The following is a 72,089-nucleotide window of genomic DNA, read 5'->3' on the forward strand; positions in this document are numbered from 1 at the left end:
TCACTTGCTGGTATTGTGAAAGCACATCCAGTGTACCTGATATAGCAAGTCTGAGGAAGGCTGAAAACTTACTTGCATTTCAGGCCAGTTCCCAGGCGACGCTGCTGCTGCTCATGTGGGGACCATATTTTGAACCTTATTTATATAAGGGAATAGAGAAAATGACGGGAAGTACTGTGAAAAGAAAAACACGTGGCAAGTAGATGCATGAATAAGCAAAACTGAAGCAACACAAGTAAAATTTGTAGCCTCTTAAAGTGAAGAAATAGTTCTTCTCTGGGAAATCTGATCAAAGAACAGTTCAATAGAAAGAACTCAAAGACTTGAGAAACCATGGTAAAATGAGTTCCAATCAGTATGAATCAATTTAAATATAAAAGCAATACTAAATACCTGTGGGAAGTATAGTTAACAGAATTAAATAACAATTTTATAGACCTTAAGAGTGTAAGACAAATAGAGTCACAGAATTGAAATATGAAGAGGAAGTGCCAATGTATTAATGCCCTTGTTTTCCATGACAGAGAGGCTAATATTGAGATGTGACAATACATAAAAACCTAATGACCTCTAGGGATGCCTGGGTGGCTCAGTCAGTTACACATTTGCCTTCGGTTCAGGTCATGATCCCAGGGTCCTGGGATGAAATCCCGCATAGGGCTCCCTGCTCAGTGGGGAGCCTACTTCTCCTTCTCCTTCTACCCCGCCTGCACTGTGCGTGCAAACATGCACTCTCTCTCTCTCTCAAATAAATAAAATCTTAAAAAAGAACCCACATAATGACCCTAAACACTAAATGTCTTTTAAAAAATTAACTTCAGAAATAATATCTTGTGAGAAATTTTACATTCAGTAATTTTCAGTTTTATCATTACATTAATTTCAAGTAAAATTAACATAAACATCACATAATTTATTTTAAAATATCATATGTGATATGGTAACATTTAAAATATACTTTGAACTATCGTCCTGTCTACTGTATATATTTATATATATTCACCAGTGTATATTTATACAAAAATTTTTAGAATGATATGTACCTAAAGTTCATCTCTGTATTTCTGGTGGAGAGATTAGACAGATTTTTTTCTTATTTTATCTTCTACTGTGTTATACATCACTTAAATTCCTTATGTTGTGTGTATATCAGTTTTATACAAAATATTATTTTTTGTAGGAAATATATACAAAATTTTAACAAAAAAATTCTTGCGGGGGGAATCTAATTGAGCTGTTTTTGATAAATGAATCAAACATATCTTTTTCTGGGAAAAAAATTCCAATGTAACCTAGTTACACGAACCATTAGAAATATCTCCAGAGTATGTCATATCTGCAATTGAACCATGTGGAACTTGACAGTATAATTATGCAAAATTAAAAGCTTGTATGTGTACGTGTGTGTATGTGAGAGAGAGAGAAAGAGGGAGTGAGTTCACATTGATTATGGTAGTGAGATTCTTAAGAAGAAAAGTAAAATAGTTTTAAAATAAATTTTCATTGTCTAAATAATACTATTTGGAGAAATTCTGTGTTTTCATAATTTTTCTTAGTTAACAGGGGCTTATCACTGCTTACCATAATCTTATAGGATGCAAAAATATATTAAAAACATGGAAATAGAGCTACTCTCCTGATAATATAGAAATAAGAAATCCCATGCATTTAATTCATCTCTTGCCCCTGGGGTGGGGCCTAGGTGCTCTGTGTGCCACGAAGTTCTGTGAAACAGACTGGTGTATCTTTTGGCCCTGGAATGATCAGTGAGCTAGAAAAGGGCAGAGCATTGAGAAATAATCTCTTTTATTTGCAAATCATCAATCAGAGTATAGTCATTTGCCCACTTCAGACCTAATTCACTTAATAAATTTTAACTTGGAGAGTTCTGTATTTAAAAATATCCTATTCCAGATCTAGTTTTTCATGAATATATATAAACAACAAGAAAACTGATAAAAGAAAAACATAGATACTGAGTAATTTGAAATATTCCAAAACAAATCATTATACATGTGTGTATTTTACACATATACATATATATGTATACACATATGTATACATAACGAACTCTAGGGACGCCTGGGTGGCTCAGTCAGTTACACATTTGCCTTTGCCTTCGGCTCAGGTTATATATATATTTTTTCTTTTAATTTGTGGAGTATTCCATCAATAGTTCTTTGTTGCACTTTTCCTACTAAATATTAAATTGATTGATTCTGTGATTTTAATTCATTTCAATAATTTCCTTATGTCATTTAGACATAGGCATCTTTTATGAAAATAAATCAACAGGGGGGGAGGGGCAAGACGGCGGCAGAGCAGGGTCTCCAGGTCACCTGTCCTCAGCAAATTACCTAGAAAACCATCCAATCATCCTGAAAACCTACGAATTCGGCCTGAGATTTAAAGAGAGACCAGCTGGAACGCTACAGTGAGAAGAGTTCGCGCTTCTATCAAGGTAGGAAGACGGGGAAAAAGAAATAAAGAAACAAAAGGCCTCCAAGGGGGAGGGGCCCCGCGAGGAGCCGGGCTGAGGCCGGGGCGAGTGTCCCCAGGACAGGAGAGCCCCGTCCCGGAGGAGCAGGAGCTGCACCAACCTTCCCCGCGGAAAGGGGCTCCCCGGGAATTGGAGCAGGATCCCCAGAAAGGCGGGGACGCCCTCGGGCTCCCTGGGACAGTAACAGAGGAACTGCGCCCCGGGAGATGCGCCGAGCTCCCTAAGGGCTGCAGCGCTCGGCGGGACCCGGAGCAGCTCGGAGGGGCTCGGGCGGCGGCTCCGCGGAGGGGGCTGCGGGGCTCCGGGAACAGCTCGGCGGCGGCGGCTCGGGCCGAGGAAGAAGCTCCGCGGAGGGGGAGGCGCGACTCCGGGAACAGCTCGGAGGGGCTCGGGCGGCGGCTCCGCGGAGGGGGCTGCGGGGCGGGAGCGCGAATCCAACAGCGCAGGCCCCGGAGCACAGGGCGCCGGGACACAGCCCAGGATCCGGCCTCCCCCGGGACAGGCAGAGGCCGGGAGGGCCCAGGACAGCAAGGACGCTCCTGCCTGGAACTGAGCAGATCAGCGGCCCCGCCCCGGAGCCCCCAGGCCCTGCAGAAGGAGAGCCCTGGAGCTACTGCGGGGGCTGACTCCAGGGTCCCAGAGCTGCCCCCGCCACTGTGGCTTCCTCCCGGGGCCTCACGGGGTCAACAACCCCCACCGAGCCCTGCACCAGGCAGGGGCAGAGCAGCTCCCCCAAGTGCCAACACCTGAGAATCAGCACAGCAGGCCCCTCCCCCAGAAGACCAGCGACACGGACCAGTTCCAAGGGAAGTCAAGGGACTTAAACTACACAGAATCGGAAGATACTCCCCCGTGGTTTTTTTTGTTTTTTGTTTTTTTGTTTTTGTTTTTTTTTTGTTTTTTTTTTTTTGTTGTTTTTGTTTTGTTTTGTGCTTTTTTTTCTCTCTTTCTTCTTGATTTCTGATTGCTTCCCCCACCCCCCCTTTTTTCTTTTTTCTCCTTTCTTTCTTTTTCTTCTCTTTTTCCCCTATTTTTTTCTTCTTTCTCTTTTTTCTTTTTCTCTTTTCTTTCCTTCTCTCTCTTTTTCTCCTTTTCCCAATACAACTTGTTTTTGGCCACTCTGCACTGAGCAAAATGACTAGAAGGAAAACCCCTCAAAAAAAAGAATCAGAAACAGCCCACTCTCCCACAGAGTTACAAAATATGGATTACAATTCAATGTCAGAAAGCCAATTCAGAAGCACTATTTTACAGCTACTGGTGGCTCTAGAAAAAACCATAAAGGACTCAAGAGACTTCATGACTGCAGAATTTAGATCTAATCAGGCAGAAATTAAAAATCAATTAAATGAGATGCAATCCAAGCTAGAAGTCCTAACGACGAGGCTTGACGAGGTGGAAGAACGAGTGAGTGACATAGAAGACAAGTTGATGGCAAAGAGGGAAACTGAGGAAAAAAGAGACAGGCAATTAAAAGACCATGAGGATAGATTAAGGGAAATAAATGATAGCCTGAGGAAGAAAAACCTACGTTTAATTGGGGTTCCCGAGGGCGCGGAAAGGGACAGAGGGCCAGAATATGTATTTGAACAAATCCTAGCTGAAAACTTTCCGAATCTGGGAAGGGAAACAGGCATTCAGATCCAGGAAATAGAGAGATCCCCCCCTAAAATCAACAAAAACCGTTCAACACCTCGACATTTAATAGTGAAGCTTGCAAATTCCAAAGATAAGGAGAAGATCCTTAAAGCAGCAAGAGAAAAAAAGTCCCTGACTTTTATGGGGAGGAATATTAGGGTAACAGCAGACCTCTCCACAGAGACCTGGCAGGCCAGAAAGGGCTGGCAGGATATATTCAGGGTCCTAAATGAAAAGAACATGCAACCAAGAATACTTTACCCCGCAAGGCTTTCATTCAAAATGGAAGGAGAGATAAAGAGCTTCCAAGACAGGCAGGAACTGAAAGAATATGTAACCTCCAAACCAGCTCTGCAAGAAATTTTAAGGGGGACTCTTAAAATTCCCCTTTAAGAAGAAGTTCAGTGGAACAATCCACAAAAACAAGGACTGAATAGATATGATGACACTAAACTCATATCTATCAATAGTAACTCTGAATGTGAACGGGCTTAATGACCCCATCAAAAGGCGCAGGGTTTCAGACTGGATAAAAAAGCAGGACCCATCTATTTGCTGTCTACAAGAGACTCATTTTAGACAGAAGGACACCTACAACCTGAAAATAAAAGGTTGGAGAACCATTTACCATTCAAATGGTCCTCAAAAGAAAGCAGGGGTTGCCATCCTTATATCAGATAAATTAAAATTTACCCCGAAGACTATAGTGAGAGATGAAGAGGGACACTATCTCATACTCAAAGGATCTATCCAACAAGAGGACTTAACAATCCTCAATATATATGCCCCGAATGTGGCAGCTGCCAAATATTTAAACCAATTAATAACCAAACTCAAGAAATACCTTGATAATAATACACTTATACTTGGTGACTTCAATCTAGCTCTTTCTACCCTGGATAGGTCTTCTAAGCACAATATCTCCAAAGAAACGAGAGCTTTAAATGATACACTGGACCAGATGGATTTCACAGATATCTACAGAACTTTACATCCAAACTCAACTGAATACACATTCTTCTCAAGTGCACATGGAACTTTCTCCAGAATAGACCACATACTGGGTCACAAATCGGGTCTGAACCGATACCAAAAGATCGGGATAGTCCCCTGTATATTCTCAGACCATAATGCCTTGAAATTAGAACTTAATCACAACAAGAAATATGGAAGGACCACAAACACGTGGAGGTTAAGGACCATCCTGCTAAAAGATGAAAAGGTCAACCAGGAAATTAAGGAAGAATTAAAAAGATTCATGGAAACTAATGAAAATGAAGATACAACCGTTCAAAATCTTTGGGATGCAGCAAAAGCAGTCCTGAGGGGGAAATACATCGCAATACAAGCATACATTCAAAAACTGGAAAGATCTCAAATTCAAAAGCTCACCTTACACATAAAGGAACTAGAGAAAAAGCAACAAATAGACCCCACCCCCAGCAGAAGAAGAGAGTTAATTAAAATTCGAGCAGAACTCAATGATATCGAGACCAAAAGAACTGTGGAACAGATCAACAGAACCAGGAGTTGGTTCTTTGAAAGAATTAATAAGATAGATAAACCATTAGCTAACCTTATTAAAAAGAAGAGAGAGAAGACTCAAATTAATAAAATCATGAATGAGAAAGGGGACATCACTACCAACACCAAGGAAATACAAACGATTTTAAAAACATATTATGAACAGCTGTATGCCAATAAATTAGGAAATCGAGAAGAAATGGACGCATTCCTGGAAAGCCACAAACTACCAAAACTGGAGCAGGAAGAAATAGAAAACCTGAACAGGCCAATAACCAGGGAGGAAATTGAAGCAGTCATCAAAAACCTCCCAAGACACAAGAGTCCAGGGCCAGATGGCTTCCCAGGGGAATTCTATCAAACGTTTAAAGAAGAAATCATACCTATTCTACTAAAGCTGTTTGGAAAGATAGAAAGAGATGGAGTACTTCCAAATTCGTTCTATGAGGCCAGCATCACCTTAATTCCGAAACCAGACAAAGACCCCGCCAAAAAGGAGAATTACAGACCAATATCCCTGATGAACATGGATGCAAAAATTCTCAACAAGATACTAGCCAATAGGATCCAACAACACATTAAGAAAATTATTCACCATGACCAAGTAGGATTTATCCCTGGGACACAAGGCTGGTTCAACACTCGTAAAACCATCAATGTGATTCATCATATCAGCAAGAGAAAAACCAAGAACCATATGATACTCTCATTAGATGCAGAGAAAGCATTTGACAAAATACAGCATCCATTCCTGATCAAAACCCTTTAGAGTGTTGGGATAGAGGGAACTTTCCTCGACATCTTAAAAGCCATCTACGAAAAGCCCACAGCAAATATCATTCTCAATGGGGAAGCACTGGGAGCCTTTCCCCTAAGATCAGGAACAAGACAGGGATGTCCACTCTCACCACTGCTGTTCAACATAGTTTTGGAAGTCCTCGCCTCAGCAATCAGACAACAAAAAGACATTAAAGGCATTCAAATTGGCAAAGAAGAAGTCAAACTCTCCCTCTTCGCCGATGACATGATACTCTACATAGAAAACCCAAAAGCCTCCACCCCCAGATTGCTAGAACTCATACAGAAATTTGGTAGCGTGGCAGGATACAAAATCAATGCCCAGAAATCAATGGCATTTCTATACACTAACAATGAGACTGAAGAAAGAGAAATTAAGGAGTCAATCCCATTTACAATTGCACCCAAAAGCATAAGATACCTAGGAATAAACCTAACCAAAGAGGTAAAAGATCTATACCCTAAAAACTATAGAACACTTCTGAAAGAAATTGAGGAAGACACAAAGAGATGGAAAAATATTCCATGCTCATGGATTGGCAGAATTAATATTGTAAAAATGTCAATGTTACCCAGGGCAATTTATACGTTTAATGCAATCCCTATCAAAATACCATGGACTTTCTTCAGAGAGTTAGAACAAATTATTTTTAGATTTGTGTGGAATCAGAAAAGACCCCGAATAGCCAGGGGAATTTTAAAAAAGAAAACCTTAGCTGGGGGCATCACAATGCCAGATTTCAGGTTGTATTACAAAGCTGTGGTCATCAAGACAGTGTGGTACTGGCACAAAAACAGACACATAGATCAATGGAACAGAATAGAGAACCCAGAAGTGGACCCTGAAATGTACGGCCATCTAATATTCGATAAAGGAGGAAAGACTATCCATTGGAAGAAAGACAGTCTCTTCAATAAATGGTGCTGGGAAAATTGGACATCCACATGCAGAAGAATGAAACTGGACCACTCTCTTTCACCATACACAAAGATAAACTCAAAATGGATGAGAGATCTAAATGTGAGACAAGATTCCATCAAAATCCTAGAGGAGAACACAGGCAACACCCTTTTTGAACTTGGCCACAGTAACTTCTTGCAAGATACATCCACGAAGGCAAAAGAAACAAAAGCAAAAATGAACTATTGGGACTTCATCAAGATAAGAAGCTTTTGCACAGCAAAGGATACAGTCAACAAAACTAAAAGACAACCTACAGAATGGGAGAAGATATTTGCAAATGACATATCAGATAAAGGGCTAGTTTCCAAAATCTATAAAGAACTTATTAAACTCAACACCAAAGAAACAAACAATCCAATCATGAAATGGGCAAAAGACATGAAGAGAAATCTCACAGAGGAAGACATGGACATGGCCAACATGCACATGAGAAAATGCTCTGCATCACTTGCCATCAGGGAAATACAAATCAAAACCACAATGAGATACCACCTCACACCAGTGAGAATGGGGAAAATTAACAAGGCAGGAAACAACAAATGTTGGAGAGGATGCGGAGAAAAGGGAACCCTCTTACACTGTTGGTGGGAATGTGAACTGGTGCAGCCACTCTGGAAAACTGTGTGGAGGTTCCTCAAAGAGTTAAAAATAGACCTGCCCTACGACCCAGCAATTGCACTGTTGGGGATTTACCCCAAAGATTCAGATGCAATGAAACGTCGGGACACCTGCACCCCGATGTTTCTATCAGCAATGGCCACAATAGCCAAACTGTGGAAGGAGCCTCGGTGTCCATCGAAAGATGAATGGATAAAGAAGATGTGGTTTATGTATACAATGGAATATTACTCAGCAATTAGAAACGACAAATACCCACCATTTGCTTCAACGTGGATGGAACTGGAGGGTATTATGCTGAGTGAAATAAGTCAATCGGAGAAGGACAAACAGTGTATGTTCTCATTCATTTGGGGAATATGAATAATAGTGAAAGGGAATATAAAGGAAGGGAAAAGAAATGTTGGGAAATATCAGGAAGGGAGACAGAACATAAAGACTCCTAACTCGGGGAAACGAACTAGGGGTGGTGGAAGGGGAGGAGGGCGGGTGTTGGAGGGGAATGGGTGACGGGCACTGAGGTGGACACTTGACGGGATGAGCACTGGGTGTTTTTCTGTATGTTGGTAAATTAAACACCAATAAAAGTTAAAAAAAAATAAAAAAAAAAATAAAAAAAAAAATAAAATAAATCAACAGACATATCATGGTCCTATGCTGACTAACTACTTTTTGGACTAGAGAAAAATTATGTAACTTCACATTACAGAATACTTTCCAAAGTGGATAATGTTGCCAGCCAGAAAAAAAATGTCAGGCAATTTAAGGAGTACACATATTATTAGAATTAACCTAAAATTTATATTTTTTCCCATAAAGAAATTTATACCATTTCAAGAACATAAAAATATAAATCCATCATGGGTAAAATGCATGGAAAAATCTAATTGTTAAATATGTAAGTGTTTCATATTACTTCAGCAATAAACAACATTTTGTAGGTTTCATAAATCTTCTCCAAGAAGATTTAATATCTATACTATTGTTTTTTTATAAAAGTAGATAAACATTTATCAGAGAAGCCCAAATATTTTCCCTTCAATTTTACTTTGAAACATGTATTTTTCTACCTAAGGCAAATATTAAAGAACAGTAATAGGTCATTCAAGGATAAGTTTCTTGGAGAATGTGATACTTAATAAAAGAAGGAACATAAATAACACTGAGTAAGATTCAGACTATTACATCTCCTTACGAGAATGCAGTAGGCCATAGACACACATGCAGTATGGGAATCACAGAGCCAAGATCACACCACATGGAGACTGTATTAGTTGGTGGTGCTATGACCAACTACCACCAATCGAGTAGCTTAGACAACAAAAATGTATTGTCTCACAGTTCTGGAGGCTGGAAATCCAAGATCAAGATGTTGGAAGGGTTTCTTTCTTCTGACAGCTGTGAGGGGAAATTTGTTCTATGTGTCTCTCTTAGCTTCTGGTGGTTGGCTGACAATATTTCGTGTTCCTTAGCTTGTAGCTCTATCACTTCAACTTTGATTTCATCTTCACCCGGCATTCTTCCCATGTGTATATCTATGTCTAAATTTCCCTCTTTTTGAGGGATGCCAGTCCTTTTGGACTAGGGACCTACCCTATGTCAGTATGACTTTGTCTTACCTGACTACATTGCAAGTGGCCCTATTTCCAAACAGCGTCACATTGTGAAGTTCAACATATGGATTTTGGGCTACACAGTCCAACCCATAACACAAATCCTGTGTTAAATTGAAAAGCTTTAAACTCTGGGGCACCTGGATGGCTCAGTCGGTGAAGCATCTGCCTTCAGCTCATATGTTTATCCCAGAGTCCTGAGATCGAGCCCACATCTGGCTCCCTGATCAGCGAGGAGTCTGCTTCTCCCTCTGTCTCTACTCCTCACCCCTGCTTGTGCTCTCTCTCTCTCTCTCTCTCTCTCATGCTTTCTCTTTCTCTCTCTTTCAAATAAATAAAATCTTGAAAAGAAAAGCTCTAAAATCTGAGGCACAGTTGCTAATCTTTTTTCCTGGGATCCAAATAGTAACTCTGGTTCCCATGCCAGTCACAGCATACTTAGGCAATTTTTCAGGCAAGGATTGCAGCAACAATGCCAGTGAAACAAGATGTAGGCATTGGTAGGAGACAAAAGCCTGAAGTCAAGGAGACTAATATTCCTTTGAGCTGGTATGATACTAACCCCATTGTATAAGCCGAATAACCCTGGGTTTAAAATCTGGAAACAGGGGTGCTTGGGTGGCTCAGTCAGTTGAGCATCTGTCTTTAGCTCAGATCATGATACCAGGTTCCTGGCATCTTCCATATGTTTCAGGCTCCCTGCTCAGTGGGGAGCCTACTGCTAACCCTACTTGTTCTCTCAATCTCTCTCTCACTCTCAAATAAATAAAATCTTAAAAAAGAAAAAGAAAAATCTGAAAACATATGGAAGATGCCAGGGACCCAGGCTTACTTATAAAGTGACCTAGTAGTAATAAAAATGTAAATAGAAGGCAGAATGTGCAATGGGTAGAATCTGAGCAGTCTTGCTACTAGGTGAGATATCCCAAGATGGGATGAAAAGATCTTTATTTATTTTGCCCGAGGAAATAGGGATGACAGTTGCAGATTTGCCTGACATCAGATATGGATTAGGGTAGAAAGCCATGTGCCTGGGTACATCTCATAAAACCTAATGCACTAAATTAAATCTTGTTGATACTTTACAGATACAAAAAGGATACCTGAACATCACAGGAATAGGTTGTTGTGGCCTACAATGTAATTTGCAGGCCAATGCCCTGACACACACCATAGAGGTAATGAGGTGTGTCCATAAACAATCATGTCACAACAATTTTGTGCTTCCCTACACAAAATATGAATGTCTTAAAAGGAATGAAGCAAGGAGAACAAGATGGTACCTCTCATTAGAAAATACCATTCTTGGGATGCCTGGGTGGATCAGTGGTTAAGTGTCTGCCTTCAGCTCAGGGCGTGATCCTGGAGTCCCTTGATTGAGTCCCACATTGGGCTCTCCGCATGGAGACTGCTTCTCCCTCTCCTATGTCTCTGCCTCTCTCTCTCACTCTGTGTGTGTGTGTGTCTCATTAATAAATAAATAAAATCTTAAAAAAAGAAGAGAATACCATTCTTCAACAGCAGAATGAAGAGATTCACTAAGAAATCTGAGCTCATTGTTATTTATTCTTAATGAGGACTAAAAGTGACCATCGCTGCATGTTGGGTCATGCAGTCAGGATTAGGAAGTTGATGATAAGTTGACAAAACTTATAGAACTCTAGCTAACGAAAAACTATACTTCTCTGCTGCTAATGTTAAGGTTTTTTTTTTTTTAAGATTTTGTTTATTCATGAGAGACACAGAGAGAGAGAGGCAGAGACACAGAGGGAGAAGCAGGCTCCATGCAGGGATCCCAATATGGGACTCGATCCCGGAACTCCGGGATCACGGCATAGGCTGAAGGCAGGTGCTAAACCACGGAGCCACCCAGGGATCCCCTAATGTTAAGATTTGTGCAAAACTTAGTCTCAGTGTTAGGCATTTCCAATTGTCACACTATCCCTAAGCAACAGCAAGGATGTAGAAGGTGCATGGCTTTTTAGACTAGCTCCTTTTGAGCTAATGCAAAGGCAATTAGAACTTAAAATCAAAGTCAGTCTTCCAAAGGTGGAGTTGGGGGTGGGATCAGCTCTCTAATTTGTTCGTGTTCTTGAAACAGTTTTATTGACATATAATTGATATACAATAAAGTTGCACCTGTTAAATGGATATAATTTGATGAGTTTAGACTTATGTATCACAGGTGTACTCACATGTCTAATTGTTCTTAATAAGCTACTATATCATATTTCTTTCATATATTCTGAAACTTCTTTTCCATCCCAGCAATGAATACTATATTTTTAATTTGCTTCTGGAGACCTAAGGACATCTGCCTAAAATAATCTATAATTCTCCCAAGAAAAATTATGTGTCTCCATTTGAGTTCCAGATTAGTGACACAAAGGTGGAAAATGGTAGTGGTATCAGGTTCCACATATCAGGAAATAATGGAACATGGTGAATGCATAACTAGGGAAATAAGAGTTTCAGTGTATGTACAGGAACCACCACGTAGCAAAGCTCCATTTGCCACAAATGCTATGGACAAAAGATTGGTAACTACAGTCCACTATGGTCAGATCCTTCTAGTAAGGAGAGATGATAGGAGGTAGCCCTGGGACACTGAATGGGTTTGAGAAGGCACAAGTTTATCTTGAGATAAATTCATACCAAGACACATGTAAGTCTGGCTGACCAAATGTTACCCCCAATTACCTGAATGCTAAAGGGACAAGAAGAGATAGGGCTGGTTCAGAGAAGCTCCCTCCTCTTTCTGATTTTATTCTCCCACTGACTGAGCTTCTCGTGCCAACCAAGAGTAATGACACAGACACCATTTTTTCCCACCTCTTCATAACCAGGCCTTGGGAAAACACTAGGAAGAATGGAAGAACAATACCACATGTGAGAACATTGGTAGTATCGACCTGGGAATTTGACTGACTCATTAAAGGACTCACATTGGGCGTAACTTGCCTTGGAGGTGTTCACAGTCTAGACAGAAAAGTTGGTCAGCATCATCTCCCTTGAGACTCTAAAGGTCAGGAGTCTTGACTATTTGTTGCCTAAGAGTTTAAGTATTCACACAAGGACAGTAGACATCTGGGGCCAACCCCACCTGGCGACTTAGAAACTTAGGGAAGGGACAGCTGAGTGGCTCAGCAGTTGAGCGTCTGTCTTCGGCTCAGGATGTGATCCTGGGGTCCAGGATCAAGTCCCACATCGGGCTCCTTGCTGGGAGCCTGCTTCTCCCTCTGCCTATGTCTCTACTTCTCTCTCTCTGTATCTCTCATGAATAAATAAATAAAATCTTTAAAAAAAGAAGCTTAGGGAAGGCTTATCCTTTCTCTCTTCTTCACAAACCAGTTATGCCAATACTAGAATTTTATCAATGGAAGGTGGGAGAATCTAGCAGCTCATGTGGAAGCTCACATGGACTGGAAGTATATATTGTTTGGCTGTAATAAAGTTTGCAAAATATTTGAGCCTATCAGCATGCATCCCTGGGGAACAGTGGTAATACGAGAAGCCAGTTTTACTTTGGAGTGATCATTGTAACCAAAGCTTTAGTGGGTAGGGAGAGGCACTCTCAGGCAATTTGATGCACCAGTAAGTTAATTTACACCAACAAAAATATTGATATTGGTGATAGGCCACTGTGACTAATCAGTATTGATGTTGTTTATATGAAATAATACTATTATCCAGCATCAAGACATGCTTCCCATTCCAGAACCATATTCTAAGTTGCATAAATAAAACACCACACCTTGGATGAATAGGTAGGGGAGTGATACCATAGCTAAGTATCTGAGGCAAGGCATTCACTACATGCAAGGCTTTCAGATTAAAGGGACAGCTCATAGGATGATAAGATTGCATGAAGAAAACACATGCACTGTAGGGGGTTCTCAACAGCTCTCCATTTTTCCAGGAATTGTAAGAAAGAATATGATATATTCCCAAGCTCAAAGATCCTCGCCTGGCCCCTGTCAATCAGGGAAAACTCCCCCATTTCACTTAGATATGCTTTTATCAGTCAGAAACCAAGTGGAAGGGCACTGGCACTTCTAACAAGTAGACCATATTTACTAGACCAGAAGTATTTCCCTCTCGTGACTGGTACCACAAACAGACTCTAGGTATAAATGAACAACTGGGATCCACTCTCAACTACAACTACTGGCTATGTGAATCATGTACATGCACTTGAGGAATAGGTTGGGAGCTGTTCCCAGCGATCATCTACCAAGGAGCTACCTAAAATCTATCTTGGAATCAGAGGAGAAATTACAAAGAAACCGGGGTTTTCTTCTAAGTGTTGACTAGAATCTTGCAATATACTTCTCATATTAGGAAATCTGGGCCAACTATATGGCAGACGCCACAGGATCTCAAGAATAAGGGTCAGAAGAAATGTAGTACTCCCAAACCTCAGAGTTAAGGCTCTGTTGTGCAGAGCCTTAGGGTTTATGATGAGAGATGAGTATGTGCTATGGCGGGAAGAGATTGTTTTACTTAATATCCTGGACAATTCTTATAGCACAAGGGATTTAGCAAAACACATGTAGAAGGAAGTGGCTAAGTTATGGATTAGCCCTTAGAAATGTGACCCTGGTTTTCCTCTATTTGGGGAACGTGGGAGCTTATATATTGAAAGGGTTTTGTTTTGTTTTGATAGAACAGACAGTTATTTAGATTCTTACTTATTAGATGCTGCCACTATTTTGAAGACATCACCATGTATATTAATTCATCTAAGGTATAAGTTGTCTGGAGAGAGAAATAGCTCTCCCTGTGCCACTCAAGAGGCTATATATAGGTCATGAATAAGCCAGTATCTTGTATAGACCCTTGTCTCCATGAAAGCTCTTGTATTAAATTAAAGGGGTTTGGCTTTGTAAATCATCTAGAAAATCAATATCCAAAACTTTATAGCCAGTCTTGTATGACTGCTGGTGCATGATAGTCCAAAAATATCATTTCTGCTGACTCACTAAATAGTGAGGTCGGGCCCACAGAACACATATGTCAGTGGTTCTAAATACTAGTATTCTTGATACTAAAGGTCTTCAGATAATGTAACTATGATATCCAGAAAGATAAACTGATCATTCAGTTTTTCCAGACTAGCAGCATTCAAACTGTATTTTTTGAAACCACGGGGTTATTCCGAGGTGCCTTTGGAACTGGCCAAGACACAGCACACAACACAGCTCTGAGACCCATTCTCTATTATCCTACTTCAAAAGGCAAGGAACGCACACATTCATGCACAATCTTGAAACCCATTACTCTAATATCTCTAAATTGTACCATATCATTGAGACCATCTGACAACTAGGTAACTAGATCACATTATGTGACCTTTATAGAAATGCTTCTGGTGAATGGCATTTTGAATCCTCTTAGTTTAAATCTAGAGATGTTACAAGAAATACCACGTGAATCTCATATATATTTCTCTCATTGTAGTAAAATATACATAACATGAAATTTATCATTTTAACCATTGTTAAATGGATGATTTGATGGCATTAATAGCATCTACATTGTTGTGCAGACATTACCATTATCTCCAGAACTTTTCATCCTCCCCAACCCAAAGTCTATAATTATGCCATATCAGCTGCCATTCATCTCTCTCTCCAGCCTCTGGAAACCACCATTCTACTTTCATCTCTATGAATGTGGCTAGTCTATGTACTCTATGTAAGTGCAATTATACAGGATTTGTCCTTTGGCGTCCAGTTTATTTCACTTACCATAATGTCCTCAAGGATTTTCTGTGTTATAACATGTGTGAAGGTATTTTTTCCTTTTGAAGGTTGAATAATATTTCATTGTATGCATATATCACATTTGCTTATCTGTTCATCTGATGGATACTTGAGCTGCCTCCACATTTTGGTTCTTGTGCATAATGCTACAACGAACATGAGTGTACAAGTAACTTTTCAAGTCCCTGCTCAAACTTTTTAGGATGTATCTCCAGGTGTGCAATTGCTGGCTCATATGGTAATTTTATGTTTACGTTTTTGAGGAATTGCCATACCATTTTCACATCTGCTGCACCCTGTTACATTCCCACTCATATTATTTTACGACAAATACTTTTGTGGACATTGACTATATTACATGTATACACATAACCTCATCTACACTCATGCCCACGTCTATATTTTCTCTTCATAAAGAAAGGCCATAGAGGAAATTTTTGCATTAAAAAAATTATCAGCAATGGCTTTTCTTCTCCAAAGCAACCTATTTGTTTTCCCGCCATTGGATACTATGAGTCATGTATTTATGTTTTTCTTTTGGCTTTGATCTATAGGAAGGGAGAGCCAAGAATCCAGCCCACGTCTATCAAACCCACACCTAACACTTTATGTCTAATTTTTTCCTGGCTTCAACTTGCTATTGTAACTTTATTTTTTCTTACCCAAATTTGTTCAATTTCCTCTTAATCATGAACCACATGAATGTGTGTAAGCAGTTGTTGGAATAAGGCAGGCTACACATAAACACACAATATTTAAATTGCTTCATATTTAATTTTGATTCACTTGGAATATCTTGGAGTTTGAAAAAAAAATATCTGCATCTTGCCTTTTGTCCAAGTAGAGTTAGAATTGTAATGGAGATGGGATTTGTTTGAAATAATTATACTTGTTTACTTTGATGAAGGGCAATATATGAGAAGCTGAAATCTGGTAAAAGAATGCAAAGAGAGAAAAAAAATATGTAAGACCAGCTTTTTACCTCTGTCTCAGTTGCTAAGGAGTTTGTGTATACTCTTTTACTTCTATGTTGTTGAATACATTATTTTCATGGATAAAAAGAGAATTATGTTTCTTCCTCAGTGCATCAGCTTCACGTTTGATGTTTTCAATGAAACTTTCGTGAGCAGGCAAGGGGAAAATGTGTTTAAAGGTGTTTCATTTTTTGAAGTGCTAAATTGAGCTTTTAGGGTAGATTTTCAGGAGTGGTTTCAGGAAGCCTTCTCTTGGGAGCATCTGGGGACTCCTGAAAGTAATTTATTTGAGCTTCAACTGAGCTTCATGTGTGTGCATATGTGTCCATATCTTCCCATTTCTTTTTAGTAAAGACAATGTGTGGGCCTTGATCTATACAAGGTTCTGTAAGGACTTATGGTGATCTGTATAGATTTTTGTGAGCTTATGGCTTTAGGGCTCAGTAGGGCACAAATGAGGAATTCATGCTATTGATTATTGCAGAGCATACAACATTTTTGAATTGTTCTATTGACCCAAATTAAATTATTGTGATCTTTACATATCTTTGTGGAAATCTGTTCAAATTGCACTTGAAGGTATAAGCCATAATTACTTCCATGTATGATCCTTGAGTAAGAAATTAGTCTGATAAATTGAAACTTGAGTATTAAGAAATGTAATACATATATTTATACATGTACACTGGGTATATTAATTTATAATAGATCCGGAAATATATAAATCTATTCTTTTGGCTCTCTATTATATATCTGTATTAAAATCTACAAATGTACATACAGATACTGAGTATGTACTATACAGAGGACACTCTCCTATTGGTTTTTGGCCTGGGTCAGCAGTCACTTGGCAAAGCTTGCCTTTATGAAGAAATTGGCAGAACCAGCATGTAAGCTTGAAATGGATGTGTGAGACAAACATGCTTCCTGTCCTGTTGAGTGAGTTGGGCATGTTGAGCCCTGAGGTTTACGTTAGAGAAGCAAATGCAAATAGCCTCATCAACACAGGGAATTGGAAAACCACTGCCTGAAAGCAAAGGTAAGTCAGGAACCCCAAAGCCCCAGAGAGTGGGTACTCTGATTGAATCTGATTGCTAAATAACAGAATCAGATGTAACTGAAGAAAAAGATTTTACCAAGGTACAAATGTGTGCATATCTTCTTAACTTGCCAATTAATTGCTTAAGCAGCACATGCCTTTTTGAGCAGGTGGTCCTTGCCTATTTCCTGATAAAGCATATACCCAACCACCATTAGGACCTATGAGATTAACTCAGTCCAAGAGTTCAGGCCAGGAGAAGAGAGAAAGGACTAAATGTATAGCAGGAGCCTTGACTCAACCTCTACCACATGGGGCTGCTGGCAAACACTACTTCTCCAGAACCTTGAGCATGCAGGCCAGTGCTAACTTCTTGGCTCCCATCCAAACAATGCTTCCATGTCCATATTGGTGACTGGCTCTTAATCATATCTGTAGCCCAATTTCCCAGATCATGCTATTGAGCCAGAATAGCTGAGCCAGGAGTCCTAATTACCATAGCCAATGCCTCATTTCCTCCTGATTTACTTTAGTAGAGAATGATCATTCGTCCAGAATCCATCTCTGTGTTTACCTTATACCAAAACTGACAAAGACTGGGCCCTCAGTCATATCCTCCCCAAAATCATATCCCTGGAACCATGTAGATTTCATGGATAAATGGAAGTAAAATTTCATGAGCACTCCACAGAATACAATAATGTCTTTAGTCATTAGTACCACATTCCATCTCATTTCTGTACAAGTCCATAAAAGAAAGGTACAATTTGATGGACTTTTTTTAATTTTTGTTTTTTGGTAGTTTGATGGATTAAGTGAACAACTGCGTCATCATTTTCCAGGTCAAGAAACAAAATATCCTCATGACCTTAGAATCCCCAAACCTCTATCTTTCCGAGTTACCACACCCAACACGTCACTGGAGGTCATCACTATCCTGCCTTTGCTGGTATGCACATCTCTGCTTGTCCTTTTCATTTTACCACTGAAGTATACATCTCCAAACACTCTAGTCTGATTTTTCTACTTTATACAAATGGAATATTATAGCATAATATAATATAGTATTTATTCTTCTGTCAGAGTGATTTTGTTCAGCATTATGTTTGTGAGATTGATTCATTTTTCCATTTGTGACTATAGTGAGGATACAACATTTCATGTCCAGTTCCACATTTTATGACTATAACAATATTTAATTATCTACTTAGACTCTGTATTATCCCCTCTATCTTTTTTTTCTTTTTGCTATTTCAAATAATGTTTCCTTCATGTGTAACTTTTAGCTTTTATCCACATATGCATGCATTCTATTCAGGTATACACTTGGGAGTACAATTATTAGTTCATAGGTTAATCTTATTGTCAATTTAGAGGATAATGTCAAACAGTATTCTAAAATGATTGCACCAATTGTAATTCTCACCTGCAGTGTATATGAATGAGAATTCCAATCTCACTCCATTCTCACCAAATCTTGTCAGCCTGGATAAGCTGATAAACATTCTAATAGGGGCGTGGCAGTATTTCATGTGGTTTTAATTTGAGTTTCCTTAATGATTATTGCCGTTGAACACCTTTTCTGTATTCATGTTGACCAACCCAATTTCTTCTTTTGTGAAATGCCTGTTGACATTGCTTGTACAATGTTTTATTGGGTTGTCTGTCTTCTCATTGGTATTCAGGTGTTATTTTTGTAGACTGAATATGGGCTGCTCCTCAGTTTTATGTTCTGAAATATCTTCTTTCGCCTTGTAATTTAAATTTTCATTTTTCTAATCGTGTTTTTCAATGAACAAAAGTACTTAATTGTAAAGATGCAAAGTTTATCTATATTTTTCCTTAGATTAGTGGTTTGTTTTTTCCTATTATGTTCAACAAATTTCATTTGCCCTGACATCAGAAACTTATAATTCCATGTGGGTTAGAACTGCAACCCACTAGACTAGATATTTTCATATGGCATCAGAGAGAGATAATTTCTTTTTTTAATTTGTCCATATGAGTAATCAATTCTTCCTCAGTGCTACACACTGAAACATTTGTTCTTTCACTGTACCTTCTTGTATTGCATATTCATCATTAATCAATATGTCATGGTATGTCTGAATCTTTATTTTGTTCTGTTGGTTCAATTGCCTATCTTCATACTTACACTTCCTTATTTATCATAGCATCATAATAAATCTTCATATTCAGCACAGAAAGTTCTCCACTTTAATCTTGAAGACTTTCTTGCCTACTCTTCTTCCTTTGAAATTCATATGCATTTTCGAAGTAGCTTGTCATGGCTTATCAAAATACCAATTGGGATTTTGTTTAATTTATATACTATACTAAGCAGAATTGATGCCTTTAAAAAGTCATCTTTATTCCATGTACATGGCATATTCTTTAACTTATTTAGGTTACGGTAATTGCTGTCAGTAGTGATTAATAACTTTTCCTGAGTCGAAATATCGTGCATCTTTCATTAGGTCTATTCCTAGCAATTTACATTTTTGTTGATAGTATAAATGACGTCTCTTTAAAATTTTGCCATTCCTCTTAGTGTTGCCTTTTAGAAATGCAAGTACATTTCAGATATTAACCATATTTCTAAGAACCTTGCTAAAAGCATTCATTAATTCTAATAATTTTCTGTAGTTGGTTTTTAATACTTTAGGTACAAAATTCTGTCATTCATGAATAATGGTGGCTCTTATATTTCTTTTTCAATCCTCATAATTTCTACATTTTTACGCATCTTGCCACACTAATCAAACAAAGTTGGAAGCAATGTTATACTGTCATATCAATAACCTGAGAAGGTATATATTCACATTTCATTATTACGTATTATGTTCACATTATTGTCTTTAGATACTTTTTATGCAACTAGGAAGCTTCAGTATATGACAGCTCTCCTCTTCTTTAATGATGAGGAAAATTCAATTGATAGAAAGTTTGAAAGTTAAACTACCCTTGAATTCTTAGAAAAACAAAACAAAAAAAACTTACCATGATGTATTACCCTAGTTATATATTTCCGAAGAGAGAGCATGGGGGAGAAGGTGGGGGGCGGGGAATCTCCAGCAGACGTCAGCTGAGTGAGGAGTCCAACGTAGGACTCCATCCTACGACCCTGAGATCATGACCTGAGCCAAAATCAAGAGTCGGAGTTTCAATTGACTGAGCCTCCTCAGATGTTCCTATTCTTCAATATTTAAATGTGAATTTGTACAGATGTGCTTTGTGGGCATCCTGCCACCAATTTTTGAAAATGGAAACTATTCTTGAAAAGAATGTATTCTTAGGTTGTTGGAGATGGTGTTCATTATATAACCATTGTGTCCAACTTTTTGAAACCCTTGTTCCAATATGTTTCTTCAGCAGTATGCAATAGTATATTTGTGATCGTGTACAATTTATGTATTCTAAACTTTACTATAGTAATCCCTAGTACATGTGTTAATGGGAGTTTAAAATGTGGCTAGCATAATTTAGCAACTAAAGTTTTAGATTTAATCCATTTTTTTATTTAATCCATTTAAATTTAAATAGCCACATGTGGCTAAGTGTTACCATATCAGATTGGGGCAGTACTGTACCTTTAATAAATTTTTGATTGTTTTTCCTAGTGTGTTCAATTATAGGTGGGTTAAATTACCCAATATCATTGCTTATTTTAGAGCTGCCCATTTTATTTTACAGTTCAGATGTCATTTTTTTAGGTGCATATAAACTGAGAACTATAATGTTTTCATGGTGAATTCATTTTTTAAAGTATCAAATGTCTTTATCTCCAGTAATTATTCATATTCATTTTTCTGATATAAACATAACTTCCTTGGTTTTTCTGTATTAGTATTTCTTTGATAGCAGTTTTTTTCATCATTTTATTTTCAATATTTCTTCATGTTTATGCCCCTTTCCAACAACACATGCTTTTGTTTCATTTTATTCTATCTGAATGTTTTTACCACAAAGTTATAGCATTTCATGCATATATATTTAGCATAAAACATATATATGGACTTATTTTGCTAGTTTTCTACTTGATGACTATTTGCTCATTATCTTTTTTCTCTCTCTACACACACACACACACACACACACACACACTGATCTACTATTTTCTTGCTGGAGATAAAAATGTTTCCTTCACTTACCAAACTAAAGCAAATTTTTACTTTTACCCTCATCACAGAAATTATGAGAATTTACCACATTGATTGTATTTGTCCTTGGCTCTACATATTGTTATTGTTGCCCCATATCTTATTCTTTATAAAAACTCATAAAGCATGATTACTATGATTACTATTGTTAGTACTTTGTATTCAGTTAGATTCAGAAACATAGTTTTCATTTTCTGTTCACCTTACTTTTACCTGCACCTTTACAGTGTAATCTCTTATCGTTTCCCTTCTACTTATGGACAACACCACAGCTTCCCTATTGGTATGGATCTACCAGAGTTCGATTCTCTCACTTCTCCTTTGTCCAAACCAACTTTTCCTTTGTTCTTACAAGGCACTTTGCTGGGCACAGTTATGAGTTGCAGTTCCTTCATCTCTTTCATCCATGGTCTCCCGTTTCTACTCTTTCTGTCCTGCAATGAGCTGCCAGGCTTATGTGGTTCTTTGAAGGTCAGCTCTTTTTGTTTCAGCTGTTTTCAATTTTTTCCTTCTCCATCCCTCCCACCCTCCCCAACACAGTTTTCTTATTTGTGTCTCAATATGAATTTACTTGTTTTAAAATTTTAATCCAGTTCATAGGTCTTTTTTTGAATTTATCAAACAATATTTTTCATTTTTCTTTCACAATTCTTATCCACTAATTCTCCAAAGATGGGGTCTCCTCTACATATCATCCTCCCTTCTTGAGCTGCAAATAATTTTCTGCTAGCCTTTTGTCCTTTCTTCTTGCACCCCTGTGTCTGAACTTCTCTTTCCTCCTTTGATGAGTTCACCCTTGATGGCTCCATTCTGTTATCCCTTCATGGCTATCTTCCAGGGTAGTATAATCTGATGTGCTGTTTAACATCCCCCCCTCCTTGATTCTAAATTATGGTTATTTTTGTTAGCTTTTAAAAGTTTGCTATAATTTTGGGTTGAGATTTTTAAATTATTTGGCACTTCTAAAATTCTACTATTTCTTTATTATTATTATTTTTTAGACTTTATGTATTTATTCATTAGAGACTCAGAGAGAGAGGCAGAGATACAGGCAGAGGGAGAAGCAGGCTCCATGCTCAATCCCGGGACTCCAGGATTATATTCTGAGCTGAAGGCAGACGTTCAACCACCGAGCCACCCAGGTGCCCCTAAAATTCTGCTATTCCATTATTTTCTTCACTTAAGATTAGACTTAAAGTGATGAACATTTGGCCTCCATATATTCTTCACCCAAATTCTTCTTCAATTAACAACCCCTGTCATTTCAGAGCCTGTATAAAAGGTAAGAAATTATTCTTGCTACTGCACCATTAACTAAAGCAAAACTCTGAGTCCTACTTCACAAGTGTTTTCCACTAATTTTTGTGTTCCAGTATTCAATCTGAATACAGCTTCCTCAGGGGGTCCACAGAATTGTTGAATCTTAATTGTTTTTAATGTACAATTTTATATAAATAATAAAGAACTCCTTATTTTATATTACATCTAATGGTTCAAGTGTTGGTCTTGGAGAAAGAAGAGAGCCTGTATTATATTTAGTTGTCACGTATCCTGAGTCCCCTCATGTCTGTGACAGCTGCTCAGTCTTGCCTCGTCTTTTATGACCTTGACACTCCTGGTAAATGACGATTAGCTGTTTTGTAGAATGCCCCTTAATCATTTTTTTGTTTTGTTTTGTTTTGTTTTGTTTCTTTTCAGTTTTCTCACAAGGTCATAGATGTATGCATCATTAGAAGGATATCCAAGGATACTTTAGCTTCCTTCTCTGCTATGAGCCTGGTCCACACACCAGTTGATTGTGGGTGACTTTTCTCCATGAGAAGGCCAAGGAACCTGACATATGCCTCACAGTAGTAACTGCCAGGGGACTCTATGCTTTTCATCCTGGAACGCACAGAGCACAGGTTGAGCAGGGAAACCTAGTTGGCATGATGGGCCCAGCAGACTGAGCAATGAGCATTTTTTTATCTGTCTCACCTTTCACTCCAAGGTTGGGTTTCACTGGTCAGTCCCCCATGTACTGTCTGGTGTTCCATGAATATCCAGGCTCCAATGTCCCCTTCCTTATGACCTCACAATGACTCTGTTATTCTGCCATGATGTCCTTGGTGTGCCAGTGCACCCTTGTGCCCCTCCCTTATCAGACTATCTATGGTAGACTCCAACAGGGAATAAGTATTGGGCCCTGGGCTTCCCATAATTTCTCTTAGGATTTTCAGAAGCATGCACATGGCCTTTGGTCCACATTGGAGACAGAAAGAGCTTGATCCCACTACTCGTTATATTTTTTCCTTACTGCAGCTGAGGTTAGGTAGAAGGGTAGGGACACACTGAAGGCATGAGTGGAGAGAATGTTTCCAGGCCCTTAAGTAAAGAGTTTACCTTTATTCTCATTTTAATGCAACCACCAGCTAGGGCTCAGCTTAGCACAATTCTGAAGTTTTGGTTAATTCAAAGCTGTATATTCAATAACAAGCCAACATTGCTGACACTGTTTATTTTACTTTTGTGGCCTATTTGGCTCAGGAGCCTTGGGGATACTGTCTTTCGGCGGGGGTGTACTATGGCTTGCTGACCTACTGATATGAAAGTGTCCCTTGTTCTTGGATGGAAGTGAAAAATAACCAAGTCACTACTTTGATGGCCTGTTCTGATTCTCCATCTCCCCTCTTACCACTATTCAGAGGTAGAATACTGAAGAGCTCTTACTCCTGGTCCCCTCCACTCAGTGTTTGGGTAAAGCATTAGCTACCAGATTATAGGGTGTCTTAATCCTGAGCCAAACTCACTGTTGACCTCCTCCCTTCTTCCCCTAAAGCCATGTCTCTCTCAGCATCCCCTGTGGATTATGAAAAACTATCAGAATTTCTGATTTGATTTTGCCTCACTTGCAAATGGCTAAGTTCATCTGTTACTGGTTGGAGAATGTTGGCAGAAGACATGAGATTCCTGGGTCACAGACAGGACTGTATCACTCATGGCACAGGGAACAGCATGAGCATGATCCCAGGTGGTGGCCAGAAACATACGGAAGATTGCTGTGCTGAGAGGATCAATGAGTTTGAGGAGCTTCTGTTTTATAGCAAGCAGTAAGCAAGTTTGCTCTTGGTACAGAGAGAGACATTATGTTATACTTCAAGTCAGCTCTCTGAAAATATGACCTTGGGTAATGCACCAGATAAAGAGTGCTCAAATACTTATATCCTTGGACACCTAGCAAGGAAGTACACAGCTCTGTATGCCCATAATGCATTGCCTCTCCCAATAGTTTGGTTCATTAACATCCAGAGGCAGGGAAGAATAGATTTGAAGGGTCATTGGTGGAAAATAATTAAATGGTTTTCTCTTTATTGGATCCCACTGACTTTTTTTTAAAGATTTTTAAATTTATGTATTCATGATAGATACAGAAAATGAGAGAGGCACAGACACAGGCAGAGGGAGAAGCAGGCTCCATGAAGGGAGTCTGACTTGGGACTCGATCCCAGGACCCCAGGATCATGCCCTGGGCTGAAGGCAGTGCTAAACTGCTAAGCCACTGGGGCTGCCTGGATCCCACTGACTTTTTAAACTGACTTTTTAAATAAGTAGGCATATTTATAAATCATACATATATGCAATCCTACTATTCTCTTAAGTTTATTGTAAAATATCAACCAAATTGAAAAGAACAATGAGATGATAAAATAACAATATCCAACTCTGCTTCTCATGCAAGAGCAGATCACCATACTCTTTGTGGGATGGCTTGCTACCTCCATTCATAATGCACAGAAAGAGGATTTTTCAATCTCTCTTCTTTTTTTGTGTGTGACTCATTATATATCCTCAATATGTAGTCCTTGAAGATTGACCATGATCAGAAACAGCCCACAATGCCTGGCTGCTTCTAATTTAATGGTGTCTGCATCTAAGCACAATCAAACGCAAAGAGAGCCCCTTGGCCTCAGCACATGCTTGCTAGAAGCAGAGGACCCACCCAGAACTAATGCATACATTGCATAGTAAACACTTGAATCCAAATCTGCTTTTGCACCAAAGGTGGTCCAGGTTTTATTATATCGTTTCTATCTGTGAATATATAGACTTTGCCCCAGTCTTTCAGCTGAATCCATGGCCACAAAAACAGTTGTATCAAATATCAGGCAAAACCAGACAAGGAGTTGGATTTCAATAAATCCCTCCTGTTATCGCAGCAAAATAGCTATATATCACTTCCTTTCTCCTCTCCTCTTCCATCATCTCCTCAATTATAAGAAAAGTTAACCACAGAAACACAAAATTACCAGTCAAATATGCAACACAGAACCAGGGCATAAAAATTAACTGGCAAATATGATATAATAATAACAGGTATAATAAATCATTAGGTTCTTTTTTAAAAATAGTAATTTAGAAATTAGATAAGACTCTGGATTTGTCAGTTTGCAAATGTTTGGGCCTGGCCTGTAATTTCTCAGGTATATTTCACATGTTTTTTATTCGATCACTTTATAAAATACAAATAGGCCAATTTATCAATTATGCTTTAGTCAGTGTCAAAACTTCAGGGAGTTTATAATACTTGTATTCATCCAATATAGAGCAATTATTTTTGCTTTAATTACTTCTCTTAAACTTTTTTCCTCAAAAACTTAGTCTTGAATGCTTGTAGTTGCCTCAGTGGCATACAGAGATTCAATGGTTGCTGAAGAGAGACTGTCACTAATACAAGAAAAGGTTGAGAGAGGGAAAGTTTCAGTGACTAGGTGGATTGCCTGAAACAACAGGTGAGAACAGATAACCTTCATTATAAAGGAAATTAGAACTAAAATATCTTAGGAAACATATTGTAACTGAGAATTTAGGAGGCTCTAGAAAGCACCAGGTGAGAATATGTGTGATGCCATTATGGGAATAATTTTAAAATTAGACTGGTGAAATATTCAAAAAGATAATCTAAGAGGGAAAAGACAGCATTGTTGAGGATATTAGGTGACCTGACAGGTCTTTTCCATCTCTAACTTGGAAGATTCTATTATCTGGTCTATCTATATGATAACCCCATTGAAAAAGGGGGGGGGTACCTGCATTGCATTACATTACCTACATAACTTCAGTCGAAAATAAAATATGTGTATAGTGCATAAGCAGCAGTCTATGCAGAAGTTAGCCAAGAAAAGGTACACAAATTTAAAAAGAAAACAGAGATGTGCTATTTTAAGAAGAACAGTGGGATTTTGCAAGAAAAGCACAATTCTATGAATCCATTTTGAGAGGATATTTGATCAAATACTGAATCAGGTTATTGTTCTAGCTCTGTTCTTAACTAGCTATGTAAGTTGTTTTAAAATCTATAACATGAGAAAACTGGTTGACTTACTGCTAAGATCCTTTTAGCTTTAATAGTAATTAAGTCTGTGACTCCAGTTATATTGCACTATGTAGCAAAAGCCTTCCTATTTTTGCATAAATACTCATGTCATCATGTTTTTTATCTGTAAAGCTCATGCTTGGAAAATTAAAATTGTAATGAATCAGTGGAACATGTAAACAGGAGAACTCCATTTTTCCCCCAAAGCCAAATTTCCAGGATTTTATTTCCCCAGTAAATGGAATTCATTGGGACAGAAGACACATCTCCAATGGTAGTGTGGAAAATTCTTCAATAACTACACCAAATACCTCATAATTTATACTTCATTTTCTTCATATTAGACAAATAATGTTCCCTCTCCGTGTGTTAGGTACACCACCCACTGATCCAACATACATTCCCTCTTTTTCAAGTATATTCACACACTTGACTTATACTTTTCTATACTTGTCTTTTACCCCTCACCAAGACTTTAAGTCTCTTCTACCTTAAATTAGCATAAGGCTTTTATTTAATAACCTTTTTTCACTTGTGTCTCCCTTTAGCTATAATGTAATCTATGTCATTTTTAGGTTGTTTTGTTGTTTGTGTTATTTTGAAACCAGTCTGTGTCAACTCTGCTTCCCAATCCTAGCATCTACCACCTGACCTACGTGTCCATCAGGACAAGAAAATGTTCTTGTCCAATCTACAAAATGACTGCTTAACAGACCATCCCAACAATCATTTTATCTGTCCTCAATTTTTTTTCAACAGGGATTTATAGATGTCTAAGTATATGTTGAGTTCAATTTTGGGGCCCTTCCCTCATAAAGCACATGTTCTATAAGTAGACCACTACATTGTTGAAACTGCACAAGTAAATATAAACTTTGAACTGCAATGAGTATTTTAAAGAAAAGCACAAAATTCTCTGAAATCATATAATAAAGAGGTCTGAGTTTTCCTTTGACTTAGAGATAGCATATTTGAGGAAGGGATATTTGAACTATGGAGAATGTCTAGAGATCAACCACAAAGGCATTTTTAGTAGGAGGTGAATTGCTCCTATTGATATTATTTAGGAATGACTTTAAAGACATTATGGAGAATCAAAAACAGTACAAGCAAACCACAAACAAAAATCCAAAAGGGCAAATAGGCATAAGTGAATCTTGGAAAAAAGACCTATTTTTCTTTCCAGTTGAGAGATAATAGTTTGGTATAAAGTGTCTGAGTCTATTCATTTCTTTCTACTGTCAATACACAAAGTACATTCACAGAATAAAATTTACAATGCTGGCTTAGGTGTATAAGGTGGGGAAGAAAAAGAACACATGGAGTCTATAATTTTATAATTCCACATTTTTATATCTATAGCTAGACTCAGTGATATATGAATTACATAAAGGAGTAATTACATAAAGAAACTACAATCAATATCTTTCATAAACATAGATGCAAAAATACTCAAAAAATATTAACAAATCAAATCCAACAATCTATAAAAAGAATCATACACCACAACTAAGTAAAATGTGTTCCAGGTGTGCAAAGTTGGTTCAACATTCAAAAATCCATGAAGGCAATCCATCACATCAAAAGAATAAAGAAGAAAAATCACATAATCATATCAATAAATGCAAAAATGCACTGAAAAAATTCAACATCTATTCATGATTAAAAACTCTCAGTAAAAAAAAAAAAAAAAAAAAAACTCTCAGTAAACTAGAAATATAATGAAACTTCCTCAGTTTGATAAAAAATATTTAAGAAAATCTACAGTTAACATCATACTTGATGAGAAACTCAAAACTTTCCCACTAAGATCAGGTACAAGGCTAGGCTGCCCCCTCCCACTACTGGCTTTCAATATCTTATTGGAAATTCTAGTTCATGCAGAAAGACAAGAAAAGAAAATAATATGTATACATATTTGGAAAGGAGAAATAAAACTGGATTTGTTTGCAGTTGACATGTTTGTCTCATAGAAAATCCTAAAGTTCCTGGTTTGCTATTAAGTGATTATAACAAGCTTGCAGGATATAAGGTTAATATACAAAAGTTAGTTGCTTTCCTACATACCAACAATGAACAAGTGGATTTTGAAATTTAAACATAATGACATTTACTTTAGCACTGAAAAAAAAAGAATAAATCTAGATATATATTATATATATTATGTGCAAGATCTATACAAGGAAAACTATAAAATTTTGATAACCAAAAGTCAAAAGAAAAAATTAAAGTAAATAAATGGACATATATACCATGTTCATGGATAGGAAGACTCAATATTGTCAATATATCAGTTCTTCCTAACTTGACCTATAGATTCAATGTGAAAATCCTAGCAAATTATTTTATGGATATTACAAACTACTTCTAAAGTTTATATGGAACTATCAAAGACCCTGAATGTTAAAGGTAATAAAATAATTAACCTAGTGATTTCATTGAGAATACTACTTTGCTGAGCCTCTTAGTTCATTACAAAGCTGAAATTTTTCCAGTGTATTTTTGCCAAACTAGAAATTATCATGAATGCTTCAGTTAAAACTTTATTGATATTCAAAATATGTTCAGCTGCCTAACAGGGAGTTATTATTATATGTTATCGTGTTTCCCAATTAAGATAGAAGTCCATCCCATTTAAGGTAGAAACCCATACAATAGAAGTACATATTTTTGCTGTTATTTTTTTCATAGATACATAAAAACAAAATAACAACTGTTAAAATTATTTTTCCTATTAGCACAGTATGAAGAGCATATTGGTTTTTTTAAACTCCTAAGATTAAAACAACTAATTATGAAACCACCTGTGTGGTTTCAGTCATTTAAAGGACTGACTCTGGGTTTCAGCTCAGGTTCTGATCTCAGGGTCAGGAGATCGAGCCCCCTGTTAGGGTCTGCTCTTAGCATGGAGTCTGCTTGGGACTCTATCTCCCTCTCCCTCTGCCCTGCCCCCCTGCTCTCTCTCTCTCTATTTAAAATAAATAAGTAAATCTTAAAAAAAACTCATTATATTACAAGGCTGGAAAGCATTTGCCATGATTGGAAACTGCAAGGGAATATAAATTTATGTAAGCTTCAGGAACATGGCAATTTTGATTCTCACTTCAGCTACTGCAGTGCTTCTTTCAAGCTGAGCCTAGCACTTCAACAATGATGGAGCTGGTGGACTTCTTCATTCTTTGAAGAGTTTTGTTTTTTTTTGTTTTTGTTTTTAAATAAATGCTTGTAAGATTTATCAGGGTCACTTATTTATTTTGTTCTGTTTAACGGGAGAGGTCTGAAACTGTAAGACAATAAAATATGTATATTATTTAGTACCATGAATTCCTTTGAAAATACTAAAATGTCTGCATGTTCTATTTCTTTGGAAAACTTCAACAACCCATTATAATATAGTTTTAATCCGGCTCTGATTTTTTAAAAAATATGTAAAATATTTTAAATAACACTAAGGTTTAATTTACTAGGTATGTATTTCGTTATTTTTTTGTGGGCTTTTACTATGCACTATATAAAACTCATTTTGATCTTGATAACCTAAAACAGTCATATTAATTCCATAGTAAATAATAATAGAAAGTTTAAAGTTTGATCTTTAAAAAAAGATACAATCTGAAGTACTAGTCACATAAATGTTTTCAAGCGAGTGCCCTATACTACGAAGACAATATTAAGAGAAAAAAAAGGCACTCAGCAGTTCTCTGTTTATGCTCAGAGACAAAAGAATCTCCATAGCCCTCAAAACAATTATAATAGCTGGTCCTTTGCAATAAAGACAGTATGTAGAGATGGGACAAACACCATAACCCTGAAAGATTATTGATTACTCTCTTCATGGGCTTTGACTTATTTTTTAACTCCAGGAGTCTTAAACTTAACAATCTATCTCATTTCCTTTCTCATGAAGAAGGAGATTGAACTAAAATTACTTACACCCATTAGGTGGGACATCAATAATTGTGACATCATGAGAATTTAGAAGTTTTCACCTTATCAGTGTTTATAAATAAAACTTGCTGGGACACCTGGGTGGCTCAGCAGTTGAGTGTCTGCCTTTGGCTCAGGGCATGATCCTAGAGTCTCAGGATTGAGTCCCACATTGGGCTCCCTGCGGGTAGCCTGCTTCTCTCTGCCTGTGTCTCTGCCTTTCTCTCCCATGAGTAAATAAATAAAATCTTTTTTTTAAGAGTCTTTTATAAAAAAAAAACTTGCTGAATAAATTTAATGTGAACACAATTGTTGCAAGAAGATTGTTTAAACTACTCTGTGGAATCCAACTCCAGAAACTTTAGAATTTTTAGTCTCTGAAGACAGAATTTACTGTTAGACCATGTAGCTTATACATTCATGATACATAAGAAACTAAACCAAAAAAAGATGATCTCTTCTAACATGGAATCTAATATTGTACATACAAACATACAAATTGGGGCACCTCTTGGTTAAGTGTATGACTTCAGCTCAGGTCAAAGTCTTGGTGTCCTGGGATTGAGTCCCTCACCTTATCAGGTTAATAAAACTTGTGCCCTGGTCTCGCAGTTGTTCTGCCTGCTCCAACTCATCAGGTGCACACATAGCCGCCCCTCCGTCTGTCTCCTCAATAAATAAATAAAATCTTTTTTAAGATCTTATAAAAAAAAACCTTGCTGAATAAATTTATGTGACACAATTGTTGCAAGAAATTGTTTAAACTACTTGTGATCCAATCAGAAACTTTAGATTTATCTGAAGACAGAATTACTGTTAACCATGCGCTTTCATTCTGATACATAAGAAATAACCAAAAGATGATCTCTTTAAATGAATCTAATATTGTAATACAACATACAAATTGGGCACCTCTTGTTAGTGATGACTTAGCTCAGGTCAAATCTTGTGTCCTGGATTGATCCTAACGGGTTCGTGCTTAATTAAAAAATAATAAGAAAATCTCCTTAAGAAATTTTGTATCTTCATATGGAACAGAAATAGGAACCCTTATTCCAAATAACTTAATTTTAAAATATGTCTACCCTCGCTTTTGTCACTATAGATAGGTGTCTATGTGATTATTTAAAATTTCTCATGCGTTTTATGAATCATATCATTTACCTAGTGTTTAAACTTGTTCTTAAAATAGCAAATTAAAAAAGAAATGCATTTTGCTTTGAATTCATTGCTTTCAGCAAAAGAAATAGCAATTAATTCTATAAGCAAAATTTTCACATGGAAGTTTTGGCAGAGATTTCCTAATTTCTCATTATGTATATGAATTATTTACTATGTACATGGATTGTGTTTTACATCTATGTAATTAAAAAACAATATTTTTATAAATGTAATTTCATTCAGATTTATCTGATATTTTTAAGCAATTGCTATAACCATTCATATTATCTCATGTAGACCACATATGTGCCTGTAAAGATTTTTCTCTTTCAGAAGACACCAAACAATTCTTGCCTTGAGCCAGACCACTCTTGTTGGGAAGACTTACTTCCCAAGCTGTATAGGCATTTTTGCCTAATATACAATTTCCTCCTAATATCTTTTTCCAAATTTCATGACTGGAATATACGTATAAAGGAGGAAATACATATTCCTATCATGTTGTTACTTAAATATAGTAATTTTTGCTACTTGACTCCTTATAGAAGGGTATTAATTTGTTAACAAAAGTTTAATTTTTCCTGCATTATTTCAATACATTTCACTTAGCCACCCTTTAGGATGTTTATAATATATCATTTTAAGCAGTTTTTTATGCCAGTACCACACTGTCTTGATGACCACAGCTTTGTAGTACAACCTGAAATCTGGCATTGTGATGCCCCCAGATATGGTTTTCTTTTTTAAAATTCCCCTGGCTATTCGGGGTCTTTTCTGATTCCACACAAATCTTAACATAATTTGTTCTAGCTCTCTGAAGAAAGTCCATGGTATTTTGATAGGGATTGCATTAAACGTGTAAATTGCCCTGGGTAACATTGACATTTTTACAATATTAATTCTGCCAATCCATGAGCATGGAATATTTTTCCATCTCTTTGTGTCTTCCTCAATTTCTTTCAGAAGTGTTCTATCGTTTTTAGGGTATAGATCTTTTACCTCTTTGGTTAGGTTTATTCCTAGGTATCTTATGCTTTTGGGTGCAATTGTAAATGGGATTGACTCCTTAATTTCTCTTTCTTCAGTCTTATTGTTAGTGTATAGAAATGCCATTGATTTCTGGGCATTGATTTTGTATCCTGCCACGCTACCAAATTGCTGTATGAGTTCTAGCAATCTTGGGGTGGAGGCTTTTGGGTTTTCTATGTAGAGAAGAATGAAACTGGACCACTCTCTTTCACCATACACAAACTCAAAATGGATGAGAGATCTAAATGTGAGACAAGAGTCCATCAAAATCATAGAAGAGAACACAGGCAACACCCTTTTTGAGCTCGGCCACAGTAACTTCTTGCAAGATACATCCACAAAGGCAAAAGAAACAAAAGCAAAAATGAACTATTGGGACTTCATCAAGATAAGAAGCTTTTGCACAGCAAAGGATACAGTCAACAAAACTAAAAGACAACCTACAGAATGGGAGAAGATATTTGCAAATGACATATCAGATAAAGGGCTAGTTTCCAAAATCTATAAAGAACTTGTTAAACTCAACACCAAAGAAGCAAACAATCCCATCATGAAATGGGCAAAAGACATGAAGAGAAATCTCACAGAGGAAGACATAGACATGGCCAACATGCACATGAGAAAATGCTCTGCATCACTTGCCATCAGGGTAGTACAAATCAAAACCACAATGAGATACCACCTTACACCGGTGAGAATGGGGAAAATTAACAAGGCAGGAAACAACAAATGTTGGAGAGGATGCAGAGAAAAGGGAACCCTCTTACACTGTTGGTTGGAATGTGAACTGGTGCAGCCACTCTGGAAAACTGTGTGGAGGTTCCTCAAAGACTTAAAAATAGACCTGCCCTACGACCCAGCAATTGCACTGTTGGGGATTTACCCCAAAGATTCAGATGCAATGAAACGTCGGGACACCTGCACCCCGATGTTTCTATCAGCAATGGCCGCAATAGCCAAACTGTGGAAGGAGCCCCGGTGTCCATCGAAAGATGAATGGATAAAGAAGATGTGGTTTATGTATACAATGGAATATTCCTCAGCCATTAGAAACGACAAATACCCACCATTTGCTTCAACGTGGTTGGAACTGGAGGGTATTATGCTGAGTGAAATAAGTCAATCGGAGAAGGACAAACAGTGTATGTTCTCATTCATTTGGGGAATATGAATAATAGTGAAAGGGAATATAAAGGAAGGGAAAAGAAATGTTGGGAAATATCAGGAAGGGAGACAGAACATAAAGACTCCTAACTCGGGGAAATGAACTAGGGGTGGTGGAAGGGGAGGAGGGCGGGTGTTGGAGGGGAATGGGTGACGGGCACTGAGGTGGACACTTGACGGGATGAGCACTGGGTGTTTTTCTGTATGTTGGTAAATTGAACACCAATAAAAATTAATTAAAAAAAATAAGCAGTTTTTTAAAAGGAAATTTCAAGGAGGGAAAAAAAGAGGACAAAAATAAATAAATAGAAATTAAATAAAAATAAATCACATGTACTTAAGGAAGCATATTCTTTATTTTACATTTTCTTTAGAGAGCCCTTTAATGATACTTAAAAGAGTACTATACTCCACTCTGTAGAGATCATTGCTTTTCTAGTCAGTCCATGAGTAATTAAAATAGTAGCATATTATTTTTAAGCCAAACATCATTTGCATGATTCCATTGAAATTCATGTATATTTTAATATTTTGTTTCAAAATGGCATCAGTTGAAGGCTTTGGTTATGAAAAATTCACAGTAGACAGGTTTTACCTCAGATTTTAGCTTAAATCACCTATTTAGACAAAACCTCAATTTTAAACCATAATTCTTCCCAGGCTTCCTTAAAACTCAATCCAGGTGGTGGTTGGGGGAGCAGAGAGAGATCTTGGCAAACTTTCCTCTTGACTCAGTTTGTAATGAACATCTTGCTGAGCTCTGCTTATGAATAACAAAAACACATGTAATCTAGCAAAAGATGGGTCATAAAACCTTAAACACTTTGTGTACCAGGAAGAATGAGAAATAAGAATGAGCTTCACATTTGCTGATCCTTTAGAAACAATTTCTGATTTTATGTGTTTCCTTGTCACAATATGAGTCCCATTCAAATGTCTCTATGGTCAAAGCTTCAATTTCAAAAGGCCTGCAAGTCAAGACTCATATCCTAGGTGTGATTCAGGCAGACAGTTTTCCAAGAGCAATGTGCTAGACAAATGCTAATATCCATGATGTGCATGTAATGGAGCTAAATGGCAGTTTAAAAAACCCATCAAAAAGTGTTGCCTCTATAGGAGATCCTGACTCAGTATGTCAGTTAATTGGATAAATTATGGAATGATCAGCAAGTGACCTCTCAGTAGGGAGCAGAAGCTAATGATGGCAATTATTTGGGAAAGAGAAGAAAGAGAAGGGTCTATTTTATGAAATAAGATATTTAAATATAAGGTGAAACCGCCAAAGCTGATTCTTTTCCAAACATCTCCCAGTCATAGTGTTACAGGCATAAATGTTGAAACATCACCTGTTGGAAGAGAATAATGAAAAACAAAGAAGAGATACCAAAGTAGCTGGCGCAGAATGCTTGCATTTAATCTATAAGAACTAAAACTCTTACCGGTAATATAAAGAGGGAAGAGCTAAAATCTCACATATCTTGAAGAGGAAAGGAGTGAAAAATGTTGCATAAACAAAACTTGAATGGAAACAAAATCATATGGCCAAATCTTCAAGATATATAGTTGATATGGTTCTGTTATTGTAACACATTTTATTTAATAATCCTTTAGGATGCTTCTGGTGTATATTATTTTTTTAACTTTTTTTTTTAAAGAAAAAGTCAGGCACAAAAAAAAATCTAAATCTAATTAAAATACTTAGTACATTAGTTTAGTATGGCTGACATAGTTTAAATTACATGTCATACAATGCAATGATAAATAACATATAATTTGACAAGATTTTTTCCTTATATTTAATGTATTTTTATAAGCACCTAAGACTGAGGTGAACCCAGGATGATATCCCTCCACCCAACAACTTTTGTGGTTCATAACAGAATAATTGTGACTATCATGTAATGAAAAAGTCTAGAAAATACAATCTCCTGTAATCTATTCAGCTATATATGGTAATTAGAATCGTAATAAGGGGTATAACAGACACAAGTATATGCCTTATTTGAACATGGAGGAGGAGACACACTTAACTTTCCTAAGAAAGTTACAAAAATTTTTTTAAAGATTTTATTTATTTATTTACAAGAGATACAGAGAGAGAGGCAGAGACATAGGCAGAGGGAGAAGCAGGTTCCATGCAGAGAACTCAATGTGGGACTCGATCCCAGGATCCCAGGATCAAACCCTGAACCAAAGGCAGACACTTAACCACTGAGCCACCCAGGCATCCTAAAGTTACAAAATTTTAATTTATTACTTCAGTCCTTTGTTCAGTCAAATATGAAAGACAGGCAAAATAGTACTTTCTGCTTATATTTAATTTTTTTATTTGTGCCCCTGAGTTTGGGCAAAATTTATCTAAAATTTTCATTGCATGATTTGGCATAGATTGATCAGAAGAAGACAACTATATAAATAAACAAATTTGTTTTATGTAGGATAATCATACTTATGTCCTGCAATACTGTGATTTTTTTTTTTTTTTTTGGTAATTGGAGAATTTATTTTGGATTTGTAATTTTTATCAAAACCTTTCCTCCCCAGGTTTATTGAGAAGTAATTGATATTTATATCAGTGTATAAATTGGAGGTGTAACGCTTGATGGCCTGATTGATTTATATTGCTAAATGACCAAAATACGTTCAGCTAACATTCATTTGCTTGTATACAATAGAAAGACAAGTAGGAAAAGGAAGGAGAAATCCTTGTGATAAGAACTCTCAAGATTTACTGTCTTAGCAATTTTCAAATATACCATGTGATACATTACATCCCTAGTGCTAAATTATTTTTAAGTTGAAATTTGTACCTTTGACCACCTTCCTCCAATTCTTCATCTCCTTAGTCTTGTCTCTTTTTCCATGAATTTGTTTGTTTTCAGTTTTGTTTTCAGATTCTACATGTAAGTAAAATAATACAATATTTTCTCCATCAGACTTGTTTCACTTCACATACTGCTTTCAAGTTCTACCGATGTTGTTGAAAACAGTAGGATTTCCTCATTGTTATGGTTGAATAATATTCCATTGTATGTATACCGCATCTTCTTTATCCATTCACCTGCCAATGGTTCTTGGTTAGGTTATTTTCATGTTGTGGCTATTGTAAATAATTCTGCTTTGAATACGGGGCTCAGATACCTTTTCAAGTTAGTGTTTTGATTTTCTTTGGATCTATTCTCAGAAGTGGAAATTCTGGATCATATGGTAGTTCTATCTTTAACGTTTTGAAGATCTTCATGGCAGCTGTGCTAGTTTACATTCCCAACAACTGTACACCAGGTTGCCTTTCTCCACGTCCATGCCAGTGTTTATCTCACATCTTATTGATAATGGTCATTTTAACAGACATGAGGTCATCTCTCATTGTGGTTTTAATTTGCATTTCCCTAATGATTAATGATATTCAGCATCTTTTCATGGGCCTGTTAGCCTTTGGTATGTCTTCTTTGGAGAAATGTCTATTTAGGTCCTTTGCCCATTTTTTAATTGGGTTATTTGATCTTTTGCTATTGAGTTTTATTAGTACTTTATATGTTTTGGATACTGACCCTCACTAGAAATATGGTTTGCAAATATTTTTTCCCATTCTATAGGTTGTCCTTTCACTTCATTGATGGTTTCTTTTGCTATGCAGAAGTTTTTTAGTTTGATGTGGTCCCATTTGTTTATTTTTTTTTTATTTTGTTGCTTATGTTTTAGGTGTCCTGTTCAAAAAATTATGACCAAAGCCCATGCCAAGGAACCTTATTTCTACGTTTTCTTCTAGGAATTTTGTCTTAAATTTAGATCTTTAATCCATTTTTAGTTAATTTTGTGAATGGGGTCCAAGTTCATTTTTTTACAGGTGAATATCCAATTATCCCAGCACTAGAACAAACAAACAAAAAACAAATATTCTCCTTTGTCCATTGGATATTCTTGACTCCTCTGTCAAATATTAGTTGACTGCATATGCTTGAGTTTATTCTGGGCTCTCAATTCTGTTCCGTTGGTCTATTTTTCCATTTTTATGCCGTATCATACTGTTTTGATAACGACAGCTCTCTAACAAGGCTTGAAATCAGGGACTGTAATGCCTCCTTTGTTCTTTCTTAGGATTACTTTGACCTTTTGGAGTCTTTCAAGCTTTCCAAAAGCCTATTTTTTTTAACTTAAGCTATCTGTTGTTAGGGATTTCTAGAACAAGATACAGATAGGAGACTTGAGTGAATAGATTTCACTTTTTATAACCTCAGCTAGACTTACAGTAAGTTAAAAGCCTTAAACCTGTCTAGTTTGCAAAATGTTGAGCAGAACCATTTTAATAGGTAGAAAGAGTCCTGTTTTGTGGAAGAAACATGAATTTGGTATTGATCTGGTATAAAGATCACTGCTGCATGGTTTTTCTGCCTGTGTGATCCTCATTTAAATAGGGTCTATTATCAAACTTTGGGACTCCATGGACATTGGAAGGATTGATCTTAAATTTTCCCAAAAATCTAATGAATCTGAAGTTGACAGGTACTGGTAATATATATAAGGAAAATGTTTGAGACTGTTGAGACTCTTTATTTCTTTTATAAAGTGTTTTTTTTTTTTTCAGATGGTGACATCCACATTAAGATGCCTAATGTGTGACCAGAATTTTAAGCGACTAACTAGGAGCTTGGATATAAATTCATAGGCACACATATCATGCTATTTTCAAACCTATGCAGATTTATCTGACATGTTGATAATTCAAAATAAAAATACAGAATTGTGTCCCTAAAATCTATCACTTTATGACTTTCTTTATCTTCATTAGAAATATAATGAAAACTGATTTTTTCAGGCTGAATAAAATATTGGTATTTTATAATGTTAATCAAAATAATTTCACAAGTATTATTGCTACTGTGGAAAGACTATAAAAATATGCTTTTAAAATGATAAAAAATGTAATCTATGTCTGATGCTTTTAATCCTTCCTGTTATAAAATCATTTATTATAGACCTTTACCTTTGGCTAAAGTGCCTTATTTGGCATTTTCATAGTCTCTGCTAGTTTGGGAAATTACATTTGTTTTCATATTGAAGAAAAAGGGGGCATTGGGGGAAACTCTGAGGAGCCTCTGAACTGAAAAAATCTCCTGGTTTGACTTCTTAAAGTAAAAAGTAAAGAGAAAAAAGAACCAACTCAGAGAGGTTAAGGACGCTATACGTTTCTTTTCCTCAGTTTTGTTGGCTGCTGGTTTCCCTCTATTTATTATGCTCTGCAGAATGTTACTGCCACTGTGACACTGCCTAACCTCTAAATTATCACTAGTGTATTCATTTGTTTCTTCTCCCCATTCTTTGTATCATATAGCCATAGCTGTGAAATCATTTATTAGGTTTCTAAAGGAAGACTATGAAGAAAGTACCCATTTTGTTAGACATTTTTATCCATTCCATTTAACAGGAGAACAAATGAAGCACTTCTCACCATATAAAATCAATCTGTACTTTGCATTTCAAAAGGACCTCAGACTTTCTAGAAATGTATTTTTGGAAAACAAACAAACCTTTATTTTTTTATTTTTTTTATTTTTTTTAAATTTATTTATTTATTTATTTATGATAGTCATACAGAGAGAAAGAGAGAGAGGCAGAGACACAGGCAGAGGGAGAAGCAGGCTCCATGCACCGGGAGCCTGATGTGGGATTCGATCCCGGGTCTCCAGGATCGCGCCCTGGGCCAAAGGCAGGCGCCAAACCGCTGCGCCACCCAGGGATCCCACAAACAAACCTTTAGAAAGATTTTTTTTCCCTGTTGTGCCAACTCTGCTGAGATTGTAACATCATTTCAGGTACCTTTATCATTGATACATTTCCTAGGTCCAATATTTGCCACAATATTTTTGTTATGTGCTACCTCTTCAACTTGATAAACTTTTTCTAAAAGGGAGATCATTCCTGTTCTTTATACTATTTAAAGCACTTGAGGAGTATTAGGATGATCAAAAATTCATGTTGGAAAAGGAATGGGTAGTATTCAAGGGTTGATTTCCAACCACTTGTTTGTAAATAGTAACATTAGATATGAAATATTATATATTTTTAAATTACATATAAGATGGAAAACAGATAATGCTACGAGGTGTATTATGCTTTATTAATATATATGTTCAATATTGTGTTCTTTTTGACTGTTATATATAATTCCTGTGGCTATTATGGGTATACTTCACAAAGAACCCACTAGTTAAAGGAAAAGACTAATCAATATTATGTGTCTCAGCAAAAATATGTTTTAAGACTTTAAACATGTTCTCTCTCCCCTTCATATCATTAATTTTCCCTTGTTCAGTTTGAGTGATATTTCTGTTCTAGGGATTGTGCAGAATGAAAGGCAGTCCCACAAACACATCATCTGTTTGAAGGGCATCCAGGGAGGGACAGCCAATTGTGCTGTAGCCAGAATGATGCTCCACTGTCAGGGGAAACCCAGGAGGGAGATGGACATTTGTGCAAGAACCAAGTGTCAAGCATTCTGATTATTTAACTTGGTGTTTTTGCATGCTGCCATGCTGTAGGTGTCTTGAACCAATGTTCTAGAAATTGACATTTTCTTTTTGTTTTTCTCCTCCTCAAAGAAGGCAAAGGTCATCATATTTTTCAAGCAGCTGGTATTTATCGACGTGGCTTTACTATGATGTTTTATATTTCAAGCGAGGTGTACAGCAACTGCATTCAAATATCCAGCATCCAGAATAGCTCAATTCTAATAATAAGAGAAAAATTTCTAAATATGAACGATGATCAAAATAGCCAAGAATCCCAGTAGATGGGAAGCCATTTGAGAATTCTATGTTACCTACTCACTGGGTCAAGAAAGTAGACACTCCTATTGGCTGATGATGTCTATCAAAATTAATGTTCAGCTAGTTGGAAAATCATGGGAAGTAACACGTGAATAGTAGTAAACAAAGAAAAGGAAACAGGTAGAAGATTCAGAGTGAGATTAAAAGCCTGAAAATACTTAACATCAGTGAACACTAACTTTTATAACACTGACAGTCTCTGTTGGAATTAAAGTGTCACAAGAAATGAAGAGCATAAACTGTGAAGCACAACAACTCTGTTGCATGCATTGTAGAGGCAAACATCCCTGCTCTCTCAGAAGGCCCTCAAATCACAGTGTTCAATGGAGCTCTAAGCTAACTGGTATCCATACAGAATTTAGTGCACTTGGATAAAAGAAGAGGCAATGTACAATCCATTTTGGAGTTATATGTAACAAAATAAGTATCATTAAAGGACAAGCAGCTCAGAGTTCTAGATTTTAGTATATGGAAGGTTGATATATCTGAATTACATTTCTTGAATGTTCTGGATAAAGTATGTCTTACTGATTTTCCTTTAAATGATATTTTCCACCTTTTTCTATCTGTTACATGATTTTTTTTCACAAAATACATTTTCTCAGATTTGAAAAACTATTAGAAGTAAGAATACTGGGAGTTAATACAATTCTACCTTAACAGAAAGGACATCTTTCACATGTAGTCATAAGTTTCAAGAAAATCACGAGATTATTATATCTACTCCAAACTATATGAACATTATTTTTTTTAATGGAGATCAATATTTCATTTTGTTTGCTATATAGCCCAATGGCAACCTGATTTGTGGGTAACTCCATCCTGGTCGTCCTGGCCCAGGAAATCAGTATGAGACATGGACCATTTAAATAAAATGATTAATACGGCCTTCCAACATCCAGCTTGAACATCTTAAGGGAAGTGTCTCCGTGTGTGTGTGTGTGTGTGTGTGTGTGTGTGTGTGTCTTTTTATAGCATAATTATGATAGTACTTTACTAGAATCAGTTGTGGTACAGAAATGGGCCATTTCTTTCCTTTGACTCAGCCTCTAGATGAAATGGTATAGATGAAGAAAGCAATCGTGCATAGCCATGGTCTGCCACAGCAAAGAATAAATCAGAAGCGATCACTAGTTGAGCTCAATTTCTGAGAAGTTCATTTTCTTCAAACTGTTATAACCTGACAGGCAGAACCGCTTGCCTTACAGCTTTCTGACAGATCCCACCGTGACCAGGGAAATGGCACCTAGCAAGTTAAATAGATGCCTTGGGTCAGCTGGATGGCTTGCTTCGACTATTAAGGATGTATTACTGGGAACTTCCGTTTGCAGATGGTTTTGGCACTCCCACACACATACAAGAAGCTTGACTTATATACCACATGAATGATATTCACAGTGTTAATAAAGGATGCTGTAGTTTGGAATATCCACAAGCAAGTGACCAAAAATAGAATAGCTTTGGACAATAATTTTTCCCAAGCAAAGCCTTGCTGTAGAGCAGGTCCATCTGCTATGTGGGAGGAGAGTAAGATTTTTTGTTAACAGGGCCAGCATAACACACAATTACTTGGTAGAAAAGAAAGAGCTGGCTTTGAAGAAGGAGAAAACAGTTTCATAAAAACACAACAGCAAAACAGACTTCCTCTTACAAATATCATCATATGACAATAATAATAATTATTACATGAAATATGCTCTTGTTGCATATTTAGCATTTACATTTGTGGCTTTCTACCATGCATGTCAAGGAAAGCCAACTTTTACCTTGTTGTAACAAGGTGGGTTTGCTAAACACCATATTCTAATATGTTTTTCTAGTGGATAGCAGAAAATAGATTGCAGATAAGAAGCAATAATATGAAATGAACAGAAATGAGCAGGATAAGGGAAGTGGGAATTGAATGTCAGGTAGCTGTATTCAACCTTGCTTGGTGGGAGGTAGAGATAGTGGGATTCTAGTAAATGCAAGTCCTGGAGGAGGTTCCAAGTTTGCATTCAGTTTTTACAGACTACCTTTGATTTGGTACCATGATTTTATTTAGAAGGCAGTTTCAGAAAATGTATTAAGCAACAAAAGAAAGATTTGGGGTTCATGTATTTGTTTTAAGACACCCCCTCTTCCCTGAACCTTGGGGTGGTGGTGCATAAGCCCGGCACTGCTGGGTACCTGGAGGGGTGGGCAGTAGCACCGCATTTCCCTCGTTTGGCATAAGCCACTGGTTTTGACTTGAGGCTACAGTTTCTGAAGAGATGGATTCAACCAAATAAAACTTATGTGTTTGGGATCTCAGGAATAATTTATTAACTGAAAAGAATGATTGCTTTTTAGGGAGATTATAGGAAATATAATCCTACAATAAATCTGGAATCTCTGTGTACAAAAACTAATTTTAATTCAAACCAGTATCTTAGATGCTCCTCTTCAATTTCCATTTGAGTAAATTTATGTCAAATGCAAATTTGTGTGTGTGTGTGTATATATATATGTGTGTGTGTGTGTGTGTGTGTATATATATATATATATGCATATACAATTGTATATTTAGATTTATAGAAAGAAATACATGGACAAAATCACCACACCTAGGGGCTTCTGGTGGCTAAATGATTGAGCATCTGCCTTTGGCCCAGGGCATGGTCCTGGGGTCCTGGGATCAGGTCCCATATCAGACTTCCTGCAGGGAACCTGCTTCTTCCTCTATGTCTCTGCCTCTCTCTCTGTGTTTCTCATGAATAAATAAATAAAATTCTAAAAAAAAAAAAAATTAAACACTTGGTCATAAAATTTTTCTGTCTTCTGATTTCCTTCTCTTTCTGATTATAATAAATGCATGTTGTTTTTTTGACAATCTGTAGTTGCAATGAATTGGCACTCTATTTTTTTATATATTTTAGCCATATACATATTGTATTTTTGTTGGAGATGTTAAAAGACAGGCTTTTTCTAAGAAAATGCTATTTATTTTTAGATGCACATTTTTTTCTTAGCACCATTGAATTAAAAATATCCAAAATTATTTTCACTAATAATTAACATTAATTGGTAGGTAATTGACAATTATTAAATTGGGGAAGAAACTTTGGACATTATAGAATTTAAAGAGACAACAATAGGTGATATCTCCTCATTAAAAGAACTTATCTTATTGGTCATTTTTTACCAGGCCCTTATTGCATTTGTCTTTATTCTAACAGTGACTAAATTTCATATAACATATAGAAAACCAAATTTTCTACTCAGAAAACCAAAAGAACAGTTCTAACTGAGTACCATTCAACCATCTTTGGATATTTTAAATCAGAAAATTTATGGTTTGAATTGGGACTTTAAGGACCATGTATATCTTAAAGTAGGAAACATGATTGAAAATGTCTGCATGTATAGTTCTGGTGAATGCAAAAAAAATTCAATTAAAAAATATCAGCTTGGCAAATCCCTTTAAAATCATTTTTTTCCGTTGCAGTCTATATTACATTAAATATTTTCTTAGCCTTATCTTCTCCACTATAAATAATAACCATTCTGTAAGCTTTTCATTATTTTCTATTGCCATGATTGGAACTAATACAAATTCTTCCTTTCGTTATAGGTTGTCATGAGTACTTCGTTTCCTGGGTAATATTAAATGATAGAGATCACACTTAAAGGATATTATTTTTACAGTATGGTATAAACCACGTGCAATGTCTTTGGACTGTATCATTTAAAAGTAGTTATTACTTCTCAAGTGCACATATTAAAATTATGATATTTTGTACATCAGTGCTGATTGCTTAACCTCCCTGCTTTAATTCACCCATGGCAGGGAATTAATCAGTTCGCCACTTGTCTGTTGTCCCATAGTTTAGGGTGGGAAGCCAAAAGAGCAATAGCACAATCTTTATTTAAATACAACATTATTGACATTTATTCTCATACAATCAGAAAATAACCAAGCTATAGATTTTTAAAATAATATTGACCTCAACATATTATTTAATTTGATGTTAGTATTTCTTTGTTTGGAAGTTAGTGTATGAAGGTATAAATTAGATACATCAAAAAGTTAAGTGAATGTAGAACTTTTGTATTGCATTATTATAGGAGTTGATAAATTTTAATATAATACTTAAATCATATTAATTTTCATGTTACTATTAAATATTTTGATCACTCTCTTCAGGGATTTGAAAACTATCTCATCTTAGACTACATTAAGAAAAATATACAAAATCTGAATCCAAAATATATTTATATTAATCACTAATGACTGATTCTATGCTTTTCTAAAAGATGTTTTAATGATGATTTTTGAAAATTTTCTAATTCTACCAATAAAACACTGGCAAAACATTTAAATGATATTGTGAATAGAAGTAAAAAAAAAAAAACCTCTCTAATACTAGAATGAGAGACTTCCTAGTTTTAAGTTCTAAGTCTGAAACTTTAAGGATCATATTATGTTTAAATTTGAATGTATGGGAGCCTCGATCTTTATTCTGCTTGTATGGAGGAAAAGGAGGGTAAAGGACACACAGGAACCTGAGTATATGCCACAACAGGAAATGCGACATGATATAAAAGGGTTACATCTGATTTACAGCTTGAATCTATTCATCTTATGACCTATAACTCACTTGCTATTATTAAACTAGTGATAAATGAAATAAACAATACCTGATCTTTTATGCTTCAGGTTTAAATACCATAATGCTCTGGTGGATTGAATAGAAACTACATTTACCATTGTGATAATACTCGTTTGCACCATAGGGAATGCCTGTTTTTATATGGGAACATCACTAAATGTTGGCAATTTCTCATGGCTTAATCTATAAAAGAGATAATTTAGTAGTTAAATCAATATATTTAGATGTCAACTTGCCTGGATTGAAATCTTGTCCTCATTTACTGGCTGTGAGATCTGAGGTGAAGCTTTCTGTCCCTCAGGTTCATTAACTGTAAAATGTGGCTAAGATCCCCTGCTTCATAGGACCATTGTGAGAATTAAAAAAGACTCAACTAATTATGGAAAATGGAGTATTCTGTTATTATTTTTTTTACTAAAGAGACAATATAGCATGGATATCTGAAACTGAACTGCTCAAGAAGATCTGTGAGAATATCAGGAAGATTTTCAATCAAGTCTCCAAACATGCATTCATTAATTAATTTGCAATAGGATTTTTTTGACCTCTATCTAGCCTCTTTAATCCTTATGTTCCTGAAATCCCAGGAATATAATGGTCCTCCAATCCCTTTTCTATTAATTGCTCTCCCAACACTTGGGGAAAGATCAAGTACTCAGCCTAAGCATATTTACATTCCTTACTCCTTACTTAACAAATATAACCGTGAGCCATAGGATCTGTAAGTAACATGTCAAACTATTAATCTAATTTCACATTGATCTCTCCACACCTTGTATATGATGGCTCTGTCATTTCCTATGCTGACTTTTACTTTCTCAATCTGTAAAACAGCTCTAGGAATAATTAAAATGATATGCAAATGTGCTATAACATTACCAACGAACTCCAGAAAGTAAAGATCAATAACCAATAAGGGCAACAATTTGTATAACAGTCACATGTCATCAGAAAAAAGAACTGTAGGGCAGCTGGGTGGCCCAGCAGTTTAACGCCACCTTCAGCCCAAGGCCTGATCCTGGGGTCTGAGATCAAATCCCACAATGGGCTCCCTGTGTGGAGGCTGCTTCTCGCTCTGCCTTTGTCTCTGCCTCTATTACTCTCTCTCTCTGTGTCACTCAAGAATAAATAAATAAAATCTTAAAAAAAAAAAAAGAAAAGAAAAAAGAACTGTTAATGTGTGCACAAAAATTGTGCCCTTATTAGGAATACATGTCTGTCTATTGGTTAAAGAAGGCATTCCACGTCAAATAGCTGTTTTTTTTTTTAATGTTTTCTAAACACAGCACACATACAGGCATTGGGTTATAATCCTTGCCTGAGGCCCTTATTTAAACAATTTATTCATCATCTCCATACAAGTGCTAAGGTATCTAAACATAAGCTTCTGAAGGCTCCAGATTGTTCTCAGAAAGACATGGGATGTGGAGGTTTACTTCTGATGTTTCTCAACTGGGAAAACTTTGTCCCTTGAGACAGTGAAACAGCTCAGAATGTCAAACTTTGATCTAAACTGTTCACAGCATTCACAAGTAATATCAAGACAGTAATTTCCTTCTGTTTTCATATCAGGTGTGAGCCACGATAGCAAAACACAGAAAACCTGAAACATAAAACTGTTGCCGAAATTATTCTCCAGAGTGTATTCAAGTAATCACCTCATTTTACTCATGATATATATCAGAAGGATAGAGAAGGGTAAGTCAGGAATGCAGAATCCAGTTGTAATATTTTATGTATACTGGATAAAGCAGATAGCAATTAAGAGATGTGATTTTTTGTGTATTTTTAATAGCTGTGTATAAATTATTTCTAATTACAAAGTAAGGAATGGGACCACATTTTCTGAAATCCATTTCAAGCTCAACCAGTCCCAAATGCAATAGTTCAGTGCTCCCTAGACAAACATTTCTTCTGTATAATTTTATCTCTGTGATACAGATGTTGCTCTGAGGTTTCTGATAGAGAAACAATATCCTTAGAAAACCTTCCCTCCTCAAGGTAATGGAAATAAAAATAATTTAATCTCAGAACCTGAAACTTTCAAGTCCATGTTTAATATTTTCCACTTGTTTGGTTTTTCCTGACTTTTCTTCTCGTTCACTCTACTGCATTTTCTACCTCCTGTTGCCACAACTTACCCATGACAATCCCTTTTCATGGAAATTTAGTAGCATTGTGAGGCTTGAGTAGCCAGTGTAACTCTCTGACCCACTGCCATAGAACATCCTCTTTAGTTTTTGAATATGAAAACAAAGGCAAGGACAAACTGAACATTTTAATTAGGTTATCAATGTATTTTCCACTCCAAAACTTAGTGTTGATACAGGAAAATAAGAAATTCCTTTGATTTGCCCAAATGGATTTGTTTCCACACTGAGAGACACTGGTAAAAAGTGTTGACACATATAAAGTGTTCCAGTATGTATGCCATCTTTCTAGACACTAGATGTGTTTTTTAAAGGAAGGAAGGGAAGGAAGAAGGATGAGAAGGAGACAGAGAAGAAGGGAGAGAGATTGGGCAATTTATGACAAAATCTGTAAACTTGGCATTCTTGTTGATAGACTGTAGTTTTAAAGATCTTATTTATTTGCTTATTTTTAGAAAGAAAGACAGAGAGCATGAGCTGAGGGATGGGCAGAGGAGAAGGGGAGAATCTCAAGCAGACTCTGCACTGAGCACAGAGCCCTAGGCGGGGCTCGATCCCATGACCCTGAGATCACGACCTGAGACAAAATTAAGAGTTGATTGCTTAACCAATCTGCCCAAATGTCCCAATAGGCTGCAATCTTTACCTTGCAGATTTATATAGGGAATTAAATGCAAAGTGTATGATATATATTCTTGGCAGAGATGCTCTTAGTGTATAGGATCTATTATTAGGCAAACTTTCTTGTATATGGATCTGGAGACAATATAGCATGTGCATATAAGCTCAATATTCATACATTTCCATCATTTTTTTCATTTCCATCATTATATATATATATATTTTTCGTTATTTCCTGCTTATTGAATTATATGCCACAAGATCAGGTGGAGTTCTTTATTTGTGTGTTTGTCTTTGAAGGTCATGAGCAAGACCCCTCATTCGAAATACACTCAACAAACTTCCACAGAGTAAGGTCTTTAACTTTGCTGTGCAAGTGCCTCAGGTGACCTTGACAGTCAGGGTGCTGTATAGGAAATAATGTCCCTCCTAGGAAAGGAGTCCTGGCACTCTTACAGCCAAGGTAAGAGCCTCTGAGATGATAAGGTTCATAATTTTGGAATCGAATGTAGCTGTAGGTGATTTCATATATATCCAAAAGATGTGGGCAGTCAGAACTGAATATATATTGTAAATCTCAATGGAGAAAAGTGGACATAATTGTTGTCATTTGTCACAAATAGTGTTTCTACCTATTTTTTTGCATGCTATAAATAAAAACCAACTCCAGAGGTTGCTGAGGGAACTTTTAGTTTGCTCTCAATTCTGTTTCAGAGAAAGGGGAAATGAAATGTCTTTATATCCTATTGAGGAAGAAATATGGTAAGGAAGAATTATACAGCTCAAAGACTGGGGGTATCAGTTTCCTGGAATCTGGGATAGCTCAGCTCCTCCAGAATCTACTGTGAAATTACCAGGGAAATATATTCGGGTTACTCTCACAAAAAAAGTAAGGCATTAGGAAATATCTGTTTCTCTATAGGAGATAACATTAACACATATATTAATATTGGGAACAGTGAATACAAAATATAATTGAGTGTGATTGTTTAAAATCACAGGAGAGGAATCTTCATAAAATTATATGGAGTCCAGAAAAACTCTTACTGTATTTTTGAAGGAAACAAATTTAACATTTTCTTTCTGGTTCTCTTCCTCCAGGATAAAAAGCTTTGACTCTCCTGCCCCCTCCCACTTGGCTTCTTGGTAACCTCTCTCATAATGTTCAACAGATTATGACTTGATACCCCCTGCAAATTTCACAATTTGGTGTACCCCCCCCCCAATTCTCTTGCTAGAGGAGGACAAAACCTCTCTTCCTCAGAGAACCAGCCAACCCCATGTGCTCACCTCCTGGGTAATGTAGGTCCCTCTGTCTCCTTCAGAACAAGCAATAAAGAGCCTGACAAATTTCTTGAAAAACAGCAGGCTTAGGCAGATGGGAATGATGGGAAGATAGTTCCTCAGACTCAACTGGACTTTGGATCACTCCCAAGGCAGCAATGGTAACTCAGCTCCTCTGAAAAATTGCTATCCTTGTCACACATGTCTTAGAACCACAACACTGTATTTACTCACAATGTATGTGATTTGAACTACAAGGATTATACTTGCTCATAATTTAGATAAGCAATTTGAGGTGGACTCATATGGGGGATTCTCCTGGTATTGCCTGGTATCATTCATGTGACTGTGATCCTCTGAGGTATCACTGGAGACAATTTTCAGGGCTTCAGCAGAGGTAGTTCCATGTGGTCTCAACTTCTCATTCCTGCCATGGTAGCAAAGGATTGTGCCAAGAATGCCAAATGGAAACTGAAAGGCTGGTTGAGGCTTAGGCTTGAGATCCTGTTTCCCTTGCATCGTATGGAACAAGCCAAATCAAGTGATGCCCACAGTCACCTTGTGCTTGTCCCAGGGGGGCTCAGCTGGGTTGGTGCACCTGGCTCCATGTGGTGTCTTCCCGCACAGGCTAGATGGTTCTTCCTCACGTGGCAGCACTGTGCTCAGAGAGCATACAATCTGATGCCACAGAGCATTCTGAAGCCTAGGCTCTGCCTTCGCAGGGCATTGCCTCTACCACATTTTATTGGTTAAGGCAAATCACAAGGCCAGCCCACATAAGGGTTGGGAAAATCGATTTTACCTCCTGATGGAGAGAATCAGCAGTCATAGAGTGAAGGAGAAAGAGTACAGCAATGAGAATTTTTGTGGGTATCTTTCAGACTATCTGGCTTTTTTCCCCCTTAACTCTCATTATTTTAATTTTCCTATAAAAAGCAGAGAAGTACACAGCAAACAAGCAAACAGAAAACACTCCCTTCTCTCCCCGCTCAGTGTCTTCCTCTGCATCACTGCAGTGTTAAGCAATTTTTATTCCACCATCATCCTCTCTTTCAGGCAATGATTCCTAAAGTATGTAAAACATGATGGTCTTTTTCTTGCATAATGTGGGAAGTCTGCAAAACAAGGTTACACACATACTCTTTTGGTTATATTCTTAATAATCAATGCCTTAGGGTAGAATATTTACTACAAATACTGCAGTATTGATTTGTTTTACATCATATTCCATCTGAACAATATGCCATTTGTCTTAAGACATTGGATTTCATGTGATTTTTTGTGTTGTTGTTTGTTAAATTCGATATCTTTTAGCTATTATGTTGCATTATATTTCTGATGCATGCAAATGGGATTTTTATGTGATTTATGTCCTGTTATTTGTTAAATTTGATATCTTTTTTACTCTTATGTTGCATTATATTTCTAACTCGTAAGAATTGGGTGAGTGGCTTAAAAATAGGTCAGTGATGCATAAAAGTAATGATGAAAATTTCAGCGCAAGGACCCAAACAGCATAAACCATCATAAACATAAAAAAGGGAAATGGGGAAATGAAATATGAATCTGTATGTGCATTGATAAGTGATATATAAATACAATGGTTTCTTCTAATCACCATACAAAACAGCTGTGCACAAAGGTACCATAAGCATGAGAAAAATAGTTTTTTTTTAAGGATTTTATTTATTTATTCATGAGAGACACAGAGAGAGAGGCAGAGACACAGACAGACAGAGAAGCAGGTTCCTGCGGGGAGCCTGGTGTGGGACTTGATCCTGGGTCTCCAGGATCCCCAGCTGGGCTGAAGTCTGCGCTAAACCACTAAGCCACCCAGGCTGCCTGAAAAATAGATTCTATTGAATCCATGATCCATTTGCACATGCCCTACTACATAGTTTATTATTAAACTCCACCAAACTGCACGCTGATGTCACTGGTACACTGACCTCCTTAAAATGCACCATCCTTTGTGCTAACCAATTGTTTTTTGACTCTTTTGCCACCAATTCGAAACATTATTTACATAACCAAGTTGGTTGTGTTTTCACTAAGTATAGAGAAGAAAGGACAAAATCATCCAGGCTTCTTCAAATTAACACTAAGAAGTACAAGACACTGCTAGAAGCTCATAAAGCTAGCCACTAGACTAACATTAATATGCTCAGGGAGAAATCAGAAGGAGTTATTGACAGAAATTGCTCTATTAAATGGCATCATTGGAAGTGACAAAATACCAATGCCGTAGAACCAAGAGCAGTTACGCTCCAGATATGTGGAAGCAGGCATTTTATTCTAAAGGGAAACAAAATCAATTTTCATGATGATGTATAGATTATGAAGCAGCACTTTGTAGCATCTAAGGGAGAATATTTTCACAATTTTTTCCTATATACCACAAAAATTACATGTGGTAGAAAAGTATATTGTATTTTATTAATTAACTATTATAAGTGTTGATATCAGCTAGGAAAGAGGCTGAGCCATATGTTGATAAGGCATTGATTACATGCAAGGAAATATTTTAGATATTTAATAAAATATTTATTGCCTGGGAAGATATGGACAGTACCCTAGCAGAACAAAAGGAGACCATCAAGGAGGTTCCAGTGAGTACTAGCTAAAGTTCAGCCATAGCAACACATCCAATCAGAAAGAAAGCTACTATTAAGTAAATTGACTTTTATTGGGAGTGTGGTTAACACTCTGCTTTAGGATCCTGAAACTAAACTTGATCAAGGAGGATTTCAATAGTCTCTCCTATGAACCTGAGTTTCCATAGCAGCCAACACAGTTACAGCAGTTCAACCATGGACCAAATGATGACTCTTAATTTGAGGATAAGATTTTTTTCCCTAAGGTTTCTGGAATCTTCTCCTACGGAACTGCTTCCTTGGTAGTTTCATGCCTTTTATACCCTATATCCCTTTCTTGGTATTCTTGAAATTAACCCAGTCAGACTCATCACAGCAAGTCAGCCCAGAGTTGCAAACCTCAGTCTGGACCTTCAAGAGTGCATTTTCCTGGATTTTTCTGGAAACTTCCATCAGCAACCCTAAACTCTTTTTCATCTACACAGTGCAGAATGTGTTCTACCCTCCAATTACCTGAATGTAAAACTTTCTTTGAGAATACATTTTCTTGTATTTCTTTGCCAAGTTTTTTTCATTACTCAATCCTTGCTGTGTCCTCACTTCCCTACATTCTAACATGTAATTAAGTAGAACTGCACGACTCAGTACTTTGTCATGTATTTCTTTCCCTCGCAGTAGCTTTAGTTTCCTTCCAAACTCAACTGAACATACCTTGAGGGAATTCTTATGTTGACATTCTTATGAGAGTTGCTAAGGTAAAATATTCTGAATAGATTGTCTGCCATCAAGCCACTTAAAATCTAGTTGGAGATCTACATAAAAACAACAAAAAATAGAATATAATTGAACCCTAATTATGGGGGACACTCTGTAAATTCCTTCAGCTGGCAGAGAAGGTAAATGAGGACTGGGGCAGCCAGTAGAGCATCCCTCAAGGCTAATCACAGACTTTACCCAGTCTTAAGGATTTGTGGGATTCGCATCAGTAGAAAGAAGAGTAGTAGGATGTCTATTACTACTCTAGGGAGGCAATCATTGAGAAGGAATATGCAGGGATGAGAACGAGCCTGGGGAGTGTTGAAATGGTAACAGGGAACCTGGAGAATTTAGTCATAGAATGCTACTTCCTGCTGTGGAAATACCCTCAAAGAAAGAATGATGGGAATATGTAAATATATTTGGCTATCAGCACTAAAAGATCTACCTTAATGAGAATGTATTTGGCTATAAAAAAGATGGTATTGTGGCTGTGGAGTTTCCAGAAACAATTATAGTTTGTGCTATACAGAGTTAGAGTTGCTCGTGAATAATGTAAGGGATGTGCTGCTTTGTGAGGGTGTGTTCATAATAAATGATGGGACTCTATATTGTGACTTTTAGTGTGATGGTTCTTCTGAATCCTTTTTATTATAAAATTATGAAGGAGTTATTGCAAGTAAAACAGTGAAGTTTCTATTGTTCTGATTATCTTCAAAAACTGATAAACTTAAAAAACAGTTGTTAGGCATACTTTGGTGAACATTGAGACATTGCTCACCAAGATCTAGGAGTTTGCTCTGCTAAAAAAAAAAAAAAAGCTATTGCAAGTCACATAGAAAAAATAATAATAATTTTATTTTAAATGTGCTGAATCATGAAGAAAAGGATCTAGTTAAGAATGTAAATTAGAAACGTCTTTAAAATATTTTATTTGTTTCTGATATGAATTTAAAAACAAAAAAAAATATTTTTTCACTATTCTGTTTACAAATATGAGATTTACAGTAAAAATCTTTCTGTAAACAATGAATATGTAAGTAAAACTGAAGGAGTGGCTCTCAAATGCCTTAAGGGACACCTAGAAATGCCTGGAGACATTTTGATTGTCGTGACTGGGGAAGTCCTGTGGGGCCATCTGAAAGATGGAGAACAGAAATGGTACTAAACATCACAATGTATAGGACTGCCCCCATAAGAAAGAATTAGCCAGCCCCGTATGTCACCTATGTCCAGACTGGGACCACCCTTGAACTCAACAGAATTGTACACTATCAGATAAATAAGATTATATGTCTAATGGACTAAAGAATAGAGATATGAAACTTTTTACTAAGCAATTATTGAAATGGGCTTCATGGGAAAGTATAACACAAAATTAGGATGCGGCGTTGATAGAAATAAGTACGGCATTTCACCATGATAATGACATTCTTGCACATTGAAAACATCTTAAAAGGGAGATCTAAAAGCGCGTTCCAAATGTTAATGTATTCTGACGACTGCCCTGATAAGCAGTGTGCCTTTGTGTTCCATTTCATTAATGAAGGAACACACACACAGGAAGGTTGGAGGTGACTCCGTCAGGGTCGCAGAGTGAATTTATATAAGTCCAAACCAGATTTTGAGGATCTAATTTTCTATTGTGATCAAATAATTTTACCTCTCAAATATTTTTAAATGCAGGGTCATTATTAAATGTATCTCTGAACATAAAAAATTTTCACTCTTAGAAATATAAATATGCAACAAGGTGATAGGTGACTTGGCATAGTTCACATTCTCTTATCACCTATGAATTTGATTTCTTGTGTAAGAAAATTGAGCTTATTAGAATTCACGGGTTCTAATTAAAAAGAATTTCCAAATTGGTGGCCTTCAGGGAATGTAAGGTTAATTAGTCCTTAATTCTCTCAAAATAATCACTATTTTTCTATATGTATAATTGCAGGAATAGAATACTATTTGGTTTTGGTGTGCAGTATAAGAACTAATCCCTTCACATAATGCATAAAAGTCTCAATGGAAATATATAATCAAAGAATTATAGAAAACCAATCCCTATAGATCCTTAGGAGACATGATGTATCACAACATGTAATTATGTACTGTAAATTAATTTGTATATAGGGACACATTCATAGAGATTTTTTTAACACTTGGAGCAATTTAAGACAATTTGCCTCCACAAATAATTATTGAATATCTATGAAATGTCAAAAGCTGTGAAAGATATACCTCACATATAAACTAGATCTGTGACTTGCTTGATTATTAAATAAGTTTATTATCTTGTTGACTCCTTCATATATTTATTCAGGCAAATTTTCACATGGATTGATATATGACAATAAAGGTAACTACAAGCATGTTTCCTGGAAAGGTCAGGCCTTTGTGGAATTAATGGAAAGAAAGCAGGAGGAAGAAAAGAGAACAGGTCAAAGAAAGAATTATGATAAGCCAAATGTTTGCATATTTTTATTTCAATTCCTTTCAGCCATCAAAAAGAATGAAATCTTGCCATTTGCAACCATGTGGATGGAACTAGAAGGTATTATGCTGAGCAAAATAAGTCAATCAGAGAAAGGTAAATACCATATAATTTCACTCATATGTGGAATTTAAGGAACAAAACAGAAGGGCAGCCTGGGTGGCTCAGCAGTTTAGCACCACCTTCAGACCAGGGCATGATCCTGGAGACCTGGGCGTGATCCTGGAGACCTGGGATCAAGTCCCATGTCAGATTCTCTGCATGGAGCCTGCTTCTCCCTCTGCCTCTCTCCATCTCTCTCTGTGTCTCTCATGAATGAATGAATGAATGAATGAATGAATGAATAAATATATAAATATCTTAAAAAAAAAAGAAATGAAACAGATGAACATAGGGAAAGGGAAGGAAAATAAAATAAGATGAAAATAGAGAAGAAAGCAAGCCATAAGAGCTCCTAACTGTAGGAACAACCTGAGGGTTGCTGGAAGGGAGGGGACGGGAGGATGGCATAGCTGGGTGAGGGACATTAAGGAGGGCATGCCATGTGATGAGCACTGGGGTGTTGTATGAATCACAAAATTCTACCCCTGAAACAAATAATACACTATATGTTAATTAAATTGAATTTAAATGAAAAATAAAAAGTAAACCAGATAACTCTCTCTGTTGTATTCTACCTATGTGTTATTTAGGGCACATCCTACATTCTAACCTGCTGTGCTTATTTATAAAAGTAGCCTTTACTAAGTTTTAGTAATTGAGAATCGGCAAACTGTTAATGTTATCTTTTTGAATTTTTGTGACATTATTATTGTTTGGGTATGATTTGAAGTTAGATAAAGAAGCTAAAATTGAGTACAGCTGTGACTCAAACAGGTACAAAAAAATAGCGTGGATAAATCTGATTTTAATATTATTCCAATTGTAGATCACAGACACTTCCCAGTGCAAACTTCAGATGTCTTATACCTTTTCTGCAATATCTACCCTGATAAAGGCAGATCAATGTACCTCATCTTTAATAAAGGGAACAGGGAGTATTTTCAGAAAGAAAGTATGGTCAGGTACTATTCAGTGTAATGACACTTTCCTAATTTACCCACTCTGGACAAGGAATTTGATTTATACCCCTATATATCCTCAGTCTGAATTAACTATTTAACCTATGGTTTCCTGAAGATAATATATTTATGAAATTAATTCAATAATTTCGAGACCCTGGTGTATGTCAGTTGTTTTGGTGGGTTCTAGGAATGCAAAAACTTTTTTTTTTAAGAATACTTTCTTATCTCTGGGGATATATAGATTAGGCATTATAAACATATGGCTATTAAAATAAAAGTGCTGTGATAGACATATCAGTTGATATAATATTGGCTATAAAAGAATGAATACAGAAAATCTCAGGGAAACAGGAAAAGATTCTTGGCAATGAGGATGACATTCACATCTTAGTCTTTAATGATACCTCTGCATAGCGAGGAGCGATGAGAGTGCAGCCCAAGACCCAGACAAGTTATAGCCAAGTAATGTTAATGAGAAGGAGGGATAATTGTATAATTCAGTATGATACCACCACAGGTATGGGGTGAGAGTAGTAAAAATGTAGATGGAAGATAATGTAAAAGTCACTCCATGGGTAGTTTATGCAAATCTTAAGTAAAAAAAAATATTGCTTTAATCTGGAAAATAGCATGATATGTGCTGCTTTTTAGCATCATGAATGTCAGTGACATGGAGTATAGCTAGAAAAGATGAAGAACAATTAGAATAATCCTTTTGAGTTTGAACAAGAATTAATGAAGAACAAAATTCTGGTGTTGGCAGGAACTGGAGCACAGATATTACACATGATGAATGTGCAACTGGAAAGAAAAATACATTGATTAATTGAGGATAACTGAAACTGCACTACAAATTGAGAAGTATATACATTCTACAGAATAATTAAAATCAATTAGAGATGGGTGCAACAAAAAATAAAGGATTTGCTGGATGCTACTGATTTCAACTTCCAATTCCTTTACCTTGGGGAGCATATGATTTAGAAAATAATTGTAGTCATACTTTGACTTACTTCCTTGCATAGCTTGGGTCCTGCTTATCCTCCTGAGTTGCTGCCTCACATCGGCAATGGGACATGGTTCTTCTGGTTGAGCCATAGCATCTCAGTCTTACCGATTAGGTCTGACTATATACCTATGAAGATCATCTTCCTTGAATGGGCTTTGCCAACCTGGTCAAGAGGACATTGAATCAAATGTGCTTCTGGTGGAAGGACTGGGCCGATTGTGATGGAAAACCACCCGTGCCCAGAGTAGGGCTATTTATACATCCAACTGAAGAACCGTGGCATGAGGTTTCACAGCATCAGAGCTTGATCTGTTCTTTGCAATTCTCTTATCTATACCCTCATTTTATAGGCAAAGAAACAAGTCCTGGGAGGTTTAATAAAAAACTGTGGCCATTCAGCTAAGTAATGGCAGCTCTAGAAACAGGATTGAAGTTTCTGACCTGAAGTATGGTTCTATTGCCTTTTATTGACCAGGGGAATTCCAGAATCACTCAGGTAGAATTTCTGGAAGTCATACTAAGAAAAATTTAGTTCAAATCAGAAAGGACTCTCAAGGCTCACATGATAGACCAAAAAAGTAAATAAGATTTATATTCCATATTGGATGAAGGTTGGAGTTCTCATTTACAGACCTCTAATCCCCTACTGGTATATGGTTTTTATATGATTTTTTATATGCCTGTGGTAAGTAACTTTCATTTTGTTTCATGTAACTGACCTGATAGGACACACATAAGTGTTTGCATATAATTTCTTACAGCTGTGGTCATAGCGCCAATTAACCAAGGGTAGTATTTCACCATAGTCATTAAAAGTATTATTGGCTGACCCATTACAACATACAGAGCCTTCTAATGGAAAGCAATTTTGGAGTGAGTGTAGAGTAACTTAAAGGTATTTTAAAAATAAATATTCATTACTTTCTAAAGCCAGGTATTAACAAAGAAAATTGTTATAAGATGTGATTAATTAATGGAACAAAACATTTTTCTGTATTCCTCTATAATCGTATGAACTGAAGATTAATGTGTGTGTATGTTTGTGTGCATATGTGTGTTCAATGAAAGGGCAATTATATGTTAAGCCTCTGGATTTGAAATAGTATTCATTCTCAACTCAATAGGCTATAGCTGAAAATATAAATGTATACTTTTAATTATTCATATAGTTTGCAACTTGCATGTTGACTTCCCACGGTCAGTGACTTCATGCCGATATAGAGTAGAGAAGAAGGAAAAGATCAATCAGAACACAGGATTCCAGCTCTGAGAGGCACACGCTGACTGTCAGGGTTCAGGTATGTTTTCAAAGTTATATTTACATACCTTGACTTCCTTGTTCTCCGAATTCTTGCACTACTCTGCAGTGTTTATACTTCTTGAAATTCAATGAAAACGGTGTGAAAGTTTAGTTTACATATTTGTCCCCAAAACCTGCCCAGCTAAACATTTATGTTTTTCAAATGGGCAATTGCAATGTAAATGAATGTGATGGTTTAAAGCAGAATGTGCAGGTTGTAGCTACTCTCATGTATACTGAAACAACTTTTAGCAATGTTGCTCTCTTAGGGTGAGGTTTATTTTTTTCCTGTTTTGTTAAATATATCATTTGGGTTAGGCTAGGTTTTGCCAAGTTTTGACAATTCAGTCAAACAATGATTCAGCCAAGAGCCACGTTGGTTAGGATGCTGGAAACACCCTAAAATGTCATTGTTTGTTTGTTTGCTTAAGAAGGTTTAATTCCCACAAAAGCCCATTTTCTCTTGTGAGTCAGCCAAAGGTTATATCCACTGTAGTCACTCAGGATCTCAGGCAAAACAAGCAGTTGGTTAGTAGACCACAAGAAAAAAGGTGTTTCGCTGGCAACTAAATACTAGACTGATGCTTTACCCACAGCTCATGGCCCAAAGTTAGTTATGAGCTCCCCAGTAGGGCCAGCAGGCTGAGAATCAGCAATATTTGGCCAATAAGGTTGAAGACTATCTCTGGAAATTATTAAATGTACATTGTGTCATTGGAGTCATTTCATGTCCTCATCACTCAACAGAAGTATAAATGAAGACATGTGAATTAATGCAAAAATAACACCGCACTTCTGAACACTTAAGTACTTAATACATAGGTGATGGCATCAGGAAGGTAAGTTCTAAAGGGTTCGTAATATACAGTAACTCTTAATTCTATAGCAGCCCTGCTAATTTTATACTCTTTCTCCTACTGTTCTTTCAGATGAAGAAACTAAGCCCAGAGAAGTTAAGTAACTTGCCTGGGATCACACAGTGAATGAGTGGCAGAACTGGGATGCAAACCCAACCATTCTGTCTCCATGGCCCAGATTGTTATTCATTAATCTATACTACTTCAAACTGGAAGCATTTGGGGGACATGTATTATGTTCTCCTTTCAGTGATAATTAAGAGGACAAGCTCTGCAATCAAAATGCATTGGTTGGAATGCATTTTGCCTTCTAACATTAGGCAAGTTAAATTCAAAGACTTTACTATCTTCACCTATTAAATGTAGGTACCAGTGATAGGACTAAGCTCAGAGAAGTACTGGCCACAGTGGCATGTACTAAGCGCCTTCATTGCTGTCAAGATTACACAAGAAAATAAGAGCTCTTATTTTTTTAAATTTTTTTTTAAGATTTTATTTATTTATTCAGGAGAGACATAGAGAGAGAGAGGCAGAGACATAGGCAGAGGGAGAAGCAGGCTCCATGCAGGAAGCCCAATGCGGGACTTGATACTGGAACACTGGGATCACCCCATGAGCCAAAGGCAGCTGCTCAACTGCTGAGCCACCTGGGTGTCCCTAAGAGCTCTTATAATCTCATTTTACGTTGGCAAAGACCTTTAGAGATTGGTTACACACTGCTTCAGGCTTACAATGGCTAAAAGCCTGCTGGGGCTGCTGTGATGTGCTTAGTGTCACAGAGCTCCTTAGTGGGATACCTAGGGTTCCCACCCAGATCCCTCTAGCTGCTAAACACATTCTCCTATCTTCAGTAGCTCAGCAAACATTCAGTAGCTCAGCAAATCATTTTACTTACTGGTTTGTCCTTCTTATATTTATTTTTCAGATACATGAATATTTTCTTAAACTCTATTTCTTTCTTAAATAAAAGGCAACATATTATAGATACCCTTTGCATTTTGCTTTATTTCATTGAACAATATATTTTGGAAATCACCCCATAGCAGTTCATTAATATCTTTCTCATTATTTTTTTACAGATGATCTGTTTTCCATGATGTGGATGTACCAAACAAAATTTTTCTAGTATTCTTCTATGCATTTGTATTTAGGTTGTTACCAGTATGCTGTGATTAAAAACAACATTTTAATGAGTATTCTTGTGATGTATATTTTTGTTTAAATGTATATCCTCAGAATAGATTCTTTTAATTTTTTTTCTCAGAATAGATTCTTAAAAGTGGAATTGATGGGTAAAAATGTATTTGTACTAGTATTTGTATTTGTAGTTTGTTAAGTATTGGCAAAGTTTCCTGCAGAAATGTCCCACAAGAAATGTATTAAATCTCTTCTTTCCCCACAACCTTGCTGACAGAGTGTATTGTCATACTTTCCCACTTTTGCTATACTAATAAGTGAAATAGGGCATCTTAATGTTGTGTTAATTTACATTTTTGAGTTTGAACTTGCTCCAAAAGATGAGGGCTATTTTTTATTTCTTTTCTCGTGTCTTTTCCAATAAGATTTTTGGTTCCTAGTCTCTTAATTATTAAAGATTTGCATCATGTAAATATAAAAATAGCTGGCGAGTTTCCAGTTATTTTCATATTTGAACATAAAGCTTTGTGCTAATCATAAGACCAGGAATATGTACTTTGGGTTCAGATGCATCTCAATTCTTCATATGCATCAAAATTCATTTTAATACAGTAAATTATGTGTGAATTTTAGTTATTAAATCTTTCAAAATAAGGATATATGTTTAAGTGATGAGATATTTATGCACTTATATTAAAAAGTAAAAGCCTTTTCAGAATACAACACAATATATTTATAATAAAATTCTGATGATCAGATATACAGTTCTACTTGGCCTTATCTGGTCCTAATTGTCAGTGATCATTATTTAGTAAGATTACTTTCTGGCAGTATATTTCATAAACAGTCAAGTTCAATTAGGTTAGAATTATGGAAAAGTTGCCAAAATAGTGGAGAAAATTCTCATGTATGCTATAAACCATCTCCCTTATTAAAAACATTTTTCATTAGAATGATACATTTATTAAAATTAATGACCCAATATTGCTATATTATTATTAAGCGATCTTTATGTTTTATTCAGACTTCCTTAATTTTTACCAATGTAATATTTCTTTTTCAGGATTCAAAAAAATATCACATCACATTCAGTATTAGCATTGTTTATCTTCATCCCTTTACATCTAACCCGTCTCTGTACCTATGTCTTTATATTTAAAGACGTTTTCTTGCAGACAACATAGAGTTCAGCCTTTTTTTTTAGTCCTTCTGATCACTTCTGTCTTTCAATTATTTTTTTTTTTAAGATTTTATTCATTTACTCGTGAGAGACACAGAAAGAGAGGCAGAGATATAAGTAGAAGGAGAAGCAGCCCCCTGCAGGAAGCCTGATGTGGAACTCGATCTCAGGACCCCAGGATCACACCCTGAACCCAAGGCAGATGCTCAACCACTGAATCACCCAGGTGCCCCCTGTCTTTCAATTATTGTATTAGAATATTTACATTCAAAGTAATTATGCATATAGCTGAGTTAATATCTATCATGTTTGTAACTGTTTTCTATTTGTTGTAATTATTTGGGTTATTTCTCTTCCTCTTTTTCTATGTTGTCTCAGGTGCTAATTGGGTATTTTAAATTATTTCAGTTGTACTCTTTCTTAATATGTGAATTATATATTCTTAAATTTTTTTGTGGTTTCTCCAGAGTTTTCAGTATACCTTTATAAAAAGTCAAGATCTATTTTCAAATAACACTATACTGTTTCCCATGTAGTACAGTAACTTAGTCACTCTTCCCATCCCTTATAAAATTCCTCTCCTTAATCTCCTTTATTCATATGCTATCACCACCTGAAACACTGTTACTGTTATTTTCAAGAAAATCTATCTATAAGATCAATTAAGAACAAGACTAATAGAAAAGATTGTTTTTTTGTCTTCATTTAGCACCTAAAACAATAGCAATTGAGTAGAAATGAGCACATCCAGCAGGCAGATCTTGCTTTCTAATATCATTCCAAGTAGCAGGTACTCAGACTCTTGGTGAAATGAATGGTTCTTGAATTGGGTGAGGAAATCTCATAGTGTCAAGTAAGGAAGCAGTAAAACAAACAAATAAAACAATAAGTATGAGGTATGTCAAAGAAACACAGAGGCCAAATGAAAGAATCCCCAATGAGGTAAAGGTAGAATATTTTTAGTAACAATATATAGAGTATTATAATATTTAGTTATAACCCAAAGTATATAGAAAATATCCAAAAGTGCATATTGATATAAATAAATGATTGGATATATAAGTAAATGGGGAAAAAAAAGACAAATCTGTGCAGTAGAATTCCAAGTAACGCGTGTAGGTACTTCACTCTCAAGGAGCTGAAGCATAACACCCCTTTCTTAGGCATAGGCTGCAGGTGGTGACTTTCTTCCTAAGAGTATAATATGAAAAGAGAGGGGGGAAAAGTGACTTGAGTAGTAAAGAAACCTATCAGCCAGGTGACCAAGATCAACACCAATAGTAATATGTCAGATTAACAGTATATACTCTTGATATTGATGTGATGAGAATGGCACTTTACCTTTGTAAGGTCTCTGTACACAAAAGAAATAATCCCATCTTAATAATGAGTAATACATTTGACCTACCTCAACTAAGGGCCATTTTATAAAATACCTGACTCCTCAAAATTGTCAGGGTCACCAAAACACAAGGAAAGCCTGAGAAACTATTAGAGACCAAAGACACTGAAGGAAACATGACTAGTAGATATAATGTGGTATTCTGGAGCAGAAAAAGGCCATTAGGCAACTAAGAAAGTCTGAGTGATGCACGGATGTTAGTCAATAAAAACATATTAATATTGGTTCATTAACTATTAACAAATGAGCCATCTTAACATGAGATGTTAACAGGAAATTGGGTGGAGAACATATGGTGCTACCTTCAGGAGTCTTCTGTAAGATTAAGACTGTTCTATTTTTTTAAGTTTATTTAAAAACAAAACAAACAGAAATTTGGCAGGAAAGCCAGTGATCCTTGATTAGTCTATAATGCAAACTTCCAAGGCACACAAAGGAAAACCTTCCCAGGTTTAAGGCAGAGACATCTCTTGATGGGAATAATGCAGTGCCTTAGGAACTGATTGATCTATCTGTCTTTATCCCCCCATTGTACACAGAAGTATTCCAAACTGAGTTGATACAAAAATATCAATCTTCCTAATACCCAGTGATGGAGTTAAAATTCAATTTTATAATAAGGCCTCTGTGGTATCAAGAAAAGTGATGGATTTGACTTGAGCCTGAGGCCAGAGAGGCACGTTCAACTCACAACCTGAATCTAGAACTTGGAAATCTATCTATGGGGAGAGTTGAGTCAGCCAAGCACATCCCCAGGGCTCAAGAGGCTGGGGAAAGCCAAAGCCCAGGGGTGATCTTGCTTTGGAGCAGGTATAGAATTTGTAGGGTGGAGCAGAGAGTGGATGAAAGTTCAGGAGGCAGGGCATGGTCTCCACCTGAACACGGGAAGATGGAAGTATGAGGCACATTGCTGATAGCACCACATTGGCCAAGGCTGTCCACACAGTTAAGCTTCTCTCTGTCTTTCGAGGACAAGCTAATGTGTAGGCGGTAAGGTGAACTCAGCGTATTCTCACCTTTTGCTGTTGGACAAGTGATCAGCAGCCTTCCACCTTCAGAGTTACCCTGGGAACATCTGATGTGTTCTGCCCAAATCACCACATTTCATACATGTAGAGAACAAGTCCTAGAAATATGAAGAAACTTGTCCCAAGTCACAAAGCAAGTTAGAAGTTAGGAATCACCTGATTATCTTTCACTTTCAGTAATTTACTATCCTCATAAAACAAGATTTATGGTATTTTTTCCATAAAGTAAAATGATCCGGTTGACTTAAATTCTTAAGTTGTATTTTAAATGAAAATGTAGATGTTTATGATAGATTCTTTTGAAGAATATTGAGAAAATGCAAGATAAAGAAAAATATAAGGAAAGGAAGATGTTTAGGACACTTGGAATAACTTGAAAAGATACAATTTGGCAGGCTTTGAAACACAGAAGAATTATTGTAGACTTTGGAGGTGGACAGAGTCTGGGGGAAAGGGCCAAAGAAACTGAATTTACATATTTACTTCTTAATCTGTCAGCAGCAACTACTACCCATTGGCATTCTCTGACTTGTTATTACCTGAATAAATAATTAAGAAACTGAAGGCAAGTCTATTTGCAGAAAGCAGAGTGTGTGTAAGAGAGAAAAAGCATGTTGCCTACAGTGAAAATAAGTATAATATATTGGGCAGAAAAAGCCCAGAAGAAAGTAAATACTACAAGAAAAGTATTTTTAGGAGAGACATATATCTCTTCTGGTGTAAACCAGAGAGTGAAATTGCAGGAAATAGAAAGGTGATGGAGTAGAAATTTTGCCAAGGAGAAAGAAAAGTGAATGGAAAATTGGGTTAAGGTAAGAGGAAAATCAAGTTATAAGAACCAGTCATTTGAACAGGAAAGCTCTTGGAAAATGGTCATGGAGTTGTGCGAACTGCAGGAGTCTGTGAACTTCCAGCCACAGAGCTGAAAAGAAGAAAGGACTTAAGGCCGATGGCTGGAAGTTCTTTAGGAATTCACAACATATGCTTATATCATCCAACTGGTTGCTATTTCTCTTGTTCCATTTTTCTATGGTCCTCTAGCCTTATTTCCTTCATCCCATCAAAATGTATTACCTGGGTTACTGTCTCATTTTTCATTATCATTCCTGCCATAGTCTTGGGGGTGATTTAAAAATTCATGTACACACACACCCCAAAAAATTCATGTACATACAATATGTCCCATATCTGCCACCTTAGTATCTCAATGTCATTCTGGTTCAGTGGTCTGTTGGTCTTGCTTTGGTCCAGGAAACCATCATTCTTTTTTTTTTTTAAGGTTTTATTTATTTATTTGTCCAAGAAAGAGAAAAAGAAAGAGCGCACACAAGCAGAGGGAATAGCAGGCAGAGAGAGAAGCAGGCTCCCCACTAAGCAAGGAACCTGATGTGGGACTCCATCCCAGGACTCTGGGATCATGACCTGAGCTGAAGTCAGACCCTTCACTGACTGAACTGCCCAGGCATCCCAAATACTATCATTCCTGCCTGTGTTATATAGCATCCTACTCCTTTCTCCTGATTTTACTCTCAGTTCCCAATATACAGCAATTCACCTAGAATTATTCTTTCAAAATAGAAAGGCTATCACTTTTCTTTTCTTTCTTTTTTTTAAGATCTTATTTATTTATTCATGATAGACGTAGAGAGAGAGAGAAAGGCAGAGACACAGGCAGAGAGAGAAGCAGGCTCCATGCCAGGAGCCCAACGTGGGACTCGAACCCGGGACTCCAGGATCACGCCCTGGGCTGAAGGCAAGCGCTAAATCGCTGAGCCATCCACGGATCCCCCGCTATCATTTTTCTGCTCATAGCCTTGCAGTGGCTTCCAGGCTCATTCAGCATAAAAACAAAAGGCATTCTTCTGGCCTCCTGTAGCCTTCTGACCATATCTCTTTCCACTCTTTTCCCAGAGCACAATTTTCTATCCATTCTCATGCTGTCTGCAAACACACAGAGCCACCTCCACTCAGGACATGTGTGCTGGCTCACTGCTCTGTAGGAAATGGTCTTTCCAAATTGGCTCTTCCTTCACTGCTTTGTGTTCTTGGTTCACTTTCCACTTGATCCCCTCAATAACATGTCACACACACCATTTCCCTTCATTTTTTTCACAGCACTTATACAACCTGACTTATTATAGTTTTACTCATTTATTTATTATTTGTCACCCACCAGGAGGATTCAAGTTACATAAAGGCAGAGCTACATTTATTTTATAACCATATATCTAACATCTAAAATATATCTGGCACATAATCAGAACTTAAACATTTTCTTAAAAAGTGTATCATTGATATTATGAAATTACTTTATCAATAATGCATGAATAACACTTTTTAAAAAGCTGCTATTTGTAAAAAGCAAAACAAAATAAAACAAAACAAATATGTATTTTAGCCAAACCGAATATAAACTCTGTCACTTAAAGACTCTAGAAGGTTGTTTCTTTTCTGATTTTGTTTTACTTAGAAAACAGTTGAAATTATAACTTATATATGGAGAAACAGATGTAATTATACCTTATTTATGGAGTTATTACAACAAACTAAGTAAAATATGAAAACTTAAACATGTCTAAACCTACAGACTTAGAAAATATTTGTGATTTCTCACCTAATAGGTAGATGGTACCCAGTAAAAAGAAATCACAACTGATGTTCAAATACCAGACCAGGAACGTTACACTACACAAACATTTAAATTGATTCCATGCACCTAGGGAAAGAAGAGCAAGTTAGAATGGGGGTAAGGTTGAAGGCAAGTGAAGGAGCAAGGAACAAGAAAGAGAAATATCTATTTAAATAGTTTGGCTGGTTTTGGTAAAACAGCGATGTACTTGTGCCCCACACCTTGGGTTAGCCTGAGAAGGGAAACATAATTCTGTGAGGCCCTGACACTTCCAGTTCCCACTGGCCTCTTTTAGGTTGACTGGTTGACAGGGACAAATGGAATTCTACTTTTAAAGACAGGTATTTGGGACCTGTGTGGGCCATAAATGCAAGCCACTACTGAATCAGGTGCTTACCCAACAAAACAGGGACCCGCCTACCCCTGGAGGAAAAAAAAAATCAATTACAAGAATTGTTTTTGAGAAGTTGTATGTAGCATTCCAACATTGTTCCTTCTTGGGGGTTATCAAGATTTATCGTAAATCTGTTTATTGTGTAAATCACAAACACAACATGTGTTTATGGAGCTCTCTGTAGGAAAAATACCTTAGTGGATCATAGCTGAAAGGGGACCTCAAGTGTTGAATCAGGTAGAAGGAATTAAGAAGCGGTATCAATATCCCTTCCCCAAGACCTTCATATTTATTGTTTCAAGTTTCAATGTCTTTATGAATCAAATTTGTATTTAGGGAGCCCATACATGATTATGTGAAAGCAATATGAATCCAATGCCCGGAGAGTAATTTTATTCTGTTCTTGGTGAAAATAAGTAAGATGGAGAAACACTTTTTTTTTAAGATTTTATTTATTTATTCATGAGAGAGAGAGACAGACAGACAGAGAGGCAGAGGCACAGGCAGAGGGAGAAGCAGGCTCTATACTGGAAGCCCAATGTGGGACATGATCCTGGGACTCCAGGATCACACCCTGAGCCAGACACTCAACCACTGAGCCACCCAGGCATCCCAACACTTTTCATTTGTTAATGTCCTGGGATCTCCTTGAAGGCAACCAACTGTTTACAGGAGATGTAGAAGAACAACGTTGCTCCCCCTCTAGCCTCACTGGACTTTGAGGGCAGGTGTATGGCTGGAAAGTAGAAGGAAAAAGACTTTGGGTACCTTCTGCTCCTGTAGCTCGATCTTCTACATGCTTCTGAAACAGGGAGAGCCAAGGACAACACGAGAAGGGATCCTTACCCCTGAGTAATGTCTGAGTGGGCTTGGGCATGAGCCAGGCTACTGTAAGGTAAATAGGAAAGATTGAACCAACAAAGGAAGATGTGATAATTCAGACACTGAATCTGAGAAGGTATCTTTCCTAACTTAAAACAGAGGACTCTGTGTCTGTGTCCATGTGTCTGATTCCTCATACCTGCTTACCTCTTGACCTATTACATATATTTGAAATCAATTACTATTGACAAGAAAGGAAATAACATGAAAAGACCAAACTGCCAGGCCGAGTGCTTTTAGATAGTACAAAGATGTTATGCTTTGTAAATCAGGCATTTAGACAAACACTGTTTTATAAAATGATTTTTTTCCTAGATGCTGTTTCTTACTTTGTCATAGGATGACATATTAAGAGGTAACATTTTCTGGGGGTTGGGGCTGGCTGTAGAATTCCATGACTCTTCTTCAAGGAAACTGGGGATATGTTAAGATTATATCCGTGCTAAAGACAGAGACCCACCATTGAAAAGGCCCTACACTACTTCATGGTGATTATAGAAGTGGTTTAACGATATTGTCTTCTCTCAGTCTCCCAAAAAACTAGTTGTTCTTCCAGCAGTGTAACAATCCAAGAGAAAGAAAAACATTTTTAAAATATTAAAATATATTTTATTGAACTATACTCTTATTATCTTTCCAATTAGATATATAAAAATGATATGAATTTATGGTGTTCATGTATCCCATGATTTAATAAAGTATTCATATTAGTGATCTTCATTATGATAAAAAGGTCACTTTTGCTAATTGAGGTAAAATAATATAATAGCTAAAAAAGCCTTCTCTATGCCAATAGAATAATGAAATTGCTCTTGAAAAAGTGAGTTTTACATCTGACTTCATATTTCAATGGAGTCTTCACTATGAAATTGGCCTCAAGGTTTAGACCACATGACAATGCTATAATTATGTCTTTCTGGTAATTTCAATAAAATTCTTTGAACTCACTTTGAGGCGAATCTGTCTTGTACTGAATTCAGCCCCAGAAGAACTTTGTTCTATTGAATCATGAACAAACTTTCATTTCATCCATGTTGGAAGTCTTTTCTTTTTCTTCTTTTATACATGTGTTAAAGAAGTAAGAGAAAAGGGGGGCATGGTTGGTATATGGTACAATTAGGAGCTTGGGGGAGAAACTCTCAAATCATGGCTATCTCTTCCAGTTACTCAAGACTTCGACATCTGGAGAAGACAGATTGCATTATTGCTCGAGATGTTGACAAGCTCCAAATCACTACTACCCATTAAAAAAAAAAAAGTAAGACATCAAAGTTAATTGAATTTGCTTCTTTATTACTACTCTTAATAACTTCATAGAACATACAATTTTAAAGCACATGGGTGAGTAGATTTAGAAACGACTAGACTGCAAATCACCACCCATGTGAATGGATGAACCTGGTCTATCAGCTGCTTGTCATTGACTGGTGATATGAATAAGAGGGATAAAAAAAGATTTTTGATGAAAATATTTTATGCATGAAAGTCCTGACATCAAAAGTTTGAAATAGTGTACAAATCTTGGACTATTTTCACATGGAAACTAGCAAAGGACAAAATGAAATAATTATAAGAAAATTACCAGTAAATCAAATATTTATTTTCTCTATATTTTGTTCTTTGTAACCTGCACACTAAACATGTTTTAGAAGGTTAAGATAAATTTGGATCATGATGTTGATGTGCTTTATTACACAATATGGAATTATTAAATTAGAACTATTATTTTGTACCGAGAATAATTCAACCTAATGTACATTCGACTTTCCAATTAGTAGCAATCTCTTTAGGCTTAGAGAGTTCTAAAGCATTCCACTTGTTAACATAAGTTTCAGAACTCCCTAGGTATTTATATGAAAATTCACCTATCTTGGCCCCAGCAGTGCCTTTCAAAAGCAAGCACTGCATTTTGTATCAGGAATATTCCCAAAGATCACATAGTAACTTATGTGAGATCACAACTAAAAACAAACCAATGTGCAGCTTACATTTCAAAGACATTTCCCTTGTATTTGTAGCATGGATAATGAACCCAGTCTTCTTCGAACAGTATGAGATTATCTATTCCCACTGTGCCATATTTTTATAGTGCTCAGTTCAGCAATAATATGTTTTCCCCAGGAAGGTTAATAATACTCGGTAGAAGCAATCCTACTATATAACATTACCTGAATTTTTAAACCAATCAAATAAGTTTAATCCATTCACATGAACTAATTGTATACATCAATTTAATTTATTAATTAATAAATAAACCACAAGATCTGGAGTTTCAAGACAGCTGTAATAAAATACATGTATTTCTATACATGTTAAATAGTGTACACCTTTCCAAATCAGATTGAGTCAACCACCACCACCACCATTACCACCATCATCACCATCATCATCAATTAATCACAAACGGCATTCTGTTCAACCTCACCTTTTGAAAATTGTAAAATTCAAATGTCTTATTTTATCATGTTTGTGTTTCCTAAAAAATTAAAAATATATATTTTGGATTTGAATATACAGCACCATTTCTCTAAAGTATTTTACAGAAATATTTTCTTTAGTTAAGATGGCACCTTTATGTTGGCTTTTTTTTTCCTTTCCCTTTACAAAATTTATATTGAACTTAAACTGGTTTTATTTTGGAGTTAGTCTGACATGAAAAAAATATGGCAGTGTCTAACCAAAGTACTGTTAACGATGATCTGTATTATTATGTTGCCATTATAAATATCCACATTTTTAGCATGTTTTAATATCCTATTTTTTAAAGATTTTATTTATTTATTTGACAGAGAAAGCACAAGCAGAAGGTGCAGCAGAGGGAGAAGCAGAGCACCCCCTGAACAGGGAGCCTGATGTGGGGCTTGATCCCAGGACCCCAAGATCATGACCTTAACCCGAAGGCAGATACCTAACTGACTGAGCCACCTGGGCTTTCTCATGTTTTAACATCTTATCATTTAACTTTTTAATCCTATTTAAAGTCAATAGTTACAATTCCTAATTTTTTAAAATCCATTTTCTTTTGTATCATTTTCATTATTTCTTTGACACGGAAAATGGCCATGTTCTCATTAATTTAGAAAATATGTTCTAGGCTGAAGACAACATCCAGACATCAAACTTAAATTCTCAAAAATGTATATAGTATTTATCCTTCTTGCTTAAATGCAGTGAAATCTGAAACAGGTTTCTCCATCCATATGTCCTGGTATACTCAGTAAGCTGGGAACAATAGATGTCTGGATAGATAGATCAATAGACAGTTTTCCAAGGCTTAGTTTAAACATGGTCCCTATTCCCAGAACTCTATATACTTAACCTTCTGTGAAAATGTTTGCCCCACCTTAATCACCATTTAGCACCTCACACAATGTGACAGTTTCAGACAATGATATTGGGACCATAACATCCAAGGGGAATATCACATTCAGGTGGATCTCACAGCTCACTTCCCTTTGTCATTTTAAATTACAGTGTCAAACACTTCCTACTATATAACACTCAAATTTGTGTCAGAAACAGTATAAGGTGAAACCTTTCTGTGCGCTTAAGTTCATTTTGTTCTAAGCGTCAGAAGGAATCTTAGGGAGAACGATTACCACCTTTATTTCTACCAGTGCAAGCAG

This window comes from Vulpes lagopus, chromosome 16, assembly GCF_018345385.1.
Source record: "Vulpes lagopus strain Blue_001 chromosome 16, ASM1834538v1, whole genome shotgun sequence".
Classification (NCBI taxonomy): domain Eukaryota; kingdom Metazoa; phylum Chordata; class Mammalia; order Carnivora; family Canidae; genus Vulpes; species Vulpes lagopus.